Source organism: Saccoglossus kowalevskii, chromosome 16 (genome assembly GCF_978046115.1).
Source record: "Saccoglossus kowalevskii chromosome 16, keSacKowa6.1, whole genome shotgun sequence".
Lineage (NCBI taxonomy): Eukaryota > Metazoa > Hemichordata > Enteropneusta > Harrimaniidae > Saccoglossus > Saccoglossus kowalevskii.
This window is the reverse complement of record NC_140656.1, coordinates 24,935,733-24,992,499: the sequence shown is the minus strand read 5'-3', so window position 1 is coordinate 24,992,499 and position 56,767 is coordinate 24,935,733. Positions and strand designations below refer to the sequence as shown.

General features: G+C 34.2%; 5 protein-coding genes across 7 annotated transcripts; 3 read left to right on the top strand and 2 right to left on the bottom strand.

Annotated features, from left to right (window-relative positions):
* Positions 1 to 506: 506 nt before the first annotated feature.
* Positions 507 to 22,454, bottom strand: LOC100371901 (coiled-coil domain-containing protein 62-like). Of its 2 annotated transcripts, none has more exons than XM_006811067.3 (12): positions 22,348 to 22,454; positions 14,288 to 14,535; positions 12,237 to 12,429; positions 10,991 to 11,157; positions 9,833 to 9,934; positions 7,246 to 7,323; positions 6,746 to 6,839; positions 5,768 to 5,869; positions 4,747 to 4,936; positions 3,689 to 3,926; positions 3,233 to 3,337; positions 507 to 2,720 (listed from the first exon to the last, which is right to left on the bottom strand). In XM_006811067.3, exons 2-12 carry the CDS (start codon positions 14,462 to 14,464, stop codon positions 2,700 to 2,702), a joined length of 1,467 nt encoding a protein of 488 aa, XP_006811130.3. In that variant the 5' UTR covers positions 14,465 to 14,535; positions 22,348 to 22,454; the 3' UTR covers positions 507 to 2,699. The 2 variants fall into 2 exon arrangements, with proteins under 2 accessions (XP_006811130.3, XP_085347393.1); XM_085491267.1 differs by lacking the exon at positions 22,348 to 22,454 and adding an exon at positions 19,195 to 19,324.
* Positions 22,447 to 27,433, top strand: LOC100371087 (density-regulated protein homolog). Of its 2 annotated transcripts, none has more exons than XM_085491268.1 (6): positions 22,447 to 22,553; positions 23,079 to 23,178; positions 23,797 to 23,958; positions 25,358 to 25,474; positions 25,857 to 25,996; positions 26,477 to 27,433. In XM_085491268.1, the coding sequence occupies exons 2-6, from the start codon at positions 23,106 to 23,108 to the stop codon at positions 26,519 to 26,521; spliced, it is 537 nt and encodes a 178-aa protein (XP_085347394.1). In that variant the 5' UTR covers positions 22,447 to 22,553; positions 23,079 to 23,105; the 3' UTR covers positions 26,522 to 27,433. The 2 variants fall into 2 exon arrangements, with proteins under 2 accessions (XP_085347394.1, XP_085347395.1); XM_085491269.1 differs by having other exon boundaries at positions 22,478 to 22,504.
* Positions 27,434 to 28,163: 730 nt separating this feature from the next.
* Positions 28,164 to 33,251, top strand: LOC100372052 (sigma intracellular receptor 2-like). The gene is made up of 3 exons (XM_006811068.3): positions 28,164 to 28,280; positions 30,902 to 31,046; positions 31,896 to 33,251. The coding sequence occupies exons 1-3, from the start codon at positions 28,170 to 28,172 to the stop codon at positions 32,141 to 32,143; spliced, it is 504 nt and encodes a 167-aa protein (XP_006811131.2). The 5' UTR covers positions 28,164 to 28,169; the 3' UTR covers positions 32,144 to 33,251.
* A 176-nt stretch (positions 33,252 to 33,427) lies between these two features.
* On the bottom strand, positions 33,428 to 37,321 carry LOC100371443 (intraflagellar transport protein 20 homolog). The gene is made up of 4 exons (XM_002730343.4): positions 37,143 to 37,321; positions 35,243 to 35,328; positions 34,240 to 34,343; positions 33,428 to 33,725 (listed from the first exon to the last, which is right to left on the bottom strand). The coding sequence occupies exons 1-4, from the start codon at positions 37,267 to 37,269 to the stop codon at positions 33,644 to 33,646; spliced, it is 399 nt and encodes a 132-aa protein (XP_002730389.1). The 5' UTR covers positions 37,270 to 37,321; the 3' UTR covers positions 33,428 to 33,643.
* Positions 37,322 to 42,307: 4,986 nt separating this feature from the next.
* LOC100372198 (thiosulfate sulfurtransferase-like) lies at positions 42,308 to 53,268 on the top strand. Its single transcript, XM_002730347.4, has 4 exons — positions 42,308 to 42,445; positions 43,208 to 43,340; positions 51,109 to 51,704; positions 52,185 to 53,268. Exons 2-4 carry the CDS (start codon positions 43,270 to 43,272, stop codon positions 52,472 to 52,474), a joined length of 957 nt encoding a protein of 318 aa, XP_002730393.2. The 5' UTR covers positions 42,308 to 42,445; positions 43,208 to 43,269; the 3' UTR covers positions 52,475 to 53,268.
* Positions 53,269 to 56,767: the final 3,499 nt, after the last annotated feature.

Here is a 56,767-nt window from a genome sequence, read left to right as displayed (position 1 = left end):
TCTATGGGGAATACTTTACATAAATTGTTAAGGCCTGACTTGATTGTCGGCTGGAATATCTCGTATGTAATTTAGTTCGACTTTACGACACCTCAAGGTGTTAAAATCTCTTTACCACAAATGAATTTACGGATATTCTCGTACATTTGCAAAACACTTCTGAACATCTTGTCAGAACCTTAATTGTTGTATTTGATAAATGGCAGCATAAAAAAATACATCCTATAATACAACTTATTCCAAGGTCACATGTCAGAATGAAATGAATCTTGGTGATTGTTTTTTTTTTCTCACCTTGAGTCTGTAGTAAACTAACTCACCAAATAGATTACCGGGTATATACAACATCTCTGGTCCATTCACTCCATGTCTACTAGATTTACATCTCTAAGCGTTACAGCAAAAAAAAATTGCAGTTCATTCAGCTTCTTGCACATTTGCATACACGCTGTGCTCTCCAGTTATATTTGGATCATTGGCACATAACCACACACAATACAATAACATTTTTGGGTTTAAATATTTTATTGATAAACATAAAGCACTTGTTGTTTGTACAGATAATATCCTTGGAATGCTTCCTTGAAATTGCTTTCACGTAATAATAGATGTAAAAACTAGAGGTGCTACCGGTATAAACCACATGATTTGTACTGGCTCCTTGATGATACATGAGAATGTACACCTAGTAAAATTTATCCTTTTTTCAGAGGAATGATGCTTTTTTTTTGTTTCAAAAATATTTCTCAAAACATTCAGATTTGGTAAGATCATGGTTTTCATGTGGCATATACAATAAGATACAATGCTTAGTGTAGGTATGAGAAGGTAAAGGTACCTAGATTTTGTTTTTCTGGTAGGTAGTATGTAAAAGCAACATTTTTAGGACTACATTATTTTATGCATGAGAAAACATTTATAATGGCGTTACAATTGTATAATGTCATCTGATCACTCAAGTTTGTTAATAAGTAAAAAGTGGTAACAAATGGTGTAGCTCAAAATATAGCAATATTAATAAGTCAATTGTGAAAGTTCTTTGGTTTCTTGGGTCACGCAGAAAATGAATAAACATGTAAACAATCTTTGTTATATAATGTAACCAGAGATCCATTTTTAAATAATACCAGGATGTATGACCTTTAACAGGTCAGTGTTAAAGTTTAAAAACAAATTAATTTGCATATTGATACAATGCTATATACATTTCTGAAAACAATGAAAAAAAATTGTCACATTAAATAAAAGTTAATAATATTTCAGATAGTTAAACTTGAAAAATAAAAAAAAAACATATTTACACAATTTAATTATATGGATAACTTTTATTTTAAATTATTCAGTAAATGGACGTCGCGATTGAATATGGTGTGAAAGAGCCATGACACTTGTTGCTGCTCCTCAAACAGTGTTCTATTCACTCCAGTCATTGCATCTCTTCTATGTAACCATGGTATTTGGACAGTGGTTAAGACAAGAGAACATAGAACACTTCTTGATGAGTAAAACAAAATCTCACCATTGCCTAGATCTCGATAGAAATTTGCATTTAAAAAAATTATGTGAAAGATTGATTTTGGTGTTCAAAAAGTTACGTGCAGAGGTCGTCGTGACAGTGTGAGTATTCAATATTGGTCCCATTGATAATGTTAGTGTATAATTGGATCGCCCACAGCCTTGATTACCATTGTTCATTGAATAACAGTGCTGTGATACATGGACACATTAGCGACAGATTAGCGGAAAAATTAAAACAATTACCGGTACAATAAATGATCTTGCAATTTAAAAGTTTGAAAAAAGTGAATTTAAAACAATAACAAGTCAATGCCAATAAACAATCTTTAAAAAAGTGAATGGAATGATTTTATTTCAATTTCCTATGAAACCTTTCATGTCTTACCCAATCAGATTGTGTCTATAAATGCATTCATTTGTAGCAAAATAGAGAGGCGTGAGTTGTGTTTTTTGTCAATTTTTTTTTTATCCATGTAATACTCAAAAATTACATTTGTGTTACCAAATTTTTAACAGCGGGTAATATTACAAGAACATAACCAATAGAACACATGTAATCCAACAGTTGTATTTATTTTACACTGGATTACCAGTATTACAATATGGTTAATTTGGAACACAGACAGACACACCTAGTCATTTACATACATGTAACACAGCTAACATAGTCTGTCATGTGACATTGTCTCTGACATGTTATTAACAATGCAGTTACATTTTTCAAAAGGTTGTCTAGGACTGTTGCTATTTGTATATATCTAAATGGAAACTATAACACTTTATCCTAAACATATACTTGAGTATTACATGGTTTAAAAAATATAAAATAAATCAGTATAAAACACAAGTTATGACCTTTTTAAAAGTCACTGTGAAAAGTGATACAAAAGCAATATTAAAAAATTATTTCATAGTGTTTTGCGATTTCAAATTAATCTGTAAAAATGTGATTTGCAGCTTATAATGCAATAAGGATTTGAAAGCTTCTGATATTCCCAATTATAGTGCAAGATTACATTGTACAATCAACTATTAAAAGTCAGTAATAAATATAATATTAAAAAGTTAAAGTTGAATAATATATGTTACATACATGTACAGTGCACAGAATGCAATATTCAATTTACATTAATTAAAAAGACCAGGAATAGTGTCATGGGTCAGAGGTCATGGTGTTCCCACTATGCAGTCTTGTTGGATGCCTGTGAAATAAGAACAATGCAAAATCAGATGAGATTAGTTTCAAACACGATAGTTATATGAAATGTAATGCTATAAACAGTGGTGATCATCAGACCATGCAAGTTTCATATACTGTAGAATACTTTATTTTCGCTATTTTCGCTGAAAGGATGTTTCCGTGAAAATAAAATCCAGCGAATATACTTTTTTCCCTATATTCCACATTCAACTCAACAAAAATCAGTGAAAATAAATTCCATACAAAACATCCAAAATGCTTTTTCAGCGAAAATTAATTCCAGCAAAAATAAAGTATTCCACAGTATTATGCATAACAATAAATACGCCTAATAGCTAAAATGTGTCTATTTTAATCCATTTAAATGCATGTAGTCACTAGAGTAAAGGTTGCTATGGAGATCAAAAGGTTGTACTTTTTTACACTAGATTAGCACAAGTTACATCAGCTGCTGAATTTAAAATGAGATCCAACAGTTTCATAGTGAACAACTGTTGGTTGAAAATCACTTACTTTTGTGAAGTACGGAGGTAATGTAGTTTTTTCAAGATTTTTGACCATTTCTCTGGATTCTGACAAGAGTCTATGCAGTTTACTTGTTGGTGAGTTATCAGCTAACTAATGAACAAAAATTAAATTGATTAAAATTCACTATTGATGGGCGCCCTCTTTTGGGTGTATGCAGGATTCTTTTGTTTTTTCCCCCAGACTACAATAAAACTACCAGTACAAGTTCAATTTCGCCAATGATAATAATAATGTTAGGCATGATTCTGCATGTGGTAAACGACAGCTTGCATTTCTATACATAAAGAAGGTTTTGTTCAAATATAAATACTCTCTCAAAGTATTTTTGATAAATTCAAACTACTGGTTAGTGGAGAACTTTTATTTCCATCTGTGCACATTGTACCAACGTTCATTTCCATTATTCGTGACCCCATTGAAAATGTTTTTTTTTTCACTCACGTCATTCGCAGTAATGTTCAAAAGTTCATCAGTTTCCCCACTGCTGGCGTCTATGGCTGGGTCACCATCTAGTGACGTGGAAAGGTTGGAATAATTGACCTTGCCTGAGTGTGAGAGATTTAACGACTTAGAAGGCGACACTGGTGACCTGCTTAATAGTGACGATGATGAAGCAAAGTGACTGGGTGATATTGATTGACATCGACGTGTTGGTGAAAAACTGTTATTTAAGTCATCTCTGCAAAAACGAGAAAACAATGATAAAAACAATTACTAAACGGCACATGTATAATCCTGAAACATAAATAATGTTCGTCACCATTTGAAGCGAATCGAATGTGGTCAACGTGTGCAGACAATAAAGATATTTTCAATCCCATATGCGTTACTTTGTTGTGGCTGCCAGTTATTTGAGACATTGCATAACTATTTCAACAGTTATAAATACGCATGTCACTAAGTACTGTAAAAGTCAGAAAGATGTACCCAAGTTTACGTGTATAACCATAGTTATGTTGCTGATCATCAGCTTTCAATCAAATATTTAATATTGACTGGCTCAAAGAGCTCAACATTGTCCATACCCATAATGCATGCCTTCACATGACTATAGAGTCTATGACACAACATAGTAACTATGACAACCAACTTATTCAACATGAATCACTTGCTGATTGGATGGTATTGAACTAACTAATTATAAATTAAAACTCATGATGATGCAATGCCATTTTTGGATTGGTCAATTTGAACAGCAATTTTGATTTATAAAAGTAGAATGTTTACAATGTCCCCAGTTTTCTGCCCTTCACTGTAATCTAGTTTTTGATTACTGATATGCTTGTGTGAATCAAATGACCTCATGCATATTCATAAGGTAAGTATAATTAATTAATGAACTCAAATGAACACTATTCATTTTAACTAAAAACAAAATTATTTATTTAGTAATTATTTTCCAAAATTAAATTTACGGAATGTGTAAAATGTGCTGAAAGTACATACTATGGTAGCGCATGTTGCCATAGAAACCAACAAGTCTTGGTATATCTACTTACGGAGCATGGCTTATTCTGGATTCCTGAAGGGACAGCAGATCGTTTTTACTATCTAAATTAAGTTGTAGTAGTGTTGCGTCTTTCTGTTGTCTTTCATACAGTTGTCTCAGGTTATTCAGTTCTGCATCAACCCTTTCCTGCCGAGATCTCTGTAATTCCAGCAGCTGCTCCTTTCGCTTGTCTCTTTCAGCTTTTAAAAGAAATAAATAAAATCTACATAAGAGAAATGGCTTTACACATCATTGTTACACTAAAACCTGGCAAGAGCCGTAACACCATTACTGTTCATTTAGTGTCTTTCTGATAAACGCTGATCTTTTGTGGAAGAAATTTTCACAATTTAGAGAAATACAATGAGTTAAATGTTAGATGCACACCTCTAGTAACAAGATGCTCAAACTGTCATTTTCAATCTTTTGACCACCATAATTTCTCCAGCCAAAATTTGTTTCCATAATTCTAGACCAAATTTCATATTGAATACAGATCTTTTACCATTTTATTTTTACAAGCACTGGTTAAATGTCTATATCTCAAATAGTGTTCCAGATATGACAATTCTGCATTTTTAATGAGGTCACATGACCATATATAGGTTCATTAAATATTATTAAATATATTAAATTAAATATATCTAGTGTGCAATGTCTTCAATATAACACTGTGTGAATGTATTTATCTGCAATAGTGCTCCTGATATGACTTGGTATGGATGTACAGACAGACAGACATACAGACGAACGCTGGTAACCACTATACCCCCCTCCCCATACTTTGTGCTGGGGTATAAAAAATCAGAAAGAAATATTGCCAATTGACAGTAGTGCCCAAAGGGTAAAAAGCAGTACGGTACAATAGTTTTAGAGAAAAGTCTGCTACTATTAACACTATTATGGTTGCATGCCTTGTTTTAGTAGAACTACCGGTACTAAATTTACAGAATTGCATGTATTACATTTTCTGCATGTCCTTCAATTTCTAGATTTATAAATTAAAATTAATTAGATTTGTTCATATATACCTGCTAAATGAAGCTCTCTCTTCAGTGATTGAATCTCGTCTCTCGCTTTGTTCATTTGTATCTGTTGCTCAGTAGAGTTGGTGGATGAAACACCGAGTTCACCTGTGAACAAAAAAACAAGAAAAATATGCAAATGAGAACAACTTGGGATGCAGAACAGGCATACTGGTAATCATCTAAATAATATGCTGACAGAAACGATATCAATGCCTAGTCATGCGAGAGGAAAGTTTGATTAACAATCCGCATATGATGGGATTCATCTTATCATTTTACTTTCATCTCAATACAGAATGCCTTAGAGGTATCCATGGATACTTGTCAATTACTATAGATATGAGACAAAATTTAATATTGTATTCTGTGATAATTTCAGTAACTGGCAATAACATTGGTGTTTTGGGACTATCAGTTAATCTCTATTGGAAGTCACGGCTTTTATTAAAATGGTACAATGGAACAGAGTTGATTCAGCTTCTATTAGAGCATCTATATATGAAAAATGGGTAATTTTTTGTTCTCAATAGTTCAATAAGAATATGCGTGGCTTTTTTGGTAATATGTGATTTTTTGAGTGGTATGGATATGTGTGAATAGTGGGATATATGCAAATTTAGATTGTCATCGCATTTAAATGTGTACTAAGGTATGTTCCAATGTCCAATTACTTCACTCATAAATATTCATAACCTTTTCCCCAAAAAGCTATGATGTGAATGAGTGCCTGCTGAAAGCCTCCACAAAATCAATAGGGAAAAAATAGAGCTCAACAGGCAATATGATATAGTTATAGTGACTTTCACAAAATGCTGCCCTAAAGAAAATATTCAATCACAAAGATTAAAAGTGATACAAATTTAAAGATTTTGCATACAGGTGCCCAGTATGAATGACCACATGTTATGCAAAAAAGTTGTCAAAAATAAAGTTTTAAAATAACAATTACAGTTAAAATTTATTAATGAATTAAAGCATCACCTCTTAGTCTATCATTTTCTGCCTTCAGATCACCATGCCTTTGCTTCCAGTCTTCAATGTCTTTCTTATTGTTAAGATCAGATTGCCTATACTCCTGGGATAATGAAAAGTAATGGTTGGTTAACAATAGTAATAACAGGTTGTCAATGGTTGACAATAGATAATAATAAAATGTTGGCAGTATTAATGGTAAAATGGCAATAGTAATGGTAGGTTGACAATAGTAATGGCAGGTAACAATAGTAATAGCAGGTTGGCTATAGTAAACATATGTTGGCAATAGTAATAACAGGTTGTCAATGGTTGACAATTGATAATAATTAAATGTTGACAGTATTAATGGTAAAATGGCAATAGTAATGGTAGGTTGACAATAGTACATTGTAATAGCAGCTTGGCAATAATAAATATTGATTGACAATAGTAATGACAGGTAGACAATTGCTCTCCAAATATGTAGGATTTATTTGTGTAATCGTACACAAAACATGTAAACCTACCCGATACATTGTGTCTAATCTTTTTAGTTTACCAGTTATCTCTGATATATGATTGGATGCTTCTAATAAATCTTTATCCTGTGAAATGTACAAATTAGAAGTTTTTATTAAACTAGACACACTAATGGGATTTCAGCAAAGATTGATTAAGTTAAGTGCATTGATGAGGGGATCTCGATAATGGAATTCCACAAGGTGAAAAAGAAGGAAAAAAGCATGTGACTTTAATGTAATGATGTCTGAGTGTAACTTTTGTTAATGTACAAAAGTAAAGATCTCAACAATGGGATCCCACCAGGTAACTTCCATATGAGGACAAGGTGTAACTTCCATATGAGGACAAGGTGTAACTTCCATATGAGGACAAGGTGTAACTTCCATATGAGGACAAGGTGTAACTTCCATACGAGGACAAGGTGTAACTTCCATATGAGGACAAGGTGTAACTTCCATATGAGGACAAGGTGTAACTTCCATACGAAGACAAGGTGTAACTTCCATACGAGGACAAGGTGTAACTTCCATATGAGGACAAGGTGTAACTTCCATATGAGGACAAGGTGTAACTTTCATACGAAGACAAGGTGTAACTTCCATACGAGGACAAGGTGTAACTTTCATATGAGGACAAGGTGTAACTTCAATACGAGGACAAGGTGTAACTTTCATATGAGGACAAGATGTAACTTCCATACGAGGACAAGGTGTAACTTTCATATGAGGACAAGGTGTAACTTCCATACAAGGACAAGGTGTAACTTCAATACGAGGACAAGGTGTAACTTTCATATGAGGACAAGATGTAACTTCCATACGAGGACAAGGTGTAACTTTCATATGAGGACAAGGTGTAACTTCCATATGAGGACAAGATGTAACTTCCATGAGGACAAGGTGTAACTTCCATATGAGGACAAGGTGTAACTTCCATACGAGGACAAGGTGTAACTTCAATACGAGGACAAGGGGTAACTTTCATATGAGGACAAGGTGTAACTTCCATACGAGGACAAGGTGTAACGTCCATACGAGGACAAGGTGTAACTTCCATACGAGGACAAGGTGTAATTTCCATACGAGGACAAGGTGTAACTTCCATACGAGGACAAGGTGTAACTTCCATACGAGGACAAGGTGTAACTTTCATATGAGGACAAGGTGTAACTTCCATATGAGGACAAGGTGTAACTTCCATACGAGGACAAGGTGTAACTTCCATATGAGGACAAGGTGTAACTTCCATACGAGGACAAGGTGTAACTTCCATATGAGGACAAGGTGTAACTTCCATACAAGGACAAGGTGTAAATTCCATGAGGACAAGGTGTAACTTCCATGAGGACAAGGTGTAACTTCCATACGAGGACAAGATGTAACTTCCATACGAGGACAAGGTGTAACTTCCATATGAGGACAAGGTGTAACTTCCATACGAGGACAAGGTGTAACTCCCATACGAGGACAAGGTGTAACTTCCATACGAGGACAAGGTGTAACTTCCATACGAGGACAAGGTGTAACTTCCATACGAGGACAAGGTGTAACTTCCATGAGGACAAGGTGTAACTTCCATACGAGGACAAGATGTAACTTCCATACGAGGACAAGGTGTAACTTCCATATGAGGACAAGGTGTAACTTCCATACGAGGACAAGGTGTAACTTCCATATGAGGACAAGGTGTAACTTCCATACGAGGACAAGGTGTAACTTCAATACGAGGACAAGGTGTAACTTCCATACGAGGACAAGGTGTAACTTCCATGAGGACAAGGTGTAACTTCCATACGAGGACAAGATGTAACTTCCATACGAGGACAAGGTGTAACTTCCATACGAGGACAAGGTGTAACTTCCATACGAGGACAAGGTGTAACTTCCATATGAGGACAAGGTGTAACTTCCATATGAGGACAAGGTGTAACTTCCATACGAGGACAAGGTGTAACTTTCATATGAAGACAAGGTGTAACTTCCATACGAGGACAAGGTGTAACTTTCATACGAGGACAAGGTGTAACTTCCATACGAGGACAAGGTGTAACTTCCATACGAGGACAAGGTGTAACTTCCATATGAGGACAAGGTGTAACTTCCATATGAGGACAAGTTGTAACTTCCATACGAGGACAAGGTGTAACTTTCATATGAAGACAAGGTGTAACTTCCATACGAGGACAAGGTGTAACTTTCATACGAGGACAAGGTGTAACTTCCATATGAGGACAAGGTGTAACTTCCATATGAGGACAAGGTGTAACTTCCATATGAGGACAAGGTGTAACTTCCATATGAGAACAAGGTGTAACTCCCATACAAGGACAAGGTGTAACTTTCATATGAGGACAAGGTGTAACTTCCATACGAGAACAAGGTGTAACTTTCATATGAGGACAAGGTGTAACTTCCATACGAGGACAAGATGTAACTTCCATACGAGGACAAGATGTAACTTTCATATGAGGACAATGTCAATTTCGATCACACTACATTATCCTGCATATTGCATCAAAGCACCACCACTAAAACTGACCTCTCAATTGCAGGAATACATTGTAAATAAACACACAGATACATGTACTCTTACCTTAAGTTTTAACATAGTAATAAGCTCCTGTTCTCTGGCTTCTAGCTGACCAAGCTGTGATGACACTTCTCTTATTGTGGAGTTTAAGGACATATTTCTTCCCTACAACAAATGGTAAAGAGACAGCTCACAAAATGCAACATTGAACTATGGTTTACTGTAACTTTATGTTTCACTGTTTCAGGTACATGATACATTTGTTATGACATGGCTGAATGATGTCTTGGTTATTTTTATTTTTGCATTTGCTTAGTTTTCCTGCTTGTCTACATTTGTCAATGATGAGGCACTGGGTTTGAATGGCACCAGTAACACTACAGAATCAAGTAAATGTCAAAATTGGTGAAATACTGAGTAGTAAGAGTGTAAATCAAAACAACACGAGTCATATTGAATATACATACATGTATATACATTTAAAAGAATATGTTGCTATCACCAGAATATCATAAATATGCACAAAGGCAGTTTGATATTCTCATTATAATTGTATTATTATACAACTTTTCTATCTCTGCATGAAGAAATAAATTAATAAGAAGTATCAGCCAAAAATGTTTTGCACTGTGTAAAAGAAATTTGATTTCCATCATACACTATATAGTGATTCTGCATCCAGTGAAAACAAATGAAAAGTGTTTGAATGTGACGTTAATAACCTGAAATGAAATGTTGATGATGTAGTTTCAAAAAAGTGCTGATATGTTTTGTAAGAAATGCAGACACAGCTTTTTACAGAATAGGAGATTCTATTGTTTTTGGTGATACCGGTAGATGTATAATAATGAGTGTTATGACATGAAGGAAAAGAGATTCCCACAAAGTAGCCGTATCCCTATTGTGAATATGAGTCCTAGAAATCGCAACGTGAGTGAGAACACAGGGAAATTACTTATTTATTATTATCTATTACAAGGTATCTTTAATAGAAGGACATATAAACTAAAAACCACATTGCCTTTATGCTGAATCCTCAAAATATTACTTAATTTGACCAATAAAAATATCTTTATTTTATATAACTGTATGCGCTTCTAATAGAGAGAAATACAGTATATTACATTTTGTAATTATGCCATATAATTCAAGGAAATGTAAAAAATATTCACATATATTAGCCATGGAGAGGACTGATGGCAACACAGTGTCTTTACTCACCTCCAAGTCCTGCAGTTGCATGGTAGATGAGCTAGCTTTCTCAGACATTTTTTCCAACTGTTTCTGTGTGGTTTCCAAAGCACATGTCTTGGATTGTTCCTGAGTTTCTATTAATTTCAACCTGCCTGTTAAATGCTTCACTTGTTCAGCTTTGCCTCTTATTTCAGCTGTAAATAAAATGATTCATTTGGTTGAAATCAACATGGTACAACAGATTTGCTGATTTTAATAAAAAAGAAAGAAACATTGTATGTTGCCACATGATGACGCTTTCCTATCAAACAAAGAAAGCAAATCCTTGTTTGAACAAATTTGCATTAATTAGAGTTTGATGATTGGAGCAAATTAACTTCAGTGCATGAGAAACAACAGATATAGTCTCTGATTGGCCTTTCACTGGACTGGTAGATACCCATTGCGACCTACATGTACAACTGGTGAATTGTGATTGGGATCTTGCGAGTTCCACGAGTGTTTCAAACAAACATAATTTAGCAACAGGAAACACAGTGGATGCTTGGAAACGCTTAATTATGAAATAAGCAAAATAAGTCAGAGTATTGCTGCATATATTCTAAAATAAAAAAAAGCATGTACCAGTAATACATGTTTTGAGAATAAGCAAGGACATAGGCAGAAACAATCCGAGTTTCTTGTTTCTAGTTCTTTCACAGAATCACTGATTTTCATTGGTATCTCTAGAAATGTACGGTATCTTTGTCTTAAATTTTTTTGTGAATTCTTCAATTTACATGAAATCTAAATCACATATCACATTGCTTGCATATCCTCATCTTAGAATCCTTTGCTAAAATTAGAGGGGTTTATGCAAGGTCATCCATTTATAACAGAAACTTAATATAAACACAGTTGTGCGAGGGCGCTGCAAATACAACATTTGTGCGAAACAAACTGTTCAGAGCCCACTTACAGTGAAAAAATATGCTGACTACAATTATTTATATGAGTTATTGCAACATCATCGTTTAAAAACTCATTAATTTGACATATTATGCACAAAACTGTCTAAAATAAATGTGTAAAAACTAAACATATGACAAAATATAGTGCAAATATGACATAGGTTGTCATGGTTTCCCATCTACATGTACAGAAGCAGCATCAGCTTTAACAATAATTAATATAAACTTTTTTTCTTTACAAAGAATTTGGTTTTCGTCAATTGGGTTTGATATTTGGATAACTACCATCATGGTACTTCCACCAGGGTGAAGTATATTCTTACCATCCAGCCTGGAATTCCTTTGTTCTAATGCTAATATTCTTTGTCTATCTTCTTCCCATGCTATCATCTGTTTCTGGTGTGCATGTACCATCTCATTCAATTCCCGGTCTCTGTCCTGTAATTCCGCTATAAGCAGCTGCAACTCTCGCCGCTGTCTGTGTATCGTGGCTGTCTCCAATTCTGACATATAATTCTGAAAATAAATAATTATTATTATACATCTGTCACAGTATAAATGCCATAAGTTAGTGTGCCATAATTTTGCAGTATTTTACGGGGTATTTTCATCCTACCACATAGGGAAAAATGGAATGATTATGCATGTAAGCGTCTTCTAATTATAAAAACAAACATGACTACCACCAGGGTTTGACCGGACTACACACAAAGAAGTTCGCTGATTATGTTCTAAACTTGTTGGATTTCGGTATTCCCATGATGTATCCTTGGATAATAATGTATAATAATAAGTATAATAATAATTATAAGTATGCACTCAGACAGTACGCGGCGCGTCAGTCGATACTCCTGCTGTATTGTCTTCGTGCATACTTCGAGGTATCCTCATGATAACCTCATATTATTTGCACCACAGTAAAACTTTTATCATATTGGGACAGTCAGTCAATTTTAACAAAGATGCAATACAATGTTTATACATGTAGCTGATTTAATAGTAATAACAGTCTGAGAATGAATGAGTGTGTAATCGATCACTTGCTCACAACAAACATTACAATATTTTCTCTGTTACAAGTGCATGTGCTTACAAGTATGCGAATGATCTGTTTTTCTGTTTTTTTTTCAAATGTTTTTTGTGCCCGATGACAGTTCTGGACATTGAATGTCATTGTTGTCTCTCCTGACTTTTTTTTTGTATGTGCAAGTTGCAAGTGCTGACCTATAGTGAATGAACTGTTTGTATAAATGTACACTGTAACCTCAATATAATGAACACCTTTATAATGAATTTCCTGATATAATGAACACATAGCATGTCTCCTGCTCACAACAAACCCAGTGTATTATGTGCTTCATTATAGTGAACATTTCACTATAACAAACTAATTGTATGTCCTCCAAAGAGTTCGTTATAACGAGGCTACAGTGTATTTGTTTGCACATAAATGCACCAACAAATGTTTGAGGCTCCCATGCATCTCTATTAGAGTAGCGGTTCTCTGAAAGCAGCTATCGTATTAGTTTAAACTCTACCTATGCTAAGAGACCCTTTCAAACACTGATGCCTAGATATTACGTCCATATTGGTGTTTTCAACAGTTCCCTATATTCTTTTTTAACACGATGAACATCACATGACAGAGCACTGATGACATCACATACAAAAAGATCTACTAAGCAAATGTCACATAAGTCGATACTGTTTCACCAAGAACAACTGAATTTTGACATCATTGTTTTTACAGCAAGTCTCGGAAGTACTGGGGCAAACAATTTGCAAACTCGCTAGCGAATTGGCTAACTGCTTTGGTTTTGGCTGAACAGTTGGCATTCGAATCTCGCTGGTGCGGTCCTGTGGTCACGCCCACTCTGGGCGAATCTATATATAACACTAGGGGACGGTAGTCAGTGTTCAAGATGGCTACCTCCAGGTAGTAAATATCGGCTGATTAATCGCATTTATCATATTATCGCTTTACGCCAGCTGACTGTGGCCATTCTAAGGCTTACTGGGGAAACTACTTTTACATTATCACGCCTCGTAACAAAGTAAATCATTCAGGGGAATCTAGACATGTACCTACCAGGCTACGTAAAATCATTCTATGTTCCCTAATGCAACTTAGACTCGCCCAGAGTTGACACGGTCGCGAGTCGGCGCCAGCGAGTTTCAAAAGCCAACTGTTTAGTCAAAACCCAATCAGTTAGCAAATTCGCTAGCGAGTTTGCAAATTGGCTGCCCCAATACTTCTGAGACTCGCTGTAATTGATATACTGTGCACACATATTTAGGAAATGTATATGTGAAACGGTCTATAGTCTGCAAACTATTGCCCTGTATGAGTCATACAGTTGAAAGATGTACCTACCTGTCTTGGAGGTGAATTATGGTACATTCTGTTCCCAGGACTACCAGGACTAGATGCTGCATTCTTCTGTATTACAGGACTACTCCCAGAATGCCTCACTGGACTATGGTAACCATGGCGACTAGGTGACACCGATGAGGATCTGGTGGTAAGTGCTGATGATGGATATGATGTCATGGCTACATGCGTTGGTGATAATCTTATAGGCGTGCTTGTCTTGGGATCATCTGGTGAATATTCACTACTTCCTGGGAATTAGAAAAGTACATGTTGAAGGTGATGATTGCGGATGATTGCATATGAGGGGTAGGTATAAAGAAAATCTAACAACAAATCTCCAATCTCTAGCTACCAGTACACCCTTTTTGCATCAGGTCAAATAAAAAAATATGTGCGGTTCTGATAACCCTACCCTAGCTGAATATGATTGCCTATATGTACCCGAAACTTTTTTTGTCCGAACAAACAAAATCACATGAGAGACTTGAGCATAAAATCAGGGGGAGAAGCAACTTTTGAAAATTCACACAAAAATCTATAACTGTGATTACTTCAGCAACATGTGTACAACATGGCGTTACTCCCATGATGCATTTCACCTATTATGTACACAATTTACAATGTTGATGTCTATTACACTGTTAGATAAACATTGAAAGCTACATTTGTAATCCCTGTGTTATTCATATAAGATTAGAAAGAAACATTATAGGAGTACAATGTACACATGTTTTGAAAATTATTATTGATATTAAACTATATGTCAAGAAAGTACAATATAATTGGAAACGCAAAATAAAATTTCAAAAAAAAAAAACGAGAAATGTATTTGGAAAAAAAAAATCTACATGTGTAAATATAACAAAACAAATAAGGTGTATATTTCATGTGACATATGATATCGTTAAAAGCACACCATGTTAATTTCTTTTCACAGACTGGTGAACATGAAAGCTCACAATTACAATTTAATTAACTTCACAGATTGTTAGTAATTTTGATGACATTAAAAAGTACAGTGTAATTAGTTAAGAAATATTTTTTGAAATTAAAAAAAAATATGCAGTAAGCAAAAAGTAGTTTGAGAAAATGTGGTCTTGTCACCTTTCATATAATAAACCAAGTGTACTTTTTTTTCCTGAATTTAAAATAAAAATTTTATCAAGACCTGTCGTCGATAGAAAATTAAATCCATTTGGTCCATAATTAACATAATTAACAAAGAAAGTACATATACAAATGTACAAAGAGTTGCAGCAAAATTTTGGCAGGAAAAATGATGGCATCACATTCTAAAGCTTTATCAAAATCTAATATTACTTTAAGTGAATAAATAAATATACCGGTAAATATCTTTGTTCATTAAAAATAATTTCCACTACACCCTAGTTTTATATGATATGTTTAAAGAAGACATTTCAGTTTTTGTTGAGTCCAGATTAAAAGTAATTGATTTCCAATCACATACATGTATGACACGGAATTAAAGGCTGGAATTCCAAGCAAATATCCATGGAATATGGAATATATGCATGCCTGGATATCCAGTGTGGTGGGATGCATGGCTGAATAGTAATAGTATCACCGTATATACCCTGGACCAAAACATGAATACAATGCAGAAACTGAGCAGAAACCAGCTACATGTACATACTAAAAACGACAACAACATGAAACTGTTTACAAATATTTACCTTGCATAATGGTGTCATTTACTGGATATTTTACCTGGATTTCATGTTGTTTTGTCGTGTGACGTTCCCTGAACCTATAAACCGCACTAGCACTCATATTAACTATTGTGAACAACACTAATAGCTATTGTCTATTTGCAGCCAAACACAGCTGATGCAGAAACTATACCCCAAATGCCCACTATGGGATGGTCACTACTGCCCGTGGTGATGTACGTGGCAAATTTTGATAATTTTGATAATTTAAATATTAATGCTATGCGATGATAAATGAGATGTGGTGACACCTGGTGATAGCTAGGGGATAATGAAACCGTAAATGTTATCGTTTTATATACAATTCACACAATGTAATATTGTCCCTATGAGAAATGCACACTAGCTATCTATATCAAAGAGAATACAATTCACAAAGGCTGCTTTTAAAATGATTAACTGTAAATCGTTTAATTTTTGAGCTACTACGATTTTTTTATGATTTAGGAATAATATGGCATGTGTGAAATTTTATGAAAGTCGCTGGCACTCCCCTCTATTTTGTAGAACCCCCAGAGATATTTTCACTACTACAAAATTTCACAATTTTCAAGAAATTTATGAAAATTTGTTTTTCCCAAAATTAAAGCAGTTTGCATTCATTAATCTTTTGAACCAACAGTTCCATCTTTTCATCACAAAATTGACCCATTTATAGTCTGCACTTTCCTTCAGAAGATTGGGACAAAAATAGCCAAACTTTTTGATTAAAATTTGAAAATTGACTCAAATTTTGTCTGTTGACTCCAAAATTAGGGTTCATGTTACAGAAATATTGAAGAATATAAGAAAAAAGTACAGAAACATTTGGCTGAGAAAGTTAAGTTAAGGTTAATATGGGATCATTTTTGCTCATCCCAAATATTGGTATATTTTTATATTATTTGTTAAAATTTAATAATTTTATTATTTATATAAATTAAAATTTAGTTCTAGGAAAAAACAAAGAGGGTAGCCAAACAAGCTTCAATAGAAACAGAGATCATTGAATAAATGACCATTTTGTGAAAAAAAAAATGGGTCAAACATTGACCTTTTAAGTTATTATTTCAATTATATTAAAATTTGTGAAAATATTAGGGTTCAATAAAAACATTAGATTTTTCAGCAAATCTCACCGATTACAATTTCTAGATATGATGTAATCATTAAAATAATCAAACTGCAAGAGTACACACTGTACTTAACATAAACAAGAGAAAATTTCACTATTATTTCGTGAAGACTCAAAGAGTAATTTTTCAATGATGCCTTAATTTTTGTTTGCTTTCTATATCGAGTGGATCCATAAGACTATTCCGCCTTGAACTCCTAAAAGTAAACTTTCCAAGCACCAAGCATGTCACAGTGACATCATTAAAAGCACTACGAGGTGGATCATTAGAAAACAAATTTGCAAAGAATAAAATCCTGATAAAAATAATAACGGGGAAAAAAAATTCTGCCTGTCTGTTTTACTGAATTCATCATTCATTCATGAATTCAAATTGACAGACATGAAGACTTACAATTGCATTTTAATTTGTTTTAACTCAGATCAGTAAGGAAAAAAAAAAAATTTGTTATTATGAACTACTGATAATTATGAAAGGTTCAATTATTCCCTTTTTCAATTTTGGAATTCAGTTTTGTTATGTTTATACTTGGATGAATAATTTTTTTTCGTAATTTTATAGAAAAAATGTTGATCAACAAGACTTGTAACCAATGGCAAATTCTGTCTATTTTAACATAAAATACATAAAAATCATCAAAATGTTGCACCAACATTTTAGCAAAAAAAATTATAGAATGTAACAGTCAAATGATTTTTGTGAATTGACGAAGGGAAAAATGTAGAAAGCGAAATTATAGAATTTTACAAATTATGGTAGATTTTGCTCTATCAATAGCAAATGTGCTTGCATAAATGATAGAGATGTGTCTATGGTCAAAATAATGAGCTCCCCAACTGACACCAGAAAAAAAAAAAATTTTTTTTAATTTCAATCTCCCCCTTAGAGAAGCATAATACTCTGTTAGAAGCGCATCTCCAATAAAATCCCATATAAACCAAAAATTGCATTTTACACAATGTAATGCTATACACTTTTACCATAGAAACACCTCTGTAATTTACAGGAGTGCATGCGATACTATTCAAGTAAGTACGGTAAATTGAAACAAGATAATGCCAGAAAATATCAAACAGTGCTGAAGTGAATACACTACTAGCAAAAGGGACACCACGGATAGAACCAATTAAAATACCATCGGCCATCGTTGACTGTATTTTATAATTACCAGTAAATACAGACATGGATACGCACTTTGATCTGAGCATTGCAGTGCAGACTCAACTGAACCGACTTATTGTATTTAGGGTATCAAAACATTGTATACAGTGTATATTTACGCTCTTTAGACGTTGGCAATTCAATGCAAGACAGACCATTGTTACACAAGTCACATCATTACGTATAACTGTATACTGTTATATATATCTAGTTACTAGACTATGTTTTGCTATACACTGCTGTGATAATGCAAGCACTCCAGTTAAAATTTACATCTTTGAAAAGATCGACTTGTATCAAAATTAACTAGATACCAGACATAGTGTTTTATCAGCCGGGCTATTTATTTGTCAACAATAAAACTTAAAGACATGTTTAGACCCATCCACACTGATTCTCTGCTTAAAATGTAACTAATTAATTCAAATTAATACATTGTAACTAATTTTTTTTCTTACATATTTAACATTGTAATTAACAACAGAACTTTCTATCAAAGTACTCACACATATAGTAATAGAACTGGAACATACAAGTGAAACAATTTTGAAAACATGGACTTTTTAAATACAAGTTCAGACAAGAATAGTTTCCTAGTTCCAGACACGTGCAAACAAGACTTAAGTAAAAACAATTTTAAACTGAACTTGGACTTGGAGGAAATCTAGGCGGACGATGTACATTTCAGTTTTATAGTATGAGAAGAATTCTATTGTAATTTATCAATGAGTGTATCTGGCAGTTTGGTAATAAATTGTACACAGGGAATTACGAGGCAACGACGCAGGGCAATCAAACCTCAAAAACAAGATCAGTGAAAAAAAAAAAAGCATGGGCAACATGCATTCAGGAAAGCAGCGTACATTCAGAATAGCGTCATAATAACCAAGGTAGTACTAACCGTCCAGAAGATCTAATAGATCGTCACGATCCCAGAACACGTTCATGGTTACGAGATTAAACAACTGGTAAATCCATGTCAAATCAATTTTACAGTCTAGCCAGATGTACTGTAGTAATCACAGACATCACAGTGGCAGCAGTACTGCCTCTAAACGTACGTACTGTTAATCAACAACCTGTCTCAAAATCCAACGCTATTCTATTTCAGAATGTAAACCTTACCTGGTGTATTCACATTTCAATTCAAGACCTGTGAATGTTCGCCTATTGTTATGCTAATTTTGTCAAGAGGCCATATCTCATTCACGATACCAGCACACAATGCCATTTTGTTATTTCATGTTTAAGCAATGTTTCACGGTGAAAGTCACAGGTTTTTAATTTCTATTTCAATTAAAATTTAAAAATAAAAATGCAGAGTGCAGATATTTGAATTTAAAAACAGAACAGTAAATCATGGAGGGATATGACCGGACTTGTTAGCATTGTGTTGCTAGGCAATGAGGGTCAAAGGTCAATTTATTTATGTTTTATATAGTACCATATATAACGTCTGGTGTGTCTTTTAAATGGTTGACATGCAATTTTGAGTGACTTTTTTTCACATTTCCCCAAAGATGTGTGGTGTCTTACAAATAATATTGAAAAAATAAAAGCAAGACACAAAACATATGTGTAGGTGAAAATAAACTGTTTCTTCATCAGTCAATATTTATTTTCACGAGAAACAAATATTCATGAATTTGGAGAAATTTGGCAGTCAGTGACTTTTGTGTAATTTTGTCCTCAGGAATACCATTATATCACAAATCGTGATATTTCCTAGCAGCAAAAATTAATCAGTCTACAGTTCTTCAAAACCATTTTTTTACATTTAATTTCACTATTTACATGTTTTGAGTATATTCACTGTGTTTTAATTTCACAAATTTGTCAAGGAAACAAGGAGTTTTGTTGTTATTTTACATGTTCATGTAGATTCAATATAGTGGATTTCACTTATCAAATTAAAATCTAGTGAATAATTAATGCATTTACAGTAGTCTTGATATAATTGTACTACTACATGTACCTATCCAAAACTTGATGTAGCTGAAGCAAAAATCACCATTAATATATCTGCTAATAAGACAACAATATACCTTACAGTTTCTTTTATTTTCCTAAAGCTAGAGTATTAAACTTATAACTCTGTCAGTAAAGAAATATGTACTGGGTATAATTTATGTGAATTTTATTTGATGCATCTTAATTGTTTAATTAAAAAAAAAAAAAAAATTGATTTCAATAAGACATGTGACTTGGTGAATCACAGACGCAACATTTACAGCCTCAGACACCATGGCATTCTGGGAAATTGTTGGATCTTCTGCAGTTGCTAATTCACTTGAAGTAGAAATATTTGTATGTACTAGTACATGCTACAGTACACTAGTGGTAATTTGAAATCAGCAATATGTAACTACCATGCTGATTCAAGTGTCTGTAATGAAGTAGTGCATTTCTAATCATACCATTCAAAACTTTGAAATTAATTAATGGCAGTATTGATCATGTGTCAATGACTCTATTATGGTCCTGCAAACACAACAAAAGGTGTCACAACAATGGTGTAATGGTCAAATACTTTAAGAGACAAAAAGAATTTCAACGAATGGATTGAAATCTTTCAAACGTACTCCATGCTTTTGAAAGAACCAGTAATTATATTTACTGGTGTGAAGTGCAAAAGAAAGTGTCTTACAGCCCTACAACAAGATAAAACCTGTCATCTGTGTTGTATGCAGGTACATGTAGGATTTCTTTTTTAATGGTTTGCGATTGAAATCTAAAACTTAAAAGTCTAGTTTGTATGAAATTTAGTCTGTAAAATTAAATTACAAGAGACTTTGATGAAAGCCAAGAATCTTTTTTTTTTTTAAATCAAAGTTGCATACATTTCGAATCACATCGTGTATATAATTAATAATGATAATAATACACATGACTCATGAGTTTAATCTGTTTTGTTGGTTTAAACATTAAACCATGAGACTGTAAGCCGGTTAATGTTCGGCGCTATCAAATTCTAAAAAGTGATTTTAGGAAAATTCTTGTCAATAAATTTCACTGTGACTCGTTGTTTTATCTCAGATCCCAGTTGAAATGTTTTATTTTACCCCTGATTTTTAAATTTTGTTTTGTGTGAAACATTTGTCTCTTACTCATTGTTATCGGTAGTACTAACAATTTAATGATGATTTATGGTGCCAATAAATTAAGGCATATAATGAAAAGCCAAGGTATTATACATACCTTGTACACAATTACAAAATGTGACAATAAAGACAGGGTTGGGTTGGGCTTCTCACTCTGTCTACAATCTCTTTATAGAAGCCAAATGCTAGATACCGGTATCCATGAACCTACATAGTACAACATATAATTGTCCATGCTCTATCCTGGGATGTAGTTGAGCCTACAAACAATGACGCGGTCTTTGCATACCTGACCCCATCCACTCTTGAGCGATACAGGACAAATATATATATGGGATTAGAGAGGTTTCACCATGGCAATTAACTTTTTTGGTGTCCCCATATCATAGATCTGAGCATGCATACTGATTTTCATAGTTTTCCTTTGCTGAAATCTATCAACCAATTAAATCTATCTACCAGTTAAATCTATCCACCAGTTCTATAACAGTTTTTTTTTTCCTTCAGCATGAATTTTCCGGTGCACTCACCCCAGGGGGTGGGGAGTTAGCCCAACATTGCATCACTAATTTCCACCACCCCGAAACCCACAATCTGATACCCCCTTTGTTCAGATAACTTAATGAATTAATTAAAGAGGGGATAATGCTAGTTAATACAACTAATTAATTCTCGAGCATCAAGTCGCCACAGCCCTGTGGGTGGTTTTGATTAATCTACGATCTTAAAGCATGTTTATATACAGTATCCAGTACTGTTGATAGCTATTGTATTAAATACATTGTATACAACTAATAAGTGGCATCCAGTATCAAATCACCTTGGTAGCGTGGTGCTAGTTACACTTTAGCGACTTTTCAAATTTCTGCTTATGGACTGCGCGATCTGAGAAGAGACTCAAAGCAGAAAAGAAGACGACTGCAATGCAATAGATCACTTAATTATTTACTCACCTGCGGGGTACGGTTAAAATGTCTAAATCGACTAAAATACGCACACATACGAAATACTAACAGCAACCGAACCAAGGACGTTATACTTTTGAACAATGAACTTTGACCCCAACAATATCAAAGGTCACCGCGCAGGCGTGTTGACGATTATTTCGAAGTAAGTGGAAGTCCTGAAAGATCGAAATATATCTTGTGTAAAACATACGGTAAGCCTCTGTACTATATTGATGTATTTAACGTAGACCGTACGATTGACACTTTGTACTTAGTTGAGACAATCAGGTTTTTTTTCTACTGGTTTGGCCATGTCGTGATGGGTGACGATGTCTACGGTATGATACCAGTTGGCATCCCCTCTGACGTACACATGTAGCTCGCATTGGGATGTGGTTGCACAACAATATAATGGGCTGTTATGTATTTCTACGAATATGTGCCCTTGGCGGACAAGCCCTGGACGCTGCAACACGACGAGTTTTTATTCTGAGTTGTAACAGATTCAATTTGATTTCGATTAATTTATTTACTGAAACTGTTCCTATACTTCTCCAAGTCAGTTGTATATGTCAATAAATATTACAATTCTCTAACAATGGAGGGTTAATTTAGTTTATTTTAAACATTTTCTCAAACTCATTTAGAATGACAACTGAATGAGGCCTGTGAGTATGATCAAACCATATCTATCCCAAGATCTGACTGAAATTACATATTTTTTTCTTTACTTGTAGACATTCTTTATTAATTAAAGCAGGGATATGGCATCTGCTGATGTAGAAGACGTACCACAAAAAGATGTTTCCTATCCTAGAAAACTTATATATTGCGGAGGTAAGAACGAAGATTGATGTCCCTGTGTGTTTTTTTTCTTATCAATAAAACTGTCATAACCACATAGTAATGTTACAGGTTTCCTGTCTCATTTCTTGTACTATTATTAACTTTTATATAATATATTCTCATTACAGTGTATGGCAGAAACTGGGGACATTACAAACATGTTACAAATATAGTTTTTTGATAAATCTAAATGAAAACCAACTGACCAATCTAGAAATGTGTATACTCATGCAATGTGCTATACATATTTACATTTGTAAAAAAATTATAACTTACATGACTTTGTTGACTTTAGTATAAAAGGCATTATTGTTATAAACATTTCATAAATAGCAAATTTTATAAATTCAAAATGGAATTCCCAGCCATGGTATTGTGACATAGCAAATATAAATTATTAATACTGGGTTGGTTTAACATTGTCAAGTTTGCAAACAGTTTAATATCAATAAGCTGGCAACCACAGACACTGTGCTACAGTCAGATATGATTGAAAATATATGTGTCAGTGGTTTCGTTAAGAGCCAGCCACCGGCCATATGGCCGACTACAAGCCCAAATCCGCCATCTACCGTTCGTCTGAGTCATTACTGTTTTTTTTCTTCCAAGAATGCACAATGCCACTAGAGTTTTGTGAGTTTCATCCTAATTATGAAAAGTGCAAAAAATGGTTAGAGAAGAATTTACCTGACCAGTTTGATGCTTTGATGAGGCTATCGGAAGACGACCCAACAGCTGGTGGTGAAGGAGAGAAGAAAAAACAAAAAAGAGGTCAGTATTTTCTGAACTCACAAGAAAGACATTCATGCTGCATTCAAAAGCATCTATACATTGAGCGCAAGATATGTACATACACCTAACTCCTGCACCTGATAGGTAATTACCGAGGGACTTTGCAACATCCCCAGATACTTTCCTAGACGCTCCATTGACCGCTGTAGATGCAATAAAGTTACATACCCGCCTACGACAGTTAATCAAAACAACGAACCAGGGTTGCAGATGGGTTCAACTATTTCAACGTGTAAGCGTCCAGTCAAACATTTATCAAACATTTATGTTTTACTCATTTTTGATATCGAACACTTTATTATTTCATGCATACATATGCTAGTTCATTTAATAAATTCTATTTTGAACTTTTTGTGAAAATAATAAACCTAGTTGATACAATTATTGCTATTATGTAAAGGCATTTAGATGAAGACACTGAGATAGAGATTATTCGCCTCTTGCGAATGAATGAATGTTACATAAGAAATGGTTGAGTTTATCGAATTTTGTCAGAGATCTGAAGGATATTTCAAACTGGTATATAGTGACGTGTGGAGGTGAAACTAAGTAGAAGATTCCAGGGAAAGATTTGACCAATTTGACCAGCCATTATGCGAGAAATTAAACGGATATTTGAACTAACGCCCATCCCAATTTGTTGCCACTTGTATAATAGTATGAGGTTATTATGAGGGGACCACAAAGTATGCACGAAGACTACAGCGAGAGTATTGGTCGATGTGGTGTGACCACGTACTGTCTGCGTTCATACTTTGTAGTATCTTCATAATAACCTTATTATTATACTGGTACATCTTTTCCCCCCAGGAATGCATCATGGGATACCAAAATCCAAAAAGCTTAGTAAATTTCTTCGTGTGGGGTCCGGTCAAACCCTGAGGCTGCCATGTTTGTTTTTATTATTAGAGGAAACTTACTTGCGTAATTGTTTCATATTTGGAATTTGCATTTCCTAATGTGGTAGAAATTACGGCAAGCGTAACTTATGGCGTTACAGTGACAGATGTATAATAATGAGATTATTATGAGGATAGCACAAAGTATGCACATTACAGCGGGAATATCGACTCAAACATAAGGATTTCATTCCTTTCAGTGTCCTGGCAATGACCGTATTAATATACTCTTTTACAACTTGGTGAATGAAGCCTAAAACTGAGCAAGATTGTGAAAATTAAAGGAGCTTTCTCACTATGAACTTTATTTTCAAACATGTCCACCATCTTGGAAATAATCGTTCATATTTGGAATTAGCATCTTCAAATAAGTTTCCATGTAATATCACAAAATTACAGCAAGCTGTAACTTATAGAGGTACAGTGACAGATAAATAATAAAAAAAAAATTATATTTTTCAATTATGCATTTTAATTAGGTGGCAGAGGTATGATTAAGACAAGAAAGAAGACCGGCCCACAGAAGGTTACTATAGCGAGAATGCAAAGAAATAAAAGAAAATATGTCACAGTCGTTAGAGGTTTGAGTACATTTGGTGAGTTTTTTTTCATGACAAATTCACATGATACATGATTCACATGTGCAGTACATGAACATATACTTTGGTCGGCTGTCCCTGTGTTTTTTATTGTTTACTCTAAGTATGTCTATGTATTTTACAGTCTGAGTTTATCACTTTGAACAACACAGTAAACTTTTGTCATCTTCTTCAGAATAAACCCTGTCAGAATGATTTGTATGAATGTGAACGACATTTAAACAATTCAGACAATTACGGTAATGGATACAAACGTGAATTAATAAAAACTGACATATTGAGACAAAAATATCATGTAACATTGAAACCCCAAAATATTTATATATAGAGATTGATGCCTTACTGAAACATGACATGTTTATACTTTTTTTTTCACCAGATATTGATTTAAAAGTGGCATCCAAACATTTTGCCAATCGTTTCGCAACTGGTTCATCAGTTACCGGGGACGATGAGATTGTTATTCAAGGTGATGTCACCTATGACATCATTGATGTGGTACAAGATAAATGGGCTGAGGTAGGAATTGTATCAATATTACTATCATATTTGTTCTAATAGAAGCATATCTCCAATAGAAGTTCAGATCAACTATCAAATGTTATACTGAATCATTCAAATATTAATTATTTTGGCAACAGGAATGACATACCATGACGTAATATGTATGGGTTTGTAAACAGAAACTGTGATATCAAACCCATCAAATTGCAACTGCCTATGTAGAGGGCGCTGTGACTAATGATGGTGCAGAATATACTATAAAGAATAAGTTTTTCATGAAAAGTCATAGATAGCTTTATGTTAGGACTGTATAGTAATAGTAGTTTTCAGGCATGAACCTCTTCTCAAGCCAGTAAACTTTTTAGCCCCATGAATACTAGTATACAAACAAATTATCCACCAAGTTTTCAGACACAGTACTATTGCAGCTATTTTGAAAATAAGATTGTTTTGCAATTTTCATAATAGTGATAGTTGATTTTGATTTCTTGACAGATTGAAGATGAAATGATCGAAGACCTTGGTGACCAGAAGAGATAGAAAACATCTTATTGTGGGATAATTTATCTTCGAAATGCATTTTTTTTTATTTCTTACATTACTACATTCACAGTAGTACGTTAATTTGTATGTTACTGTAGACATTGTTGGCATTATGAAACATGCCATGAATCCATAGTACACATACTATACATGTAATGCATATGATTGTATAAGTACAGTGCAAATAACCCCCCCCCCCCCCCAATGTTAACAGATGTTCCTATAATCAGAGATAATTGCATGAATATTGCATACATGTACATACTGTAAAATACTTTATTTTAGCTGGAATTAATTTTCGCTGAAAAGACTTTTTGGGTGTTTTGTGTGGAATTTATTTTCACTGATCTTTGACAAGTTGAATGTAAAATATAGGAAAAAAGGTATATCTGCTGGATTCCTTCTGCGAAAATTAGTTCCAAGCGAAAATAAAAATATTTTACAGTAGTAACAGTACAGTAATTTACTGACACTGTATTTGCTCTATTGGAAGCGCATGTAGTTTATTTTATACTAGATCATTCTATCTGACTTATTATAGTAACACCTCTGTCATTGTATGGCAAGTGTGTGCTACTAATTGAGCAAATATAATATTTGCATTTAATAATTTCAACGTTTTATATGGTATTCCTGCATTATTGTGATTATTGAGGCATTTTGTCATTCAATGGAATCAAATTTTATGAGGTGAACATGAAATATTCCAACAAGGCCACATTTAGTGGAATTCCTTGCTTAAATTCCACAAGGAAACTCCACTGTTAACCCATTTCTACAGTACGCAGCATTTTGTAAAATTCAATTCTGTGGGCATTCCTCAGGCTTATTTTTGAAGTACTCATTGTTATGAAAAGAGAACAGGTATGCCATTATGAGTGCAATATAATAAAATTACTGCACAGAAAACCTTGTTTGTGTGTCATTGTATTCATATCATGAGATTATTACAATAACACCATGTAGTAAACCCAAAGGCAAATATGTTATTTGTACACATGTGGTGGCATTAAATTTTGTATGGGGGGGGGGGTGTCTGCTTGATTTTGAAATCTACCCTCTTAAACACTATTTCCCTGCATTTTGATGCAAATTTTGATTTGATACATCCCCCCCCCCATGTGTTCCCCATGAACTGTTTGTCAACGATTTTCATTTAACATTCCAAAATAAACATGAAATAAGTAAAACATTTAAAATAATTGTTTTATATTAAAAATTTATCTGTATTTGACAAAGTACTGGCTTAAAAGTACAGTAAACAACTCTTTAGAAAAAAAAATGTCAACTTTTTCAAAATAAGAAAATGAATATCAATAAAAATATTTGATAACACCCATTTTAGATTACCCAGGGTTGTGGTTTACAGTTTAGGATGGTACAAAAAAAAAAACTTCTCTACATGAATCTACATTTATAATAATTCACAAAATCTATGGGTAATCCAAAATTAGAGTACACAGTATCATGCTGAAACTATAAATAACAGTATTTCTTTATGCAACACTGGATTTGATAAATGTTGAGCCCTTTTTTCTTTGTACTTGATAGCGCCCTCAATGTTATTCTTTCGTATCAGAGGTCAACATTGCTGATACCAAATATTCAGTAACCTAAGGAGTTGTGGTACCTCAGGTGATCCAAGATGGCGCGTTTCTTGAATGGAGTTTTTCTGGCGTATTTTGCATCCCATATCCCTATCACTATATTAATTGATTCTCAGTCTGTGCTACCAAAAGAATGGTATCCTAACGTGGTATGTATGAATCTTTACTCGCAGTGGTGCAACTGACGCTAGCAAGCTATGCTCTGATCTGTATCCATGCACCCAGGTTTGCACCTTTGAATGACATTTAACTGGGATCTGGATGGTTAATAAGGTTACGGGATTATTCCTATCCAGCAACTGAAATTGTTTTACTGCAGGTGGATTTATAATTAAATATAATATTACGGTAAATTTGTTTTTATTTTGGTTTCATTTTTTGGATGCAGTTCTTGTATATGCTTTCTTCTCTACATGGGATATTTTTCTCAAATATTGATTTTATGTTTCTTTTATAGCAGAAGATATTTTTTTGAATAAAATAAATCCTGCGTTTCCGGTAGCCCACATTTTGGGAAAAATCAAAATTACTAGCTATGGTAATTTCACCTATGTTGTAATAGCACTAAAACTTGCATGTAGTTGCATAAAAGTAATCTTATCTTCTGTAGTTAAAACCATGTTTATGAGTACAACTTATGGGAAAAATGAACAAACTGAAAAAATATAAAAAATTTGTTATAATTGGCCTTTGTTTAATGGTAGACCCAACCCATACCAAGAGTTCATAATGATTGACTCCTTAATTTATTTTGCAAAAATGTCTTGTGAAAAATTTGTTTATGTTTATATTTCCAGCATATTGGTAAATAATAAAATATTTGCATTACTTGTTCAAAAAATTTTCAAAAGTTATGAGACACATACATTAGTGTTACATCATGTTGTTGAATTGCCATTTAAAACAACTGTAAATGTATTGCAGAAAATTCATCATTATTAAATTACTTACTTTATTAACTATTCAAGTCCTATAGGTCCTAAGGTCTGTGACACGTATCACATTTTGTTACCAGTCAGCATAATATTTTCTTTATATGCTTTCAAGACAAGAACACATTTTTTAAAAAAAAGTTAAATTGTTCGTAGCATTTAGAATAAAAATTATGATACTGCAATGGTGTGATTATTATTGTTTTTGAAAATCACAATGTTTGAATATAAAAAGCAATGAGGTAATACTTTCAGTCACCCAAGGACAGGAATATAAATACAAATTGGAACCAAAATTTAAAATTTATAGTTTCATGTTTTGCAATTCTGCCAAAGTTGAATTAATGTGGACACAAGTATAACATATCAGTGAACCAATGAAAAAAAAAAACAAAAAAAAAACTTATAATTACAAATTAGGTCAGATTTGTTCTCTATTGAACCAACCTGACTTTGGCATTGTCATATGTCAGCTACTATCTGACTAACACAGCTTGACCTTGGGTTGACCTATTCATATGATTAGATTATTATTACTATATGCATTATTTTACAAATGGGCAACAAGTTTACTGATAGTTAAACGGTGGCTATGAGGATGTTAACTGTATTTAATGCCTGTTTATGGTTGAGGTTTTAGTAAACCTAGGGCCTTGGACATGTACTATAACCAAGACCCCTAACAGGCCATTAACTACAGCGAGTGTACGAGTTGTCATACTTTAATGAAGTAAAACTGCAAATATGGCGGGTTTTTGGTGTAATACTTGCAGTCCCAATATGGGGTGTGTGTTGCGTATGTGTGTTACAAAACTACTTTTGTATTGGACAATGGCCATTGAATAGGCCAATAATCTGTAAAAATCTCACCTGATACACCATAGTAAACTACATTTTGCCTCCAACCAAAAACCACCTGTTCAGCTCATTCACTAGAGTGACCATGTATTCACACAGCTAGTTGATCCAAAAAATCATTAGTTTGAATCCTGGGCAGAGCTTCTAAAAATGTCCCATTTTTTAAATAGTGAAAGGGACATTGTGCTTTCCTCACTTTAATTATGAGTGGAATCATCTAGTTCTGAAAAATAGTATCTCATAATAAATGGGTATTGTTGCGAACAAAGAAACTCATCGTATTGTTATTGAGGATGCTGACAAATATACATGTACAAGAAACAGGAAAGCAAATTTATCAACTAATACGTCTTTAATTCTATGATCGATTCCATGCATAGTGGAGATTGATGAAACCAGTACTGTGTGAGTGCATACTTTTGATATCCTCATATGAACCTTCATCTTCCTGATCTAGGAGAGCAAAATAGTGACAATTATTGTAAGTTTCTCATTATAAACTTCATTTTCAAATAATCACCATGTTGGGAATACCGTGTAACCATTCCATATTTGGAATTCGCAATTCCTAATATAATAAGATGCAGATGCAAATTACGGCACATGTTAACTCAAGGAGATAAGAGGGCAGATGTTTAATAAATATTATCCTACTTAGTTAGTGTGTTTCAAATGTATGTGTGCTTCACACTTTTTGGGACGGGGGTGTCAAACAAGGACCAGACATCTAGCAGCATTTCACAGTGTACAGTAATAATGATTGAAAGAAGTAAATACAGCAAAGTTATGAAGGTAGCCCTGGACTGACAGCGCTCTTAAAAGTTAGCATTATTCACAATTTGTTATTGGTTGCCCATTCAAACACAGCTATAAATCCTGCTATAACAAAATGCTATATGAATGCGCACTACAGTGATTATCTAACTTTCATTCCCTTTGATAACTAAATTATTTCTAATTTCATTCTTATTATTTTGTAGTTGCGAAATACTTTGGAATGGTATTGTCGAGAATTCAAAGACCCGATGATGATGGATCCGCCATCTTGGTTCCAAGCCTTTTGTGTTTGTGAATTACTTTTCCAGTTCCCGTTCTTCTTTGTAGCTACCAAATCATTTTTTAAAGGTACGCAGAAAAGAAGCACACATTTACATATACATGTACTTTAAACATAAGATATGAAATCCACGAAAAAGCATTGAAACATTAAATTATGCCCGACCATAATTATTTACACATTTGTCCCTATTAACGTAGAAACATCTGTGAAAGTGAATGTGAACTAAAAGTTACATGTACTTGTTATATTGCAAGTTTATCTACCTTGCATCTCGTTTTCGCAGAGCACACATGCTTCTTATACAGCAAAACTATTATTTACAGTAAGGTTTAGCTCGGCATGCCAACTCAAAGAGAGAGTAAATGCCTTAAACAGCAGTTGCCTTGATACCTTATCTGACTTCTTTGGTGCCCTTAATTAAATGTTCATAACACAGTTTCAATAAGACTAAGGTATTTTTACAAAGTCTTATGCCTTGAATATAAGTTGCTTCACATTTCCAAAAGTTCAAGCCATGTTCTGAACTTGAGCATTTCCTTGTTTAGATAAATCTACACCGCAGGAACCGACCAACTACTATGTACATTATTATTACAAACTAAAAAGCACGCACGGATTTAGGGGGAAGCCCGCAAAAAAAAAAAAAATTGACTTAACCCAGCCCACCGGAGGTGCATCAATAGCAGTGACCCCCCTCCTCTATCAAATTATTGAATCCGCTAGTGGAAAGTGTAGGGCATAACAAAAAAGTGCAAATAACTGTAAAACTGCCTGATCTCTTGAGACAATTATCGCTATTGCAACGAAAAGCAATGAAAGGATCAGTTGATACTGTTGTAGAACGCCTACATGCATAATTCTTACAACCTTATAGAGCAGTACTTATGTTAACATGTGTATTAATTTTTTCACAGGGTCTGCAAAACACCTCAGGATCCCATTGTTGATATATTCCAGTCACGTGGCGACCACCGTGATAGCGATATTGTGCCATATATTATTCCATGACTTCAGTAGCGGTGACTATCCTGGACCGAGCACACTTAACGAGAGACTCTTTCTAGCCGCGATATACTCGCCATACTTAATAGTACCAGTTATGATTTTATTAACTATGTTGTATTCACAGGAATATAACAGCGATTCAAAGAAGTTCATGTGACGTAAAAATTTGTTTTCATACATGTATTAAGAAAAATGTTAAGGGATTAGCTTATGTTTCTGCTCGCCACAAGTCTACATGCTTTGTGAGGTATATAAATTATGTTTGTGTATTAGCAACACATAGGTAACTGTCCACAGAATATGATGTGACACTAAATCTGTAATTTCTATTTTTTTTTTAATTTGTACACTTTTATCGATAGAGTAAAACTGATAACTAAATTGCTGGTGTCACATGACAAGATTATTGCAAACGTATAGTATTATAAGTATAGTATATCATTTTACCCAAAGTCTTCACAAAGAGAAGGGCGGTTTAATTACAAAAACTATTATATATACAAAAAAAAAAAAGAATATTTTAAATCTTTATACCAGATATGCAAATATTTTTAACCCCTGTTGAATGAATTCTAAAACTTGAACCAATGTTCACGTCAGTCGCTAAACTTCATCCCCCGTCGATGCAAAGAAAAGGAAGAGTGAATACCCAGTTGTAATGGCTCCGCCATATGGTCTCTGTCACGTGGTTCGTGACGTAAGGGAAAAAAATCTTGGGGTCATGGGGCTCCCCCTAACCTAGATTCTATCTCTCAGTCATTGGCAGAATCGCTGATTAATGCCTACAGTTCAAAATAGTCATTATGACTGACCGGAGTCTATGGTGGGTAATTGAACGTAGTAAATTGTTTGATAATTGAATCCAAAATGGTCGTATGATGGTCATTTTAAGCACTTTTTCAGCTTAACAAGACAATTTTTAGTGAATATATATTATTACAATGGGGATATTCTGTAATGAGTGAATACCTCGGCTATTATAAGAAATAAAAAGGTATTATGTATTGATGACAGTGATTGTGTGTCTATTTAACGTTGCAATCCCACTTTGTATTGTATGCATAACGCCTCATTTGATCACCATGAAATATGATATAATCTGCCTGTTTCGCCACAAATCCTGAACCACTGAAGATAATCACAGCTTTGTGATGTTTGGCTATTGGTAAGCAGATGTCTTATGAATTCTGTCGCTGTTGTATACGTTACTTGTACACATTTACTTTATTTCTTCAATAAACATTTTCTTCAAGGTTTATGGTAAATTTTTGCATTGGTTTCCATGGTGAAGTCAGTTCTCTATACCTCAAAATTTTGCTCAGTAAAATGGAATGAAAAAGTCAAATATTATTGATATTCCTATTAATGCATTTCAGAAAGTTGACATTTAATTTAGCAAGTTTTAATATGCAGTAAAAAAATATGTACTACAAAATATGAATTTGGCTTGCTGCAAACTTTTATTGCAATTTGTGAATTTAATTTTACAATATCTATAATAATTGCTGTACAAAAAATACCAGCTGACTTAAATTTTTCACACATATTTTAATCATTTTTTGCAAAGAAAAATCCAAATTTTCATAACAGTATATTACAGAGGACTATTTACACAATATTTTTTTTAAGAAAGCACAAAGATAAATTAAAGATTACATTATTTTTGTAATATAAACTGTTCAATAAATTCATTCTGTTCCGATTCTTCTTTCAATAGTGATGCATACTGTATTCTGTATCTGAAAAATGAAATGAACGGGGATAAAAATTAACACCAGGAAGTGTATAACTGCTGTTTTGATTACCATCAAAAGTTAATGAATGGCAAAAAGAAAAAAAAGTTGCAATAGGGCAACCTAGAAAAATCTTCTTGGTAGAGAACTATCTATAATATAATACTGACTACATAGCATGTCAGGTCTTGGTGGCGCACTTTTACCCACAATTCAACACTTTGCACATGCATCTAAAGTTTGCAGCAGAAAGATGCAATAAAAAACAAATTTCACCCTGTCAGTGAATCCGTGTTGGGATAAAAATTGTATATATGCACTGAAAATCAAATCTGTTACAATCGAATAGACAATAATAGTCTCAGAGTACAATTTTTATCTGAAGTGCTACAACAAATTTTCTGCTACTTGCAGAAAGCATATCTAACTTAATTTGGAACAAAGCCTTGTTAATCGTAAGAGAACTATAGGACTTGTTTTTGATCCCCAAGTAGTGTTCAGTAGGTGTGAAACTCCTCACCTTTCTAATTGTGTTTTCTTCTCTGCTATGAGGGCTTGAAATTGCTGTTGTTGTGCTTCTCTCTGTTTGGCTATTGACTTCAGTAAATTTCTCGATCCAATTGCCTGGTGGATATATAAAAAGGAGACAATACATTACGTGACAAACCTTAGAAAACTCTATTCATATATAAATTGTATAACCTTTTGAATGCTAATGTAAATTTCTGTCACAAAATAAACCTGCACAATTTTTTCCCATGTTCCTTTTTGAAATATTTATTAAAACCTGTAGTCAATGAGGAATTACGTATATTAGGTTCAAAATCAATAAAGAAATGTGCAAATACCATAGACATTTTTACCACCATTTTTGACCCTAAAAAAACATAATGTGTCCAAAAACACTATCTAGAAGTGCATGCACCAACATAAAATGTCAGTAGAATAAGTATTCCATCATAATTTGTATTTGTACCAATTTTGAACAAAACTACTTCTTGCATTCCCATAAGAAGGAATAACATAGTTTTAGACCAAAAATGACCATTTTTTTCTTAAAAGACCCCCTTCACATGCACCTGTCGACCCCATAATACATTGCCTATGTCTATTCAAATCTGTCAGTGCATGTCAGAGATACAAAAGTGTATGAATAAATGAGCCGAATGGTACCCAAATTATAAGTGACAGGGACTAAAAACGTCTACCGATTCTACACATTGTTATTACAAAAACTGTATCTTGATCTAAAACGGATATGTTTTATTTTCTCCTCAAAGACACACATATCATAATAAGGCTTAACAAATCTGTTCAGTGAAATCTGATAAACTGAGAAAATTGTTCAATATGCAGATATTTATATATTATAGAAAAGACAACAAATTGGTAGTGGTTTTACATCACACATTCAATAACATAATCTTGTAACTAATTAAAGGTGTGTTATAGTTGTGTTATTAAATGGTTGGTGTTCACATTACAAGGTTGTTATTTACTGCAGCATGGATTAATGGTCTCACCTTCATTTTCTCTTTTTCAACTTCTTTCGAAAGTTTGTCCACAACATCAATGAAGCTACTTACAATCTTCTGGAATTCCGCAATTTCTTGGAAAAAAAAAAACATGAATGAAAAGTTGATAGTCAAACTTGATTTGTTGATAGATCCTAAAGCGGGGATGCTATTTATTATTACACACCTAGCATGGAAAACAATAGAATTAAACTCCATTTGTTAGGCATATGCAAACAGCACCTAGACATCTGGAATTAGTGGAAAATGCATTTTAGGTCAACAAAAATTTGGCTTTCCAGCTATAAGCATATTATTAAGAATATATATGGCTATGCTACATGACATATCACCACAATTTTTTTTCACGGTACCACAAAAGCAATATCTGCTCAGTATTGAAAAGAAATAAACAATATGAAAAAGCATGAAAAACACAGCTCATGCTTCTTAAATAAAATAAGACCATCGTTGGCGCATAGAGTTTCAAATCTGTTCATCTCTCTTAACGAACCTCTGCGGTAATTCTATTCATAAGAGCGTATTTTGGAACTTGCATCTGAGTGGACGCAATAGTGAAGTTCTGGACCAATTAGATTTGTTGTTACAAATATTTTGTTTAAATATACTGAGCTGCTTGTGAGCAGTGTGTGATAACAACTTTTTCATTGATTCAATCTATTGGTACAGTGTTAGTGTATTTTGCTTGTTACCCAGGGAAAGTAACAAGGTGTTACATCAGCCTGATAATCGGTGAATTCTGAATTCAACCTGGGATTGAAATTCTCCACCTGTAACTACCACCTGCATGCTTTTTTAGTACTAACTGTTACAAGTGTGATACAGATTAAATCAGGCAGTCAAAGCTACTGGCAGAGCTCTTGGCACATTTTTGATTCACTGTCAGGTAGCAACATGCTTGATGCTGTGATGGAATATGTAAGACACACCTTTGATATCTAGAACTGAAGCCTTACACAAACAGGTACCATTTATGAAATTATATTGATTGCTAATAAGTCACTTCAACAAAGAAGCCTTACAATATAATGATACTCCCATGGTGCATCTCACTCAACATTTTAGTACAGACAAGTGTTATCATGGTAGCATAATGTTACATTATAAATTGTCAATGATGACATCTTTGTGAATGTTGATCATAATACTCAAGTTAAATACTGAAGTAATAAAGAAACATGTGTTAACAAATTTCATAAAAACAAAGTATTGTATACATCGCTATGCAAACCATAACAAACATGATGCAACACAACAAAAACATGGCATTTTACGATTAAATAGTAAATAACACTTTAATATTGTATTTTAATATTGTTTACAAAGTATGTATACAGAATTTGTTGCATCAAGAGCTTTATCATCTTCTGGAATCACACTGGTTTACATGTTTTCATGAATCACAATATCAACTTGTTCCACAAATACCGAGGTAGAAGACAACCTCAAAAAGATTAGATATTGGCAATTACGTGTTATGGTTAATGTTATCATTATATATTGTTACGATGATACTAGTATTTTCAGTTACAACTGATTCTAGTATAAAATTGAGCTCAGCAGTGAATTAAATATTGAGAGTTAGAAAAAAAAAATGACACTGATATATACAGTTTTTTTTTACAATTAGGACATCAACTGACACTGCTACCGTGAAGTAGTTCGATGTATGAATGTGTATTGTAACAGTTTGGCAGCTTTGTTTAGCAGTCACGTTACTATAGGCGACAATCTTGCTGTCGGTATTATCATGGCTTCTACCATAGACCCTCTATCTTAGAAGGTCTACGTTTCTAAGTCGATTAATAAGAATGATTAAGAATTCAATACGATTCTTATTGAACTGCAACTAGCATTTAGATTAATGGTAATTGTTGTGTATACTCACTATCAACGAACTCCTTACATTCTTCTTTCAGTTCTACCGTTTGTTGTGAGTATTCAGGCTCGAGAACGCGAACCTTGTTCAATTCATCAAAATGTAATCCCGACTTTGCCAATGCTTCGTCTGCCATGTTTGTTGTTTCTCTGGAATGCGCCTCGTTTTCGTGGTGATTCTTCTTGCCTGTGGGGGCGCACATCTGACAACTGGATATTTTGTTTTTTCTACAAAAGCAATATTTAAGGTAGTGAGATAGTTTTGGTGGGACTTTTCAATGTTTTTTTCAAAAATGGGAGAAATGACACTTTGGCATCAACTTTATGTAGTATAATATTTATTTTGCTGAAAAGAATGTTGTTTTTTTCTCTTCCTCAAACAAAGGCATAACTTCTTCATTAATATTCATGACTGACAAACATAACTGAACAAAGCCGAGATAATTGCAAATAGGATTACTTTTAATGTTTGTCATTTGTAAACACCTATTGATAACAAAGATGTGCACACTGTTAGTTTTCTTGACAAGAGAAAGCTGCACGAGAGCACCCACCCAAACACTGCCACATCATTGTAGGCTGTTTGCCCAGCACATTTTATAAAAGTCAGATGAGAACTCTGAAGTGATATTATTAAGTAAACGCCATCATATGCAATCATCTGATTTAGCTGCATGTTTCATTACGACTATCGCGTCCACAAAAAGACAAACAAGTTCGTTAGATTGTTTTACCAAATAGATGCATACATGCATACATTATATTAGCCTCAAAAATTGTGATTTATATTTAATTGGACGAGTCAATATCAAATTTATGCTGTCGCACAAGCGTTGGAAATTGGTTCATTAAAAAACTGTGAATGAATGTGCGTCATCGGCACCAAAAGTTGATCAAACGAAATAAATAAATAAGTAAGTTTATTCTCCTTATTATAACCAATACAATTATAATAGAATCAAAAACTAAATACAATGCAAGAACATAAGTGAGAATAGGATCGGAAAATAACAGTCAGGTGACTGCTAATCTGACCCGTTTCCATCTTCTTAAATAAATAGTCATAATAATTAATTAATAGGGCTTGTCAAAGAAATAGCGAAAAAATATATAGATATGTATATACATTTTTATGTTCGAGAAAACACTAAGTTAACTATGTATGCAAAAGATATTTTTTGTATTCTTTTTAAATATGTTTCTGGACTGTATAGATCTAATATGAGTCGGAATTTTGTTCCATATTTTCGGGCCAAAATATTTTATAGAAAATTTACCACATTTTTTCTTAACTTTGGGGAGAGAAAGATTACATTTGTAGTTTTGTCTTGTGTTATAATTATGTTCAATCTGCGGGAAGTAGTTGTGGAAAATTGGTGGTAATCTATCATAAATTGAATCATGCACTAAGGTTCGAATTTGTAGAGAATGTTGTTTATAAATATCTAAAATGCCTAATTGTTTAAACAAAGGTGCTGAGGGTGTATTTTAATTTTTAAAGCGATAATGCGAACAATGCGTTTTTCAGGTGATAATGATATGTACTTCCCCAAACCTCTAATCCATAAGAAATGCGAGGAAGAATAAATGTGTTGTATAACAATGTTAATACTGACCGTGGAATTAAAAATCTGAGCTTGAAAAATATACCTGCTAATTTACTGATTTTTATATGAATGATATATATATGATTTTTCCATGTCATATGTTTTTCCATATTAATTACAATGTAATTAATATTACAGGTTTCACTTAATTGGTCACCTTCAAGATTGAATTCACCCTCAGTTTTGATTTTTTGTATGTGTATTGGAAATAGACATGTAATTTGTTTTATCGGAATTAATAGTAAGTTTGTTTGCATCACACCACATTACCACCTTTTGAAATTCACAATTCAGAGCGTTTATGTTGATTTGGTTAGATTTGTTTTCAACTGTGTGGAAGATATTGGAGTCGTCAGCATATAATCTGAAGTTACAAAAATAGTATGGGCCCTAGAATGGAACCTTGGGGTACTCCACATGTAATTGGCAATGTTTGGGATTTAGTGTTGTAAATACAAACATACTGATTTCTTGCTGTCAGATAACTTTTAAACCAGGACAAGCCACCCCCCTTATACCATAATGCAGTCAACAGTTTCTATGAAAAATAATAGCATTTTGTACAAAAAATACATACTTCAAAAATAATTTTCATCCGAATCGAAGTTTGTTGCTATCTGCTTCGTTGAAAACAGCTACGAACAGTTCATTGAATGCGAAGCCTGATACCATGTAAAGATGCATTTGATGGATAAAACAACGCATTGGCCCGAAAAAACGACCAATCAGAATATTTGTTCCAAAAAAGAGAGCAGGTGAATCGATTTCCTCCACTTATGATGCGAGTTGAAAGCAAACACAATATTAAAAAAAAAATATTAATCGAAACTTTAATCCATATATATATATAGTAGATACAATAGTCGATTATTCCAAAACAAAAGTGCTCAATACAAAGTATATGTAGAGCGGGTGAATACGGTGATAGAGGAATTAATACACAACTACATGAATATTGAAACTCGACAGCACTGTTTCGTAAGGTACAAGCACCTCACTCATCAGAAGCTTTATGTTTAATCATTCACTGCACCAAAGAGCATACATTATAAGCTTCGCAAATTAACATATTAATTAAAATTAAATAGAAAGTTTAATTGTTACATATTAGAGCTTTTGATCTGTGTCGGCATGATGACACGAGTTCATTTCTTTTGTTTAATGTGGAGTGGTTGGGTCTAAAAATTATGATGATTTTTTCTTTCAAACATAAAATACATCGTTTGCTGGAGCTATTATACGGGCTACCGCGAGCAAGAATTTTCCATTGTATTTTATATTCAATATCTTTTTCTTTGAGTGACCAGACGTGTTTGCTTAGTTCTGTCGCATTTCTGGAGGCCTGATTGCGAAATGAGGCCGTGTGGTTTCTGTATCTTGATATATATATATATATATATATATATATATATATATATATATATATATATATATATATATAGGTTTGGTGGTTTCACGTACGCGCTTCTTTCAATTTGTAGATCGGCATTTCCCTTGCCAATAAACTATCTCGCTGGGGATGACTACTTTTTAAAATGCAATTGGAAGAAAACAAACAAACCACGGTCGGTATTTCTTCTTCGAGTGTTTCTGAAAAACATCAATGTTAGAAGTGTTAAATTAATCGACATTTGACCAGCCCTACAAGAAACCTGCCTCTCAAAATTATGTACACATAGTAAAAAAAATCACTGAATTAATGACATTTTCACAATATATTTTACAAGTTTATGGTGCCTGAGCTGATATAGTGGGCTGAAATTTTCTGAAATATGCATGGAAACACGTATGTAATCTATACTGTTATTGTCATATGATATATCATCAATATATTTTGGTATTAACAGAATAATGGGCCAAATAATGAAACATCCTCCAAATTCAACTGTTAGCCTGGCAAGCACATGCATGTTTGCCGCCCCCTCTGGTCACATGAACCAACAGGCGTTAGCGCCCTCCTAGCCATGGTCAATGATTGAAGTAAACCCACATCATAGAGTTTCTATAGCCAATGAAAACACCTTGATTTAAATGAAGTGCATGAATCTTTCAGGATAACTTTTTTATAAATATTTAAATATGTCCATAAAACAAATTCCCTTCTACATGAAAACCCTAAATTTTTAATGTTTTATATTTAACCTAACGATCAGATTCTCCCTATTTGTAATTTAGCAGGTATAGATCGTATGTTTCCTTCTTCGGTGAATATTGTATAATCATGCCATACTATCTATTTATTGCGAGTACAATCTTTATTATGGAAGTACAATTTCAAAAATGGAGATTTTGACATATTTACGTATTATTGTATTTCAATAAATAAATAAATAAATAAATAAATAAATAAATAACATCAGGTTTAAATAATGATCAGCCCGACTCAGAATTAATTAGTCTGAATCTAAATAGAATGACAGGTAGTAAGTATACACTGGCTGATCCACTCCCAGTTTTCTTTAGGGTTCCTTATATATCCGTTTTTGTCAATATTAATATTGCTGACAAACACTAGATACACTAAACTAAGAACGGACTGCTCACTGGGAAACACAACACAAACAATTTTTAAACATATTTGATCAAAATTGTCATTGAAAAATTCTAGGATCAAGATACCCTACCCTCTAAAGTTGCCCTCAATATTCCGGTCCTTAGAAAATAGCAAAATGTTTCCCTGCCCTCAAAAAATCTTTGTGGAGCACCTTTTTTGATGAACAGCTCTATTGACTGCATCTGTAGTAAGAACTATACTGAGCTGCTGCTAACTTTGCGTTGACAAACCAATCCTTAATACCTAAAACCACATTCGTTTACTACGTCTTCTCCTGCGGCGGCTGTTAACATTTCCCTTGCTGGAAAAACTGTCTGTTAAAAGAAACATATCATTGGACCCTCTCAGTTCTATTTGCCATATTTGTTTACAACTTTAGGTTGACAATTTGCCGAAAAGAGGGTATGAGTGTCTTTGTCGTGTGTATAGTTTTTAAATTCTTACGGGTGAACAAAGCGGGACTAAATGATCTTCAGCGATAGGTCAATGACCCCGAAAATCGAAGTGGTACAATTGATAGGATGCACGGTCAGTAGGTTTCAAACAATAAAGCGTCGGAATACAAACGCACCTCAAAATAGTGTACTGTATAATTTGAGCGCCTTCGAATATTGTTTTAACTAGTTTGTAGAATGTCCATAATAAGAACATCGGGAAAAGCGATAGATGCAAAATACTCTACCCTGATATTGTTGACACTATTCAAAACTGATGAAAACATAATAATAAATTTGTAAGGCTTACTCGATGGGGATCACTGCGACAAGTTGCCCGCAGGTGAAAATTACTAGTACTAGAGGAAGCAGTGTGCGGCTCCACACACAGTCCCCCAACACCTGTGCTCCACATAAAAGACAAAGGCATCCATAAACATCAGCAATGACAGTGTGCACGCCCCAATTTAAAGCCATATTGAGTGAGTGCCCATCACTTCTATAATCCTAGCCATTGTCATATCGAGACAAGTCTAGTAATCCCACGTGACTAGTATGGAATTTACTATGAATGAGCGATGTGGCCTACATATAGGGCGCACATAACACGACCATTGGAATAGACTAGTTTATTGCCCACGGCACGTAGGCGACTACTCCTGCAGTCAATGTTCAGTCGGTCTGAAGCTGAGCAGAAGACAACATTATTTCGTAATTTGTAAGTATTTTATAGTTTGTTTTTCGAAAGCACATACTGTCGTTGGTTGCCATGGCGAAAACATTTTGAACAAGCAATAACAATATCACATGGACGCAGAGTGTATTGATATTATGACGGGACCTGGTTGTTGTGTTTGCATGTAACCACGTATCATCGCCTCCTTCGAATCATGAAACAAACGCAAGACCTAAATATTCGAAAATATAGTTGATGTCACATTATTCAAGCGCGTTGTAGTTGATATGATTTACGTTTATGTGGTCAAAACGCCGTATTATTGAATAGCTCATTGCTATAGTCACCGTCCCTTGATGGACTATTGTACAACGAGAAACGACACAGTGTGCATTGTTGTAAGACTTTTAGTATCTTTACAGTGATTTTCATCTGCAAATAGACTCGCCGTAATATAACTGATTCTCTAGTTCTAAATCCCGTTTTTTTTTCAAGGTTATAAACAGTATATATCGCTTTTAAAAAAGCTGTCAGTGTCCCGTCACCGTGGTCAGTCAGTAGGACAATAGTGGCCTGGGTACGGGCTTCAATCTTGATAATCTGTGTAGAATTTAAGTGGGAGTATAAATGTAATACAATGTATACCAAGGTGTTGATTTTTCCGTCTGCTTCAAATTGTTTGCGGATTCCAAGGTAGAATGTGAGGAGAGGCGTGGCAGTGTTTTCAATGTGTATACCACAATTGCAGTCTACCGTTATATGGCGCAATTTAACAATTTCCATCGCGTTGCTTGTTTCTTACAGTTTAATACAACAGTGGTTACAACGTCTTATAATATTAAACGTACATATATATAAGTGTTGCTATGGGTTGCCAAGGGAGTAAAACGACGGCCAAGTTCAGTCACCAAGCAGAAAACAATGAACAGACTAACACGTAAGTGTTCGTTAACAATGTACCATATACAGTGCTGTATAAACAATGCATTGTTTTGGTATCTTTGAATTCTAACCTACATTTTTGGAGGCACTGGAAACCGTAACGTATACCGGATAACGTAAACAGCGTAAAGACAATCGCATTTGTAAATAGCCAAGGTTTCATGATGACAGTTTCTAGATCAGTGAACAGTGATTGTTTTCACCTTTGACCACTTGTTCTTCTTTATTATGCCATAGCGTTAGTAAGAAACTTTCTTGATAACACTACGTCGAAATATTTTCCAACAATAGTCACCACTCCCGGAGTATTTAGTTTATTTTTTATATTGACGTGTCATGCATGCCAATTATTTCAAAGATGTAATGTCATTGCAGTGAATAAAACTATAGCCCGAAGCAGACAGCTATATTTTACAACCTTTGGTTTGACAGATAACTCCCGTTGAGGGACACAACCTAATGATTAACCTGTCCCAACATATGACCTTTACTTTACACAATACAGTTGCATTGGTCTCGCGTAGTTCGTGTGGTGAACGAACTTTTATAGTTCACGGATTCTGCTTCATTAAGCAGGACAGATACAGCCAATGACGTTGCTATACTGTTTTATTGTTGTTACGGAGGACGTGAAATATCCTCCTCGCCTATTGGCTATGTAAATTGAGTATGCAAATTGCAGTACTATATATAGATTCAGCATGTTACATTTCATTTATCTGTACATTCAGTCGATGACACAGGTGGAGCAAGGTATTTATTATATTATATCGCTGTTAGGATATTTTTTTTTATCAAATCAATGTTTTCCCCTTCCTGACAGTCAATTTTGTTTCGATGATCACGTGTGAAGATTCGTCTAATTTAGTTTCACTGCACAAACTGCCTACATTAGCGTGCGTAATGGTTTCCACTTCTAAGACTTGAGTCTACCAGTTGACAGGTGATTGATATTTTCAAAATATGCAGAGTGAAATCTGTGGATATCGAGGAGGGTCTCGTGTATGCGTGTATTGATTTGCGATGTTTCATATTAAATCGCGTTAAAATATCGTGTAAAACGATGTATTTTACACGCGTTTGTGCGTCGCATAAGACCTATCGAACATAACACGGCGCGACGGGCACCTCTCTTTTTTATCCATACTAGCACGTCTGCTATCGATCCATAATCATAACAACATATTCGTTTGACACTCTATGTAGGTCGTTCGCGACCAGCTCCAATTGACAAGCTCCAATGTTTATTCATGACCTGTACTACATACGGTGACATCACATAACCTAGTTCGCTTTGAAAGGACAAATAATATTTAGCTTGAATGTGAACTCCACACCGAATTCGCGCGTAGAATTTAGTAAGCATTATCGTCTAGGACTTACAATAATTGAGTTTATTTATTATTTAGATTTGTAGCAATTAAAAGGCTGCAATAAACGCTGGAAGCAGCTTTAATTTCGTGAAAGACTATGACCAGTGCTCGCAGGAATTTAGCGAGTAGGGGAAAATCGCGAACTTTTGTAACACAGAACATTTCACTTTTTATCTTTAAAGCAGCGAGTTACAGCTCCATGGTTACAGTGACGTTTGCGAATGTTTTACAGTATTTATTCCGTATTTGGGAGGGGACAGAAAAAAATGAAATTGAAACATTGTTATTGCCGAAAATATCGAGAACGTTTACACTATTTATCACGGAAGTGGGAGGGGTACATAAATATTTAAAAGTGACACAATACAGTTAATCGTCGATGCGTGTTTCGTAATTGTGCTTATGTATGTCACATGACCGCCTTGTACAAGGAAGATGAACTATGCAATCTTTAACAAGGCGCATGAAAAATGTATTCTTTGTTAAGGTTACAAGGAGCCCCAGGGTAACGTGGTTGGGGTTCATTGTAGTGCTAATGAATGACGACTCCTCCCCGTTAATATGTATATAAGATTACGAACAATCCCGCAACTGTGCTATTTATGTGGAATATTTAAATACTTATTTATTAACTGGGCGTACCCCTTTTCCCATTCATACGTATAGCATAAACATCAAGCTGTTATGAGGGTGTGACGTAACACGCTATTTCGACACTAACGCATCATCTACTAGTGTTATGATAGTAGGACGTAATACGATATTTCATTACTAAAATGTATTATCTACTAGTGTTATGATAGTAGGACGTAATACGATATTTCATTACTAAATGTATTATCTACTGGTGTTATGATAGTAGGACGTAATACGATATTTCATTGCTAAAATGTATTATCTACTAGTGTTATGATAGTAGGACGTAATACGATATTTCATTACTAAATGTATTATCTACTGGTGTTATGATAGTAGGACGTAATACGATATTTCATTACTAAAATGTATTATCTACTAGTGTTATGATAGTAGGACGTAATACGATATTTCATTACTAAAATGTATTATCTACTAGTGTTATGATAGTAGGACGTAATACGATATTTCATTACTAAATGTATTATCTACTGGCGTTATGATAGTAGGACGTAATACGATATTTCATTACTAAAATGTATTATCTACTAGTGTTATGATAGTAGGACGTAATACGATATTTCATTACTAAATGTATTATCTACTGGTGTTATGATAGTAGGACGTAATACGATATTTCATTACTAAAATGTATTATCTATTAGTGTTATGATAGTAGGACGTAATACGATATTTCATTACTAAATGTATTATCTACTGGTGTTATGATAGTAGGACGTAATACGATATTTCATTACTAAAATGTAGTATCTACTAGTGTTATGATAGTAGGACGTAATACGATATTTCATTACTAAATGTATTATCTACTGGTGTTATGATAGTAGGACGTAATACGATATTTCATTACTAAAATGTATTATCTACTAGTGTTATGATAGTAGAACGTATTGCACTATTTCGTTACTAAAATGTATTATCTACTAGTGCTATGATAGTAGGACGTAATACGATATTTCATTACTAAAATGTATTATCTACTAGTGTTATGATAGTAGAACGTATTGCACTATTTCGTTACTAAAATGTATTATCTACTAGTGTTATGATAGTAGAACGTAATGCACTATTTCGTTACTAAAATGTATTATCTACTAGTGTTATGATAGTAGGACGTAATGCACCTTTTTGTTACTAAAATGTATTATCTACTAGTGATATGATAGTAGGACGTAATGCACTATTTCGTTACTAAAATGTATTATCTACTAGTGTTATGATAGTAGGACGTAATGCACTATTTCGTTACTAAAATGTATTATCTACTAGTGTTATGATAGTAGGACGTAATACGATATTTCATTACTAAAATGTATTATCTACTAGTGTTATGATAGTAGAACGTATTGCACTATTTCGTTACTAAAATGTATTATCTACTATTCTACACTAGTGCTATGATAGTGGACGTAATGCACTATTTCGTTACTAAAATGTATTATCTACACTAGTGCTATGATAGTAGGACGTAATGCACTATTTCGTTACTGAAATGTATTAGCTACTGGTGTTATGATAGTAGAACGTAATGTACTATTTCGTTACTAAAATGTATTATCTACTAGTGTTATGATAGTGGACGTAATGCACTATTTCGTTACTAAAATGTATTATCTACTAGTGTTATGATAGTGGACGTAATGCACTATTTCGTTACTAAAATGTATTATCTACTAGTGTTATGATAGTAGAACGTAATGCACTATTTCGTTACTAAAATGTATTATCTACTAGTGTTATGATAGTAGGACGTAATGCACCTTTTTGTTACTAAAATGTCTTATCTACTAGTGATATGATAGTAGGACGTAATGCACTATTTCGTTACTAAAATGTATTATCTACTAGTGTTATGATAGTGGACGTAATGCACTATTTCGTTACTAAAATGTATTATGTACTAGTGCTATGATAGTAGGACGTAATGCACTATTTCGTTACTGAAATGTATTAGCTACTGGTGTTATGATAGTAGAACGTAATGCACTATTTCGTTACTAAAATGTATTATCTACTAGTGTTATGATAGTAGGACGTAATGCACCTTTTTGTTACTAAAATGTCTTATCTACTAGTGATATGATAGTAGGACGTAATGCACTATTTCGTTACTAAAATGTATTATCTACTAGTGTTATGATAGTGGACGTAATGCACTATTTCGTTACTAAAATGTATTATGTACTAGTGTTATGATAGTAGAACGTAATGCACTATTTCATTACTAAAATGTATTATCTACTAGTGTTATGATAGTAGAACGTAATGCACTATTTCATTACTAAAATGTATTATCTACTGGTGTTATGATAGTAGGACATAATGCACTATTTCGTTACTAAAATGTATTATCTACTAGTGTTATGATAGTAGAACGTAATGCACTATTTCATTACTAAAATGTATTATCTACTAGTGTTATGATAGTAGGACATAATGCACCTTTTTGTTACTAAAATGTATTATCTACTAGTGTTATGATAGTAGGACGTAATGCACCTTTTTGTTACTAAAATGTATTATCTACTAGTGTTATGATAGTAGGACGTAATGCACCTTTTTGTTACTAAAATGTATTATCTACTAGTGTTATGATAGTAGAACGTAATGCACTATTTCGTTACTAAAATGTATTATCTACTACTGTTATGATAGTAGGACGTAATGCACCTTTTTGTTACTAAAATGTCTTATCTACTAGTGATATGATAGTAGGACGTAATGCACTATTTCGTTACTAAAATGTATTATCTACTAGTGTTATGATAGTGGACGTAATGCACTATTTCGTTACTAAAATGTATTATCTACTAGTGTTATGATAGTAGAACGTAATGCACTATTTCATTACTAAAATGTATTATCTACTAGTGTTATGATAGTAGAACGTAATGCACTATTTCATTACTAAAATGTATTATCTACTGGTGTTATGATAGTAGGACATAATGCACTATTTCGTTACTAAAATGTATTATCTACTAGTGTTATGATAGTAGAACGTAATGCACTATTTCATTACTAAAATGTATTATCTACTAGTGTTATGATAGTAGGACATAATGCACCTTTTTGTTACTAAAATGTATTATCTACTAGTGTTATGATAGTAGGACGTAATGCACCTTTTTGTTACTAAAATGTATTATCTACTAGTGTTATGATAGTAGGACGTAATGCACCTTTTTGTTACTAAAATGTATTATCTACTAGTGTTATGATAGTAGAACGTAATGCACAATTTCATTACTAAAATGTATTATCTACTAGTGATATGATAGTAGGACATAATGCACCTTTTTGTTACTAAAATGTATTATCTACTAGTGCTGTGATAGTAGGACGTAATGCACTATTTCGTTACTAAAATGTATTATCTACTAGTGTTATGATAGTAGAACGTAATTCACTATTTCATTACTAAAATGTATTATCTACTAGTGTTATGATAGTAGGACGTAATGCACCTTTTTGTTACTAAAATGTATTATCTATTAGTGATATGATAGTAGGACGTAATGCACTATTTCATTACTAAAATGTATTATCTACTAGTATTATGATAGTAGAACGTATTGCACTATTTCATTACTAAAATGTATTATCTACTGGTGTTATGATAGTAGAACGTAATACGCTATTTCCTTACTGAAATGTATTAGCTACTGGTGTTATGATAGTAGAACGTAATGCACTATTTCGTTACTAAAATGTATTATCTACTAGTGTTATGATAGTAGAACGTAATGCACTATTTCGTTACTAAAATGTATTATTTACTAGTGTTATGATAGTAGAACGTAATGCACTATTTCGTTACTAAAATGTATTATCTACACTAGTGCTATGATAGTAGGACGTAATGCACTATTTCTTTACTAAAATGTATTATCTACTAGTGTTATGATAGTAGGACGTAATGCACTATTTCGTTACGAAAATGTATTATCTACTGGTGTTATGATAGTAGAACGTAATACGCTATTTCCTTACTGAAATGTATTAGCTACTGGTGTTATGATAGTAGAACGTAATGCACTATTTCGTTACTAAAATGTATTATCTACTAGTGTTATGATAGTAGAACGTAATGCACTATTTCGTTACTAAAATGTATTATCTACACTAGTGCTATGATAGTAGGACGTAATGCACTATTTCGTTACTAAAATGTATTATCTACTAGTGTTATTATAGTAGGACGTAATGCACTATTTCGTTACTAATGTTTATTGTCTGTTAGTGTTATGATAGTAGGACGTAATACAGCATTTTATAGAAAGCGCTGATAAAATACTATTTATGCATATTACTATTATATTACTAGAAACATAATGCTAATGGACTAAAAAGTATATACATATTGTTGACTTATTCTAAAACGATTAAAATAAGCATTTTCGCTCGAAATATTGTCACTGATATATATACGCTAAATTATGCACAATTTCACAAACGAACGAGCAGCATTCTCGCCAGTCGAATGAACATTATTCATAACTTTGACACGTGACATTTAAGTAAATAACAACACTGGTGTACCATTTATCGCATAGTCACGGTGACACATTGTTTATTTGGTTGATAAATAATTCGATATGCAATATCTTCTACGTGTCAATAATGACTTGCCAAAAAGTTCCGGCAGCCTGAAACATTATCATACGATTGTGTGACCGGGGCAAGTTAGTGGACAGGGTCATGCCAATGGAATTCTAAATGTTATATCGCAGTTTGTTTTAAAAAAGACAGATACAGGGTCTGAACTTTCGAGGATTCCCCGGCAAAGAGATGAAACAACGTTTTTGAAACAAGTAAAAACTGAAAGAGAAATTATGAACTATGCTATTTGTTCATGCAACTCTATTGAGAAGAGAAAATACTATATGATGGCGGGTATCTAAAATATGCCTTGCATTAGGTCAGACAATCAGCCCAATGTCTGTCGTACACACCACAGTCAGCTGGCATCGGTGTCGCTGGGTGTATATGATAAAGGGAAGTTGTGCAACCAAATTTGCCGAGTTCGCAGTTTTTCACCAATAAAAAAATAACTTGAGGCAAAACCTCACGGTTTTTCAGCATTTTTTGTAATAAAGACATTACTCTCTATCAATAATCCGCCCAAAACAGGAACATTTCTACTAATTCTTGTGTTTTTTCGACGTTTTTCGAAAAACCTGCGATAAGGCTGCAAAAGTAGAACATTCCGGAAGGGGTGAATGGCTGGACACCGATACGTTTGCGGTCGTTGCCAAAGAGCCCCGCACCCTGGAGCCCCGCGTCCATCGCCTGGCGATGCTCTTCCGTTTCACCCCCTCCGGAATGTTCTACTTTCGCAGCCTAATCGCAGGTTTTTCAAAAACGTCCGAAAAAACACAAGAATTAGTAGAAACGTTCCTATTTTGGGCGGATTATTGATAGAGAATAATGTCTTTATTACAAAAATGCTGAAAAACCGCGAGTTTTTGCCTTAGTTATTGTTTTCTCGGCCAAAAACTGCGAACTCGGTAAATTTGGTTGCACGACTTCCCTCTATCATATACACCCAGTGACACCGATGCCAGCTGACTGTGGTACACACCAATAACAACGATGCAGCGAGCCGCCTTCTACCTCCACAATACTGTTGTCCGGTAACTATTTCCCACCTACCTACTAAACTCACCCACCAGGTCATTACATTGGCCCAATTTACCATAATTATAATGTCTACATTTACTTTGTTTACAGAATGACGAATAAAGCAAGCGATGTTCCGGTTTTTGTCAGCACCGAATGGCTCTCAGAGAAAATGAAGGATGGCGGTGGCGGCGTCTGTATCGTCGATGTGTCCTGGCACATGCCCCAAGCAAACAGAGACCCAGAGGCTGAGTACAAAGATAAGCACATCTTGGGGGCGCACTTCCTCAATCTCTCAGACTGCAAAGATAAATCATCAAATTTGGAGATGATGCTCCCATCTCCAGACGATTTCGCAAAATGCGTCGGTGCATTGGGAATTGGTAATGACAGTCACGTCGTTGTCTACGATAACAATGCCAAACTTGGTATGTTCTCCGCTCCGAGGGCGTGGTACATGTTTCGTGTTTTCGGACATGATAAGATATCGATCCTGAACGGAGGATTTCCGAAGTGGGTAGCCGAGGACCGCCCGACGACATCCGAAGTGCCCGATGTTGATGCTGTTACGTACAGTCCATGTTTCAGAGCAAACTTGGTTAAAGACCGTGCAGATGTCGAAAGTAATATGTCCGAGAATAGGTATACGTTGCTTGATGCACGCCCGCCTGGCAGATTCAATGGAGAAGACCCAGAGCCCGTACCAAGTGAGCATTACTTTTTATTTTAAAAAAATGAACTCAATTTCCTTCTGTATTCTGCCTGTATTGTATATTGAAATAATTTTGTTCAATATTTCATCTTGATAAAATCATTAGAGATACATTTACCAATAAAATAAAACCCGTGTTTGGACACCAAATATAGCCATATTAGTCCGGGGAAATGACAAATCTGTAATGCGCATGCGTCCCAGATTCACCTCCACGTATAGGTAACCGAAAATTAGTGTTTTTGTTATTTGATAGAACGAATATTGTTAAGTTTTCAGTTAAATTATTAACATTATTTATGATGATTCATTTTATAATGTTTTTATTACAAAAAATAATAATCTATAACATTCTCAAAAATCCACAACGTTTTTATAATCTGTACTGTTAGAAAGAACGTAGTCCATAATGACGACTACGATGACGTTTTTAGGCGCAAAACCTGTAATTAAAACGTTTGTTTTTCTTTTCCAGATATCAAATCAGGGCACGTTAAAGGCAGTGTTAATATTCCTTTCCCCAAGACGCTAGACGGCGACAGTAAACTATTCAAGGAACCCAACCAACTTAAAGACATTTTCAGCGATGCGGGCATAGATTTGAGTCAGCCATTAACGGTGCTGTGTGGGACTGGCTTGACGGCATCCTTCTTGGTACTGGCGGCCTTCTCGTGTGGAAAGCTCGATGTGCCAATTTACGACGGCGCCTGGATGGAATGGTTTCTCAAATCCGACCCTGATACCATGGAAGGTGTCCCGGAGTAATCGACGAACATTCTCACAATACATCGTTCCCGTATTTAGCCTGGAATACACGTCAGGGTATATATCCCGATCAGGATACAAGTACCCCAGGCCGCCTGCCAGGTAGGATAATGCTTTGTCTAGCATTATCCTACCGGACGGGCGGAACATTACAGCCTCCAGCGCCTGGGGTGGGATACAAGTGTCCCTCGAGCAAAATAAACATATCTCGATCTCGGTTCTGACCGCTATCAGTCGCATCCTGTAGTATTGACGCTCCTTTATGTCGTAAGTGGGTGTCAGGAATGCCGATATTATTGTGACTGCAATCAACATACTAGTAGTTGGTTTATTTGGACGGCTATGCTTACATCAATCCCCGGCACCTATCTACGTGATGTTGACGTCATAGACATGTCTTGTTGCTAGAGGGCGCGACTGTTGAGGTTTATTAGGATCGAACATTATGTTGAACACCGATCAATTAAAAACATTTGTTGGCGGGATTTACATCATAGGGACTAGGGAAACAGACTTTTATTTGTACCGGTTTATACTTTTATATTGGATCGCATCTCACTAAACAGAATGAAATGTGTAAGCACTGTGTTGTGGTTCTGCACCGTGATAATATTGTGGATCGCAGATCACGGCGAGGGCGAGTGATATGATCATGCTCATGAATGCCTTTGATGGACAACACGTTTGTTATTTAGATGTAGCACAATCGCTTTCGTCGTAAACTGCATGGTCGATTTTATTTATAATAGTCAAGTTTTTGCATAGTAATTAAATTACATATCGTTATACCTCAAGCGGCCACTCTTTGACTCTGTGTAGTAATGTTATTCCTCAGCTCCTGAGAGCGAGGTTATTTGTAGTTATGTTGGCGATCGTCGCTGTGTCTGTGGAAGTACTATGAGAGATTGCATGATGGGAGTGAAAAGTCTTTTGATCAGTAAAATAATTTTAGAAAAGTGAAAACTAGAGTGATTGTGAAATAAATGTTGGTATTGAATATTAAATCACAGGGAGCCCAGGAACTATGATCAACTGTACGCACTTCCTATGAGCGGGGGGGGGGGGGTATCGGCTGGTATCTAGTGTAAGAAATAGACAAGGGATGAAGGCTCCAGCCAGCTCACATTTTTTAAACTCGGAAAAACAGACGAACAGAATTAAAAATAAAATCTATAAAACATACCAGGTTGAAGAATATTAGTTGCTCTTTCAAATTTCGCCAAAGCCTTACCTATATTTTACCTATATCTGCAGAATAAATCAAGAAAACTACACAAATTGACCCCAATTACGAATAATTAACGGTTTGCCCGAACGCACGACACAGTTGGAGGTGAAGAACCAATCACAAGACTGGTTACGAACCAGTTGAGCAAGGCTAACTGAGTCGTGACCTCGATGTGGTTCGTAACCAGTCTTATGATTGGTTGTTGACAAATGCTGAACAGGCCACGCCCCCAACTGTCCCGTGCGTTCGTGCAAACCGTGAAATTGCACTAAAATGACCAATTGAAGATGTACATATAAATTATCTTCGTTTTCTCTTGGGAACATCACAAACACCACAACAATGGGCTATCACGGTGAACTTGGACGTTTTATCGGAAAACAAATGATAGCATAGTGTAATCGTGTACATAACTCGTCAAATCCATTATTAAAACAAGCTTTCCAAAAAAACAAAGAAAGTAAATGGTACACTAATATAGACTCCATTTAGAATAAAATCAACCAGTCTAGCCTGGTCGAAACAATGAAATTCTAACAGCACATATTAAAACAAATTAATACAAATATACAAACATCATTTATATCAAAATATTGGAAAAGTGAATTACATAACGACAATCGATCACAAAAAAATTGTCGGAGATTCATAATATATAGTTTTTTGCATCCACATTTGACTTGTTTATTCTGTCATCAAGTACAACCGAAGCGTACTACTGTATCCCCCACACAATTTAATTAAATTCCGCCTCATAGACCATAACTTGAAAATTAAAACTGGCAGTCAGAAAGGAATACCCCATGATATATTATGCAACCTTTGTTACCAGAATCAAGTAGAAGATTGAAATGAGTAACACCTAATGATGTCATGCAAAAGTTATAGCCCCGATAGCAATGTATTATTTGAAATGGCAAAAAGCAAAATCCAGAATTTAAAAAAAAAAATGAAATAAGACAGCAACCCCAGTGACAATTTTTTTTCACAGTTAAGTTTTGCATTTCGTTTTCTATCTTTTTATAGTATAATAATTAAGTTTTAATATTTTTTCATCTGTAATGTATAAGCTTGTATTTTTTTTATTTTATTTTATTTATTTATTTTTTAACCTTTTATTCTTTCTTAAACATTTGCAACCATTGCCATCCATCCGGGAATGTGTAAATGTTAATACAATTATTATTATTTTATTAAGGACCCCACACATTAGTGATTAGCCTTGGCTAGTTGAAGAGGTTTTTAGAGGGGTGACTCGCTAGAAGTATTCGCCGTGACTCCGGACTCTTCATTCGGGTTTATACAACACTTACATGTTACTGTCAGAAAAGTTTAATGTATTGTTTGTATTTGCACAATGTGAAAAAAAGGGTTTATTGTCAAAATATATACGGGTGCTTGTATGAGCATTGAAACTATACAAAATTTAACTTATGTCACCAAACTGTACGTTTTGACGACTTGTGTGTGATTGTAAGATTATATTTCAGGTATACTCGAAGTGAATCTCAGCAGTTACACAGAGGTAACGCTACAATACAATACTGTCTTTTTGCTGAGGCAGTTATGGTTCACAACCATCACCAGTTCTCTTGTAGTACCTTATCTTGTATGCATGGTTCAACCATCATTGCGCCCTCTGTCGCTGGTACGAGCGGTTCGTTTGTTTGATATAGACCACTTTCCCGGAAGTCGAAGATGAGACGTTTCGTATGCGCACGCATGCGGTTTTGTGGTGTAACCCGGGCGTGTAACGTAAACTTGCACGCGTGAATTGTAAATCTAGGTGTACCAATCGACGTCACAAAAATAAAATTCCCTTCTATCGACTATCAGTAAACTTTCAGCTATGACAGAGCAGAAGTATTTTTGCACCCCAGTTTTTGCTAATTTTGCTACAACGGGAAAGTGGTCTATTAGTGCGCAATATAGTTTGGGTTAAGACAAAAATGACTCGCCATCACAGAACATATTCTTGAGAGTGTACATCGTTAAGTTTATGTCAGGTATACTATGATACTTCTTGATACTGACAGATGAGCAAAAACTATTTGGAGATGTTAACTTTTCATTGTTTAAAATAATTATTTATTATAAAATATAACATTTATGTATGTAAGTTGAAAGGATGTCTAACCTCTTACAATACAGTTTGATTGAAAACTTTTTATTGCAAACAAATAACATACAGACCGGGATGTTTTACAAAGCACAATGGAAAGAGTCCTTTATTTTTTCATCAAAAGTAGCGTCTTCAAATAATGCAAGAGAAAAAAAAAGGATATACAATATTTTCGAACTTCTCATGTGCATTTAAGACAATATACTACAAGAGTAACTCGATTAATTTGTTTTATAGATGTATTTGTACTTTATATTTTTTTACATTTAATTTTTACGTGTTTTTAGACTGTGTACATATTTAAACATTCAGTACCAATGACACCTTATGCACACTATACAAATAGATAAATACATAAATAAGTGCACATTAGTGGGTCGTGACAAAATCAGTGATGATCATTATGCAATGCAATGCGTACAACGTTCATCTGTCACAAATTCAATCTGTAAATTGCGTATGAATAAAAACAAAATATGAAATTTCTCCAAGCTGTATATTATGAGATTGTTACGAGGATACCTTAAAGTATGCACAAAGACAGTAAAGCGTGAGTCTCGCCAGAAAGTATTTACGCACCACACTACACGCAGTTACTACATACGATATCATTCAATAAAATAAACTCAATAACGGTTTGAATAAATATATTCTTATATGTAATATTAAACAATAATGAACGACCCGCCAACCCATAATGGGCGAAAGCTCACTTTGTGCGACATATATGTACGACTCGGAGGCTGTCGCATCAGACTCATGATCGGGGAACCGTGTTGACTGGGCAGCACTAGGTTTCCATACACACATTCCCAGGCCTGCGCCCTGGAGAGACCACGAAGACTGAGCGACTCACTGGGCGCAAACCCCGCAAACCCATCGTCTCCCGAGACGGAAAGATGCCTACTACTACTACTGTTCATAAAACAGTTTGAGGGCGCTC

Excerpts from the sequence above, each read along its gene's own strand:
- LOC100372198 (XM_002730347.4), top strand. The coding sequence starts at position 43,270 with ATGGGTTGCCAAGGGAGTAAAACGACGGCCAAGTTCAGTCACCAAGCA. Across the intron at positions 43,341-51,108 it reads AACAATGAACAGACTAACAC|AATGACGAATAAAGCAAGCG; the intron begins GTAAGTGTTCGT and ends CTTTGTTTACAG. Across the intron at positions 51,705-52,184 it reads AGACCCAGAGCCCGTACCAA|ATATCAAATCAGGGCACGTT; the intron begins GTGAGCATTACT and ends TTTCTTTTCCAG.
- LOC100371087 (XM_085491268.1), top strand. The coding sequence starts at position 23,106 with ATGGCATCTGCTGATGTAGAAGACGTACCACAAAAAGATGTTTCCTAT. Across the intron at positions 23,959-25,357 it reads GAAGAAAAAACAAAAAAGAG|GTGGCAGAGGTATGATTAAG; the intron begins GTCAGTATTTTC and ends CATTTTAATTAG. Across the intron at positions 25,475-25,856 it reads TAGAGGTTTGAGTACATTTG|ATATTGATTTAAAAGTGGCA; the intron begins GTGAGTTTTTTT and ends TTTTTTCACCAG.
- LOC100372052 (XM_006811068.3), top strand. The coding sequence starts at position 28,170 with ATGGCGCGTTTCTTGAATGGAGTTTTTCTGGCGTATTTTGCATCCCAT. Across the intron at positions 28,281-30,901 it reads AAGAATGGTATCCTAACGTG|TTGCGAAATACTTTGGAATG; the intron begins GTATGTATGAAT and ends ATTATTTTGTAG. Across the intron at positions 31,047-31,895 it reads TACCAAATCATTTTTTAAAG|GGTCTGCAAAACACCTCAGG; the intron begins GTACGCAGAAAA and ends ATTTTTTCACAG.
- LOC100371901 (XM_085491267.1), bottom strand. The coding sequence starts at position 19,240 with ATGAACGTGTTCTGGGATCGTGACGATCTATTAGATCTTCTGGACG. Across the intron at positions 14,536-19,194 it reads TCTATTAGATCTTCTGGACG|GAAGTAGTGAATATTCACCA; the intron begins GTTAGTACTACC and ends TCTAATTCCCAG. Across the intron at positions 7,324-9,832 it reads TTACTATGTTAAAACTTAAG|GATAAAGATTTATTAGAAGC; the intron begins GTAAGAGTACAT and ends TACATTTCACAG.
- LOC100371443 (XM_002730343.4), bottom strand. The coding sequence starts at position 37,269 with ATGGCAGACGAAGCATTGGCAAAGTCGGGATTACATTTTGATGAATTG. Across the intron at positions 35,329-37,142 it reads ATGTAAGGAGTTCGTTGATA|AAATTGCGGAATTCCAGAAG; the intron begins GTGAGTATACAC and ends TTTTTTTCCAAG. Across the intron at positions 33,726-34,239 it reads AAGAAAACACAATTAGAAAG|ATACAGAATACAGTATGCAT; the intron begins GTGAGGAGTTTC and ends TTCATTTTTCAG.